This window comes from Esox lucius, chromosome 15, assembly GCF_011004845.1.
Source record: "Esox lucius isolate fEsoLuc1 chromosome 15, fEsoLuc1.pri, whole genome shotgun sequence".
Taxonomy (NCBI): Eukaryota; Metazoa; Chordata; class Actinopteri; order Esociformes; family Esocidae; genus Esox; species Esox lucius.
In genome coordinates this window covers 12227540-12298476 of record NC_047583.1, presented here as the reverse complement: position 1 = coordinate 12298476, position 70937 = coordinate 12227540, and the positions used below count along the sequence as shown (strand labels likewise).

The 70937-nt window shown below is 41.9% G+C and overlaps 2 protein-coding genes across 6 annotated transcripts; one reads left to right on the top strand and one right to left on the bottom strand.

Annotated features, from left to right (window-relative positions):
- The first annotated feature begins 33340 nt into the window (after positions 1-33340).
- fndc5a (fibronectin type III domain containing 5a) lies at positions 33341-56461 on the top strand. Of its 3 annotated transcripts, none has more exons than XM_010879257.3 (6): positions 33345-33882; positions 46187-46302; positions 47222-47423; positions 49580-49663; positions 51653-51781; positions 52278-56461. In XM_010879257.3, exons 1-6 carry the CDS (start codon positions 33810-33812, stop codon positions 52583-52585), a joined length of 912 nt encoding a protein of 303 aa, XP_010877559.1. In that variant the 5' UTR covers positions 33345-33809; the 3' UTR covers positions 52586-56461. The 3 variants fall into 3 exon arrangements, with proteins under 3 accessions (XP_010877561.1, XP_010877559.1, XP_019909422.1); XM_020053863.3 differs by having other exon boundaries at positions 33350-33882; positions 51653-51786; positions 52278-52417; XM_010879259.3 differs by lacking the exon at positions 49580-49663 and having other exon boundaries at positions 33341-33882.
- Positions 56462-58342: 1881 nt separating this feature from the next.
- Positions 58343-69115, bottom strand: LOC105015825. Of its 3 annotated transcripts, none has more exons than XM_010879255.4 (6): positions 68878-69115; positions 67193-68460; positions 61906-62150; positions 61496-61590; positions 59415-59514; positions 58343-59304 (listed from the first exon to the last, which is right to left on the bottom strand). In XM_010879255.4, the coding sequence occupies exons 2-6, from the start codon at positions 68408-68410 to the stop codon at positions 59175-59177; spliced, it is 1788 nt and encodes a 595-aa protein (XP_010877557.2). In that variant the 5' UTR covers positions 68411-68460; positions 68878-69115; the 3' UTR covers positions 58343-59174. The 3 variants fall into 3 exon arrangements, with proteins under 3 accessions (XP_010877557.2, XP_010877558.2, XP_010877556.2); XM_010879256.4 differs by having other exon boundaries at positions 68902-69115; XM_010879254.4 differs by lacking the exon at positions 68878-69115 and adding an exon at positions 68742-68861.
- Between the last annotated feature and the right edge of the window lie 1822 nt (positions 69116-70937).

Here is a 70937-nt window from a genome sequence, read left to right as displayed (position 1 = left end):
AAGTGTTCTGAAGGTAAACAGGCTAGTATACAGGTTATAGGATCCTGGCATCAAAAAACACATCCATACACTCACTGTACATATTTACTAACCTGGATTACCCTCACATTTTTCCCATTCAGTTCACAGTGGGAGAAGGCTTAAAGCGAAGATAATGAAAGTATAGATTTTAATTACTGATAGAAATGATCATATGCGGAGAGACAGAAACGTCGAGAGACACAGAAAGATAGTGAGAGATAAGGCGGGAAGGAGAGTCACGATAGAATGTAATTTTGTGACATTAAAGTGAATGAGTTACTGAAGAGCAGGGTGTGAGTTAGATCAGGGTGTGTGTGTTAGAGCAGGGTTTGAGTTAGTTCAGGGTCTGTGAGTTAGAGCAGGGTTTGAGTTAGAGCAGGATGTGAGTTAGATCAGTGTATGTGAGTCAGAGCAGGGTGTGAGTTAGATCAGTGTGTGTGAGTTAGAGCAGGGTGTGAGTTAGAGCAGGGTTTGAGTTAGAGCAGGGTGTGAGTTAGATCAGTGTGTGTGAGTTAGAGCAGGGTGTGAGTTAGAGCAGGGTTTGAGTTAGAGCAGGGTGTGAGTTAGATCAGTGTGTGTGTGAGTTAGAGCAGGGTGTGAGTTAGATCAGTGTGTGTGAGTTAGATCAGTGTGTGCAAGTTAGAGAAGGGTTTGAGTAAGAGGCGTGTGTGTGAGTTAGAGGCGTGTAGGTCATTCCTCCATCAGATTGTTTAACACACCCAGGGGCATCGGCTAGATGATGGCCAATGTACTCTAACCCATTATTAGGGGCTGAGAGTATATCATGGTGGTCAATCTGTCTAAGTACACCACAGGGACACTGGATATTGCATGCTGGTCAACTGAATCTATCACTTGTGGATATACTCCTGTCAGTGGAGTCCAGGGCTGTACGGTAATTGGTTGTTTCGAAGACTTCCTCTGTTCATTTGTTGTAACACAATAGCTTATCATAGGTTCAATTTGTAGCAACTGTCCCAGTGCAATGTGCAATTAGACCTATACCAGGCCAAGAGCGGTACCTGTGATGAAAGGCAGTAAAACAACACACAGTCAGCTGTCCAAGTATGGGGACAGTATCCATCAGCTCTGGGCTCTCAGATGGATAGTTGAGCAGCGTCTTGGAGTGACAATCAGTGAATAGAACTGACACCATCTTATGGATTGAAACTTGGTGTCTCTGCAAAGCAGTCCCAATGCTTAATGCCATTGTTTTTAAGTTCTCTATTTAGTGCCAATAGCCATGCAGTTGAATCCACGGTGCCTAAGTGACTCCAGAGCCCAAGGCACAGCAACTGCAGGGACTATGGGATGCATCACCAGAAAATGAGAAAGAAAATGTTTCCATTGTTGCTTTTCCATTGATCTCTGTCCAGCAGGAGAAGTAGAGAAACAGGAGGCAGGATGATGATTTGTCAGGCTGTAAATGAACATTAATTTTAAGCTGCACCTGTTGTTAATCAGGCCAAATGCTATGAATCCAAATCGAATCAAATGGCACCCATCCATTCTCTTCCAGTGGCAAGGTATTCATTTACATGTCCAGCGTTAAACACGTTTAAAATACTTTGAGCCCACAAATGCCATTTCAAATTCAAAAAAAATTACTATATTGGTACAGTCTTTGTATACTAGGATACAGACGAAACCTGCTTCTTGTATGCAAACAATACCTGCTTCTTGTATACAAACAATACCTGCTTCTTGTATACTAACAATACCTGCTTATGGATACAGACAATACCTGCTTCTTGTATACAGACGATACCTGCTTCTTGTATACAGATGATACCTGCTTCTTGTATACTGACAATACCTGCTTCTTGTATACTGACGATACCTGCTTCTTGTATAAAGACGATACCTGCTTCTTCTATACAAACCATACCTGCTTCTTGTATACAAACAATACCTGCTTCTTGTATACAAACAATACCTGCTTCTTGTATACAAACAATACCTGCTTCTTGTATACAGACAATACCTGCTTCTTGTATACAAACAATACCTGCTTCTTGTATACTGACAACACCTGCTTCTTGTATACAAACAATCCTGCCTTGACTGTTAAAACAGACCTGTACATAGTTGCTTTGCCCTGAGGCTTATGTAGGCCTTCCATATTATTTTTAGGCCATATACTATCAGTCTGTAAAAACATTCCTGTTTTCAATGATAACCATGGCTGTTAAGGCGTAACCTGACCAGGTTGTCAGTGAAGGCATGCTACATGTAACAGTCAAATGAACAGCCTAGTCCATGAATAAACACCTCCCTGTGGCCTCCACCACAACCACAACATTAACCTTTACCATGTGGTTAAATTACTGGTGTCATCTCAGTAGCTTTTATATCGACATGTTGGTCACAAACATGCACAAACACACACACACCTGTAAGGTCACCACCGCAGGAAAAGCGAGTCCAGGAGTTATTTATTCCCTCACACACCTTTTATTACTATAAGATAAAGGCTATTAGAGGATTGCCTTTCTATTTCTAACTAAGCTCCATTCACATACACCACTTCAAGGACTGCTGATGATGCAACCAATCTCTTAGAGGATCTCCTGAAGTTGTACCCCTCTCACAATGACATATCACTGGTAATATAGAGCCATGGTACTTCATTTTATGGCATATGTGATTGTGTGTGTTTTTAATCAGGCCAATGCTTGACTCCCCTCTACAGAGGTGTCCGACGAGGTAATTTAATGTATAGTAACAGACAGACAGTGGGACACAAAGAAGAGTGGCGCTGTAAGTTGTTTTACCATGTCACTGATGCAGGCTTTATGATTAAACACACACTCACTTTTCACGGCCCTCCCTTAAATGAACTGCTCAGATGTGAAACCATGTAAGGGTGGGGGCAGTCTGGAAAGGGAGGGGGCATGAGGGGAGCAAAGGCAATGCAGAAATGACGTTTTCACCACATTGCTATTCATGGTTTTCCACCATCCATTAATTACCTTACAAACAGTTTTAAAAATGTGCACCCGGAGAGAGTGGATCATCCAAGAGAAAAAATTAATTCTACCTGAGATTAAAGCATTCCTCGCAACCACCCACAAAGTGATTCAGGCTCAGACATTAATAACTGGAAAGTGGGGAGAAATGAAATCAAACTCAGGTAGGATTTATGCACCATATTTCCACAGCTTTAGTGAGTCTTTTAGAACCCTCACACAGTCAGTCTTTTTTAAGTTTATTTACTTTTTCCGGAAATCCCCAGCTTCTTCGAAGAAGAGAACCAAACCTTCTTGATCAGTGAAGTCAGAGCGGAGGAAATTAACTCCAGAAAATGATACACCTTCCCCTGATTTATCTGTGTTTACCTTTGGACTGATTCATTCATTTCCGTTTCTTTGGAAACTGCGTGGCGCTATAAGGTCACGGCAGCGGGAGGAAGAGAGGGGTACAACACATGGCGTTCTACCATCAGTGAAGGCATCCTCCGCGTTAGTACAACAGCGAGGAGTATCGACGAGGGTTAGGGGTTGGCTGGTGAGATGGTAGTCCACAGCACCAATCACCCTTCAGAGACCCAGGTCCTGGTAACCTCAGCCTGCCGGGCCCAAGGACAGCCCTGCTAATGACCAATAACGCTGGCCTGGATTTCCACACTGCAGTATAAAGGACTCAGTCGATTCCCTAAACTACCATTATATTGCCCTGCTGGAACCGTATCGCTGCTATTAATGGAGATATGAACTGGAGTAGGGTTGTGTGACTTGGTTTTATTAGATCCCTATTAGTTGCTGCTGAAATCAGTAGCTTCTATTTCTCGACTATTTCTTTGAATGTGTGCAATGAGTTCAAGTCTGAGTTTATAGGGTTTCTTACTCCATCATCCTTTACCTGCTGATGGTTACTCCGTCTTTTATGCCAACAACACTATCCAATGTACAACTGGCCCCTCACAGAATACTATGGAGTTCACTCAGCTCTTATCTGATCAGTGTTTCTGACGAGTAAATAAATTATCTGTAAAACTGAGGCAAATGTTTTGTCACAAAAAGGCTATGTGCAGACTTTTCACCGCATGCGTCCCTAACAGGCACGCATTCACAAACACCCATACATTCATCCACATAGTTTCTGTAATTGAGCTAAGTTCTCGGTATACTCACCTGTTGTTTTTTAGTCATCTCCCTCAGTTTAACTCCGTTCTTGCAGCAGTGTTAAGTCACACGTTAAACGCAGAGTCATCACAGTCTACGCACATTCACTTAGCGTGAGCGTGGGTTACATATTATTTGGATAATTAAATATTGATGGATCTGCATGGTCCTATGATAAAAATGGCTAAATCTCTATTTGAAACAAATCCCTCCCACTTAGGCCAAATGCTAAAAAACAACCAATTTGTTCATTCCCAGACCAAGAAGCTTTCATTTTCCACCTTGTGACACTAACATCCTGACACTGCATGATGAGGTGATTTAAATAAAGTGACATATGGGCCTGCAGACAGACTGATCACACACATGTACACACACACACACACACACACACACACGCTCACCTTGCCCAACTATACAAAGTCAGTCAAAATGACAGGTAAGCACAAGCATACACAGTCAATCACTTCCTCTGTGTCACTCAGTGAACACATTATTATTCATTAAAGAGCATTGGTGTAGAGGAACACACACCCCATCGGTCACCAATATGTGAGACTTGCAGTTTTTTCCAATTGCTAAAACACAATTTTGCCAACTAGGCTGGTTTTATCAAAATAAAAAAAAACACAATTCACAAAACCACACACCCAAACTGCAAAATACCTCATTTATCCTGCAAAATGAAGCACTGCAACCAAAACTACATATAGCATTATCAAAATCAAACTTTAGCACGAAATGGCACACACTTCATTCATTCATATTACCAGATTTTTGTCGAACAACTACACACTGTTGGGCATAATGAAAAGCACTCTCATCTTTAGTATGTTTTGCAATAATACTAAAATAGTTGTAGTAAAATCTTCAGATTGTTCACATGCATGAAATATTTGCAGATACACACACATGCTGTTGAAACGTTTTTTTTTATTTCTTCACCAAACAAGTCAGCGCAACATATGCACAGCAAATATATTTACATTGGACTGGACAAAAATATGCTCACAAAAAACAGTAAAGTGAAAAAGAAATATATATAAAAAAAAAGATGCAAGAAAATTAATTAGGCAGAATCTTGCCGCACAGCTGGGTCAGGCCACAACGCCTCGCCCACATCACAGGCAATATCTTCCCTTGCCAGACATCGAGGGAAGAAGCACCTTGAGTGCCTTATCCATCCCTGAATCACACCCACATCAATCTCATCACATGCCTCTTCCATAGCCTGCACAAGAGGCATGCGCACAAAGGGCTGCCGGTCATATACCTTCCACCGCCATGCCAAAAGGAACTCTTCTATAGGGTTTAGAAATGGTGAGTATGCTGGGAGGTATTGCACGAGAAATGGTGGGTGGTCAGCAAACCAGTTTTGGACTGGGGCTGCACGATGAAAGCTCATGTTGTCCCACACTGCAACGTATCGGTTTCTTTGATGGTCTGCATCATTCACATGCTGTGGTGGTATGAGAATGTTGTGGAGTCTGTCCAGAAATGTGAGAATATGGGCTGAGTTGTGTGGTCCCAGGTTGGCATGATGGTGGAGGACACCATGCGTATTGGAGATGGCAACACACATTGTGATGTTCCCACCACGTTGGCCAGGAACATCTTTATTGGCTCTGTGGCCAATGACGTTTCTCCCCTTTCTTCTGTTCTTTGCTAGGTTGAACCCAGCCTCATCTATAAAGATGAACTCATGTGGGATTGCATGAGCATCCATTTCCAGTACTCCCTGAAAACAAAGAACACAATTCAGTCAATATGGTGTTATCCAGTACACTGGGAAACAGTGGTGTGTGTAGTGTACTGCAGTCAATATTGTACTTACATCCACATATACTCGTCTGACCTCTTTGTTTCTTTGAGAGTTTTTCTCAAACAGCACCTTCTAAAGTTGTTTCATTCTGATTTGGTTTCGCTTGAGAATGTGAGCCAATGTAGACAGATGGACTCGTTGAATATTGTTGAATATGGTGTCTTGGATGATGTGGCTTTGAATTTCTTGTAATCTGATTTCCCAAACCATTTTTTCCAAAACCAAGTTCACAATGGCAGCTTTCTGTACCCCGGCGAACATTTGGCCCCTTCCTCCACCATGGTGGCGTCTCTCAGTCCAAACAAACAGGGCTTGGACGATGCAGCCTAAAGATATTTCCCCCACAGCAGAGTAAACTGTACAGGAAACTTGTAACATGAAGTAAACAGGTGTCAGCCAACTGATACACTATGACATGGGGTGTACTACATAATGTGAAAGACATGTTGGTTACATACCTGTACTCCAGTCTAAATGTCCAGATGACAAAGGCAGCAGTGAAACGGCTCAAGTTGGGCTGCACTCTCTGTCCAGCCTCTCACATTGTCAGCCCATGGTTGATGACATGATCGACTAAGGTTGCTCTGATTTCATTTGGAAGTGGTTGTCTTCTTTGGCCATGAACTCCTCTACCAGCTCTACCCCTACCTCCCACTCTTCCTCCCCCCTCATTCTCCCCCTCTCTCTTCCTCTTCCTCTCTCTGCAACATCTTCAATTTTTTTGCTCACCTGTGGTCTTTTCATATTGCAATGAAAGGGCCATTTTGAATTCCAAAATGTGTGTAAAGCAGACTTTGTGTTTATACTTTTGGAGACATGAGAAGAGGTTTTGCTCTCTGCGTGTCAGTTTAAATAATTGTGCTGTGCATGTCATTTTAGTGTGTTAGCAGTTGGAAAAAAATTTAATCACATACCAGACAGTACCTACCTCAGGCACGGCGCATCATTGTATTACCATTATTTGCCAATACTCACAGAATCTCAAGTTTGTGCTGGGCCATACAGAAATATCCATACATTTCAGAAAACAGCCAAAATCAAGGCACACATTCATCTGTTTAATTAGAGAGCATCCAAGAGGTCTCCAGCTGGTCCATTCATTCATTTTGTGTCCCGCTAAACAACAAGCAAAGCAATTTAATGCTGGTTAAACTGCAGGGCCCTGTACCACTCAAATCCTCAGCAATATTTCCTTCCTTCCCGCAGTGTATTGGCATTCTGTCACCACTCCAGAACTTTACTCTGGACTGCTATTAAACAATGCAAGGCCACACCACAGCACAGATCATCATCAAACATGCCGATATGTCAATTTGGCTCTCTAGCTTCCTGCTAGTGGGGCATTAGTATTCACCTGTGTGTGTGCTATAGCGTCCATTCTGATCATCCGTTCTAGCGGATACTTATTCTGATAATGCACGAGGTTAAGAGCTGATCCTTTTCACATCCTTCCCGAGCAGTTGGCATTCGATTATGAACACTTGCCAAGCCCACTTTTTGGAATTCACATACTGGTCATTTTTCTTTATTGATTCATTCCCCGGGTGCACATCAATAATAAACCACCCAGCAACTCTCCATCTGGCTGAATGGCTTTTGATGTGGAGGGGTGGGGGGTGGGGCTGTGGAGGTGTCACCCTCTGTGACACCTGCCGTCTCCTTAGACGGGGGGGGGGGGGTGGAGGGGACAAATGGAGGGATGGAAAGTTTGACTAACTCAGGACCTAAGTATGAAATCCAATATTACTCTAGATATTCAACAGCGAACGTAGATATACTGATCCACATGTCACATCACAGACTGGAGAGTGGTCTTTGGCTGCCGTGTCTGTTATCTTCAGCTGTTAAATTCTCTGCTCTAGCATTGCAGAGGCACACTCCAAAATTTCTCTGTTCCATTTACTACCTATTCCCATTCCATAAATCATTATGAGAGAGAATGTCTAATCCCCACCACAAACAGAGACAGACTGCTCCACCCGGACCATGTAATCCCTGCAGCAAATGAAACACATTAAGCCTTCTATTCTGGCACATGCTAGATTTGCATATGGAGTTGTTCATGCTGTCACATGTCGAGCAGTGCTTTCCGGTATCTCTGTCAGGCTCAGCACCAGAGGGGCAGGATCCTGTTTCATATATTAAACACCTGCTAGACTCAGTGGGAAGTAAGACCTTTATCCGTTCACAGATTTACAAGTCATAATGTGGAATTAAAGCACTCACCTTTATAAAGGTGTCCCATGACCTGCTGAAGACTGTCCTGTATGTGTATATGTGTTAGAGAGTGAAGGAGGGATGCAGTCTGATAGCATTCAGCACGACATTCTGAACCAACCGTTGATCCCAGACATGGAATACACTCCCTGCTGTCTGCATAACTACCATTCCACATTCAAACAAAACCACACTGCTAAATGCCAGGCGGAAATAGACACCACCCACAGCTCTGAATCCCGAGCAGAACCAAACCTTTTCCAAACTTCCAGAACAATCCCTGGTAGACAAGGACATGGGAACACAAGAATGTAAAATCACATCGTTCCCTGAGGCAGTTGTCCGTCAGCCGCCCACTCAGTAGCTCTCTACTGCGCCGACCTATCAACCTGGCAAGCTTATTATGAAAGAGGCTAGGAGGGACTACACAGGCATGTTCAGTGGAAGCTTCCAAATGTGTGGGCTCTCATTCCCTCTCTTGCGGTTGGGTATGTGCATGTGTGTGTGCGTGCAGAATGTAGGGGTGTTACACAGGTACCGTGTAGCTGACTTGGTTATAACGTGGTGCTCACCACTCTATGGCTGTTGATTCAATTCCCACTGGGATGTCAGTATGGATACGTCTGTAATCACGACGGTGAAATGATTAGAACGTCATGCTGAATGACTGAAAAGTGAATGTTTAGGACGTGTGGGTGTTGGCTGTGTATGCTGTATTTGTACAGACTATTGAGGAAATTAGGTTTAGTATTGGGTGTTAGCAGTTACAGACAGAGATGGTATTTAGATGCTATGTGTTACCAGTCGGAGATGGTATTGGGCCAGTGTGAGGGTGCTGAGAGTTGTGTGAGGTATCAGCAGCAGCAGCTTGGGGCTATCAGATGGAATGTGTCCAAGTCGGCTGGATAATGAATAGATGGCAACCCGAGATCAGCCAGAGCCATTGTCAGACATCAAATCCCAGGGGCCTCATTTGTTAAAGGTGTGTCTGCCCAAAAATGACCCGAAACCTTGCGTACATCACATCTCCCTCAGTGGTTGACATTAATTCAACTTTAAACTTGACAGGAAAGTGCGTTTATCTCCACACACGCACACCAGACCGTGGGTGTGCACATACTGTAGTGGATGAGGAGCTGGGTTGTCTTGAACAACACTTGTCATTCTTTTGTATGAGGTTGAGGGGTTTGGAAAGGGCAATAATACCAACAGTCAACCCAAAGGCATGTTGGAGTCAAGATCATTGGCTAGTTACGAGAGGCATACAAAAAATATCACCATTGATCCATGGCTCATTCAGCCATTCATGACTGAATACATTCACGGTAGTAGGCTAGGCTTATCTGACAATAGGTAGGCTACATTAAAGGAGATAAGATATCAAAAGTGTGTAATCATTCATTCAAGAACAGCTAGATTTGAAGTTCAATTGGCACCCAGGGATTGGCACATATAATATGTGGTTTAATAAAGACATCCACATACAAATATGATATTTTTGCAATAGACCTTATATTTCAACAAAGGACAAGGCTTTAGTTCTGATATGAACTCATCCCACAAAAACTTCAACTTAAGGTGACTGAAGGGCATTTTCCAGGAGTAGTATGTGGCTCTAAATCATCCTCATGTTTCAAATTCATCATTTGAAACTTGAGTATGAATTGTGTGCAAACGTTTGATCAATGCCAATAATTTAAAGAACATGCAAACCCTAGGATCTCCTATTGCACTACAAGTATATGAGAAATGTACACATGGTTGATAAATTAGTCCCAGGAGACTTTCTAAAAGCCTTGCCACATTTTAACCCCAGCACATGGACACACTTTGGAAGATGAATAGCTGCTGTGGGATAAAGTGTTGAAGGTTTAATGAGAACAAAAGTCATGTTTGCATGTTATCAATCCTGTCAGATATGCAAGCCTCTATCTACTATAAATTGGCTGACTCTGCTTTACAGGTTAATTCATTATGAGGTGGCTGCCTAGTGGTTAATGCAACTGACCAATAACTGAAAGGATGTTATAGAATTCCTGAGCCAATATGTCATTCTGTCTTAAAGTTAAAGAGTTTTATTTTAACCAGTTCAGAATAACAATTAGGAAATATTTTCTTTTTCAATGATGACCTGGCCAAAAGCATTCAGTTGCAAGAGGACAGAAAAACACACAGAACCAAATACATTTTAATTCAAATATACAGCAAATACAAATAGACAAACACTGTAAATAAAGGAAATAAAGACAAAGAGCAAATTACACCACATCCTGCTAGACAAATACACAGATTGGTTTGACGATTTACCAGGTGCATGTATTTGAAGAATTGAATTGTGATGAAAGTGTCGAGTTTACAGATCTTTTGCAATTTGTTCTAGTCATTACTGGCTAAATGAACATGATGGCCAAACGAAGTGTTGGTTCTAGTTGTTGACCAGTGTGAGACATCTACCAATGTGCGGTTTACTAATGGGACACCAGATGTTGAGGAGTTATCTGACATTGAGGGGAGATTTCTTTTAAATGGACTTGGCCTGGCCACCTTGAGACCCTTTGGACAACCCCAGCCTGGCTACTGAGTATGGGCAGAGTACAATTGTTTGAACCTGTTGTTAATTATTGCGCGTGTGTCTCTGCTCATAAACAGGCGAGGCTGTGCATTCAGGATGGCGAGGTTGTGAGGAAGCATCAGTCTGTGCAACGAACTCCGCCCATACAAAAGAGTAGCTACGTGGAAGAGAGATGAATCCTTGTCTAATGTATTATTTTGCTCCGGAAATGTTATAATAGGGCATGTCCTACCTGTTTGGACTCATTCTCTCAGCAGGTTAATGGACTCTGGTCTTGAAAGCTTTCATTGCAGTTAAGCCCTGTCAGTATCTTTTCTACTTTTAGATTAAGTGGAATATATGACAGCCTGTCTATTTCTTTTGCCGTTATTTAGTATTTGGTATATTTGTAATATATCTTAATAATCCACTATACCCAACTCAGATGCAGATCTGTATTTTCCAAACTGGCCACATCCCCTCTCTGAACAGAACTGGTGTACAGGCACTATCCCTCTGTATGTTGTTTCTAGTCATTAATCAAACGCTTTATCATTTCACCAGTCTCAATAAAACTCCTCTAAATGTAAATGAATTCACGCACGGCTGCTGTTGCAGTCTTTAAAAGTATAATCCTATCAATCATACTTATTTTAGGGGAGCCCGTAAACGGCTTTCTCACTATTGTGATTATCAAACCCACCAGAAAGATGAGCTTTCCTCTGGCAGATGTCCATAAAACCACACCAATATCAAATGAACTTCAAATGAAGTATTAGACACACAAACAAACACTGTCCAGGGGAAGGCCTCTTAACCCAGTGAAATGAGATGTGTCGGATCATAAGGTTTTCACAAACTGTAAAGTCTGTGTGACATAACTCAATTGAAAATGCAAATTACCTTTGCAATGGCTTTTTCCATGAATTCTAGGAGACAAAATATAAGGTTATATATTGCATTATCATATTCAAGATGGGTTATGCATAATTCCTGCCAATTTGAAAAATACATTGTAATAACCATAATCTATCCGGTACAGTACTATAATATGAGAAGAAATGTAAATGTCTAAAGGAAAATAAATCAGTTACTTTCCTCGTTGTGACAGCATGAACAGTCACAAAAATATAAGTAATTATTGTGAAAAACATATGCGTATCCATACTCTATGTGGTGTTCTCCTAAACTGATAGAAATACCAGTATCCACCCTTAAGCACAAATATTACTCCACATGCTCTAATGGCTTCCGATTGAAACTCAAATCCACTACAAAACCATGGTTTTGTAGTGCTTATGGAGCCTCAAGAGGCTATATTCACCATCAGGCTAAATATATTATTTTTTTGATATATTTACCATCAGGCTATATTCACCCCTACAAGCTCTTTGTTCTGCCACTTTGGTCTCTTGGCCCAGTCAAAAAATTATCCTGACACCAGAGTCACTGCCGAGGCACAGTAAATTAAAGAAAAATTACAAAAAAAAATATTAGGTAAACATATACATATATAAAAAAAAATGGAGTACAAACTAAACTAATTTTGTACAAACGAAATCTTATTATAATTGCAAAATAAAACAAATATATCAATCGATGTTTTAATGATCACTGGGAGTAGGGTTCACTTTATTTAGACAACAAGAAACAGAGAGGTCAGGTTGAAGTAGGAGGGTAGGATGCTGGCATTGAACCCAGGTTTCTGCTTGGAAATCATGTGGTATATTTTTGTACTTATTATTATTTTATATTTAATTTTAGTGTTGGGGGGGGAGGGTAATGAACCAATTAGAAACTAGGGGGCCATGATGGTATGGTACAACAAGGTTAAACACTCTACTACAGAAAGTGCCCTGGGATCCTTAGTGCTCACAGGGAGTTGGTGCAGGGGATTTCAACGTCTCAGCCCAAAGACCGCACCCGACACAGGGAAGGGTTCCTCCACCACCCTGGGGCATTGTGATATTTAGACCAGAGAGAAGACTACCCCCTACTAGCCCACTACAGCCTCTTATAGCAGCACCAAGTCCCCTAGATGCTAGCACCAGCATAGCAGCAATAGAGCTGAGCAGCAATTGAATTAGCATTTTAGTTTAACGACCATGTATTGGCATTTACTGAAAGAAAAAAAACCATAACCATTTAGAAAATCAAAAAAAGGCAGTTTTCATTTTTCTTATGTACCACATAGACTTCCATAATTAAAAACGCGTAGCCAGAGAGGAGAGACAGAGAGGGAATGAGAAAAGAAAGAGAGAGAAATTGAGTAAAAGAGTCGGAACGAAAATGAGAGACAAATAGACATAGACGCTAAATCTGGAATCAGGATCAGCGTGTGAGGTCTGGGCGGGAGGGTCTTCTATTACAGTGTTGCAACTGTGTTATAAGCGGGGCTGTCAAAGTTAACGCGTCAACACAAGCGATTAATTTAAAACACTTAATGCCATAAAAAAATGTGTGGCCATTAAGGCATTTTCATTTTTGAGCCTTAGAACCTTCCATGTTGCAGTGTTAGAGGTTGACTTTAGCTGTCAGAATCACACGCACTTGTTAACCAGTAACTTTATTGGACTTGACCTGAGCTCTTCACAGGCATTCTTTTCAAGATGTCATTGGAGACTAGGCATTCATGTCGTGAATTATGTTTTACTCAGCACAACAACAACAGCCTAAAAACATGTTTAACAACAACAGCCTAAAAACAACAACAGCCTAGTAGGCTACATATACATTAGTACAATGGATGTGAGGGACTTGGAATATCTCTCTTTGCATCCCGCACCCCAATCTCACTCCAAAAACCCATGAAACGAGATGGGTTTAAGACAGAAGATTATACGATTAGTCACTATAAATTGTTTTAATTGTTTGACAGCACTTTTTGACAGCAATTATAAGTAATATTATTTTTCTCCTCAGTACATGCTGGTAGTTGTGCAGTGGTCTAGCGGTAAGCCCAGGTTTCTAAAGACCAGGCTAGAAACTGACGGCTCCTAAATAATGATGGTAGATAATGGATTTATTTTTCCGTGTGATGCATCTATTTGACCATGTAACTTTGGTTTGGAGAGAAAACAAACAGAGACACCATTCAAACAGGCCTCAGCCTCCCCAGTCAGGTAATTGGAACTCTGCTCAAAAAGGGCTTTGGCTTTTATGTTATTTTAGACTTCAGAAATAGGCTCATAGAGTCACTATAACAAGAAGTAATTGTTGACGGATTACAAAAATGCGTTGGCTAGAGAAGAACACTATTATCAGATATCCAGATAACAATGGAATACATTTCACAATGTTTTGGAAACTCTGTACTCCAATTAACTACTAAACTTACATTTTCATTTCACATTTCTGATTGACAGGGATAAATGATCCTGATTAGGTGTTGATATATTGAATCCTGAGGGAGGAGCCTCCTTTTTAAATATCAATTCAGAATATTTGGGACAATCCTAAAATAATTGAATGAATTAAAATGAAAGGGCAATGAAAAACTGACAGAATGAAATACAATCATAAAGGGAGAATTACATAGTACTTGAACATTGATCAAACCTTTTGGCCTCTCAGTGAGAGAGAGAGCTGAGTGTGAGCAAAAATAGTATTTTTCATTAGTGAGAGTCTCTTCATTATCACCAAGGACCCTGGCTCATTGTTTTCCCCTTCTTCCCCGTCAGCTCGGCTCTCCTCTAGTTCATTAAGCTCTGTTTTGATTAAATCGCCTATCTGAGAGTGCTGTAGCCTGGCTGGCCTGTTCAGTATGCAGCTAGAGGAGGGAGGCGACCCTGGCCAGGTGATGACATGGTCAGGCTGATTGAGCAATTGCATCGTTTCTTCTTTGTCTTGCCTGGGGAAAACCTTGTTTAATGAACAACACTGGACCAGATGGTGGGGACTGGTGTGGGCTGATCCGGCCCTGTGCTGAGCAGGTCAGGTAGCTGGCTGCTGCCTGATCTGGAAAGAAACACAAATTTCACCTCAAAGTAGAAGGTGCAATTTGACTTTCTAAACCATTCTCCAGGAGGAATAGATTAAAAACGTTGAAATCAAATGCCAACCACGAGGAAGCATTCATATATTCCTATCAGAAGATCCATCTGACATCAATGAATCTCATTATCAATTCCACTTATTAAACTGGATGACTCAGTACCTGGCCAAAATGCCATGATGTTACCATTTCACTATCAAGACCTAGAACTACAATATCAAACACTCCTCAATGGATAAAAAAAACACACACATCAATGAATGTAAGGAAGTTTGCATCTGATGAAAACATAGTTTCCTATTAAATACCAGCTATCCTCAGTCTCAGTAGTTCACCAGGGTCATGTACCTGTTCTTTTAACCAACAATCATTACAATTGAGAAAAACAATAATCTTGGTTCCTCCCTATATGTTTGGGACCCCCATGTGGCTGAAATAAATGAGAGTTAAGTGGGTAGATGATGAATGTTGCCTTTACAGTGTAGTTAGGCTGTTTATGAGCTGCATGTAAAGCATTTAGGAACACTCAGTGTCATCCATCCACTGGTAATGAAAATGATATGGCGGCCAGACCGTACTTTCTCTTTGCTTCAATTAATCTTCAATCCCTGGAACCTTTAAAGAGCTACCACTCTTTCTTAATTATGTTATTGCTTTAGTTATTCGCGTATTTATGGTGAACAGTATTGATGATTTACCTTGTAAACGGGTAAGGCGTGATGAAGAATGTAACATTCTTCTGCTGAACCACTTCATGCAAATGGTAGAACCAAGTCGCTGCTTTGTGAATTTACATTTAATTGCGTTGAATCACAGAAAATTTACAATCTGTCTCCAGAGATGCATGTTACATATTTTTCAAAATGTCAAACCATCCCACAGAGATATACTGTACATGCTTTCACACGTGATAATGTGCACACACACTTGAGAACACACACACACACGCACACACAAACAAACTGTTGAAAGCAGTATTTAGCTTAGGGCCATGGATTTGAAGGTCAATGACTAAGGCAAGTCCCAAATGGATAAGAGAGAGGTCCACTTAGTATACCAGGCTCTCTTCAGTCTCCAAGAGGCTACCACGATGAGTGACTTTCCTCTGACTGTAGAAAGGACACAGAATCAACAGGGCATTTCAAAGCAGCAAGACTCCAGTTGCCTGCGATCCCCCGCTAACAAAAGCTCTTTTTCTTAGAAGCTTTCTCCTGGATGACGTTGTAAAACGTGACATTTGGGCACAAGGCCCATCTAGCGGGCGTTGAAATATCACAGGCTGCATCATGCACCTTCCCCTCTACGGCCATGTTCTGCTTCAGTACTGGTAGGAGGTGGTCTGTCTGTCTGTAACAGTACTGTCAGCAGGAGGGGTTCTGCCTGTCTGCCTGTATGTCTGCCTGCCTGCCAATTTGCCAACTTAAGTCTGAAGCTGAACCTACTAACGTCTGGAACTGAGCTTACTAAAGTCTGGAACTGAGCTTACTAAAGTCTGGAGCTGAGCTTTACTGGAGTCTGTCACGGACCCTACCCAAGTCTGGAGCTGAGCCAACTAAAGTTTGGTTTACCTCCGATCCTTTGGTATTCCGCACTTCACCCGCCCTGCGGCCGCTCCCCATCAAGCATGTCACTGAAACAATGATTCCCAACGTCATCTGTCCCACATGCACATTCATCACTGTCCGCTCTTCTTCTCCCGAATACATACAATTCTTCCTGCCAATCATCACTCTGTCCGATTGTTCTTCAGTTCACTAAAATGTATTGTGGTCTCTTGTCTGTCTTATCCTTTATTCTAAAGCTTTGTACCAACACAGCATCTCCCCATTACATTGCTCCATCTCTCTCCATTCATCCTCTTCTCTATCGCTCTTCATTCCTTTTCCCTTTTCATTGCTCCATCTCTCTCCATCCATCCGTCATTTCATAAGCTCTCTTTATTCTCTTCCACTCCGTAGTTTTACATGTACCAGTAGGATCGATTGTGTACAAGCGCACATATTTTGTTGTTGAAGCGCATTACAAACAACTTGTTGAGACAAGGGCATATGCCCACAGTCAAACAAGGTTTGGTATGCATGGAAATTTCAAATGGATTTTGTATCTGTTAAAGGCTCTGGGAATCAAGAAAACACAAATGTGTTGTTTTGTTGTCAATTCCTCCCCACACAGTGAGATTAATCAATAGTAAGAAAGAGACAAATAGGGCAGACCTCAATGATTTACACAGAGATTACAGATAATACAGATGTCCTGCAAACTCTAATTATTACTTAACATGCATAAATAATGAAGTCCAATAATACAAGTTGTATAATGGGTCAAGGGCACTATTCACCATGAAGATTCTCATCAGTCATAGTGATTCATTACTCTGTGTTTAGCCACAAAGCCTCCTGACTCATTATCAAGGCCATATATGTACTATGGTTGGATTTTACTTTGCATTTATGTTGATGTCGCCATGATTTCAAAACCCATCCAATATTTCAATCAATCTGTTCAGGGAAAGCTGAGGTATTTCTTTTACATTCTACAATTCTTTTTCCACACTGCTCAAAATATTAAGGGAACACGTAATCATCACAGAATAACACCAAGTCAATTAAACTTCAGGATATGAATCTGTCCGGTTAGGAAGCATTAGAGATTGTGAATCCATGTCACCTGTTTTGTGCAAATGAAAGTGACAACAGGTCCACTGGAGAGGCAACAGCAAGACAACCCCCAAAAAGGGAATGGTTTTGCAGGTGGTGGCCACAGACAATTGTTCTCTCCTTATACTTCTTGATTCTTCTCTAGTTTAGCGCTTTGCTAATGTTCTTGTCACTACTGGTAGTATGAGGCGGTACCTGCAGCCCATTCAGGTTGCACAGGTAGTTCAGCTCCTCCAGGATGGCACATTCATACATGCCATCACAAGAAGGTTTGCTGTGTTTCCCAGTACAGTCTCAAGAGCATGGAGGAGATTCCAGGAAACAGGCCATTACACCAGAAGAGTTGGACAGGCCATAGAAGAGCATCAACCCAGAAGCAGGACCGGTATCTGCTCCTTTGTGGAAGGAGGAACAGGAGGAGCACTGCCAGAGCTCTACAAAATGACCTCCGGTGTGCATGCTACTGGTGTGCATGTTTCAAACCAAACTCTCTGAAACACACTCCATAATGGTGGCAAGAGGGTCCGACGTCCTCTAGTGGGACCAGTGCTCACAGCCCAGCATTGTACAACTCGCTTGGCATTGGCCAGAGAACACTAGAATTGGCAGGTCCACCATTGGCGCCCTGTTCTCTTCACAGATAAGAGCAGGTTCACACTGAGCACATGACAGACATGAAAGAGTCTGGAGAAGCCATGGTGAACATTATGCATGACCGGTTTGGCGGTGGGTCGGTGATGGTCTGGGAGGCATATCCTTTGAGGGTCGCACAGACATCCACATGCAAGCCAACGGTACCTTGACTGCTGTTAGGTAGTGGGATGAAATCCCCAGACCCATCGTCAGATCTTACACTGGTGCGGTGGGCCCTGGGTTCCTCCTGGTACAGGACAATGCCCGGCCTCATGGGGACAAAGTGTGTAGGAAGTTACTGGATGACGAAGGCATTGATTCCATTGATTGGCCCTCACGTTCCCCAAACCTGAATCCAGTTGAGAACCTCTGGGATGTTATGTATTGGTGCATCCGACGCCGCCAAGTAACGCTACAGACTGTCCAGGAGCTCACTGTTGCCCTGATCCAGGCCTGGAAGGAGATCCCCCAGGACACCATCCACCATCTCATCAGGAGCATGCCCAGACGTTTTCGGGAGTGCATACAGGCACGTGTGGGTCATACACACTACTGAGTTACATTATGAGTTGCCATGATGAAATTCATGCAAGTTGGAACAGCCTGTGTTGTTAGTTGTTTACTTTGATTTCCTGTGTTTGTGAATCCAGCCCTCAATCTGTTGGTGATTTTGGTTTCCATTAACTGTTGTTATGTAATTTTGTTGTCAACGAACTACACAATGTACAGTTCATCGAGACCCAATTTGTGATTTAAGTGTTCCCTAAATTTTTTTGAACAGTGTATAATACTTTTAAACTTTAAAATGAACTTACCTACAAAGTTCAATTCAACAACTTTGCCTAGACTTTGGAATCTGTTTTGGGCCCACATTGCCATCCAATAAACAAATAATTCTGAAGGAACATTCATGAAAATGCATGCCATAAACCTGAACGAACATGAATTCCAAAAGCTCTGCTTCTCTGTCCTGTTAAAGAATGTGTGAATCAGTCATCAGAGCTGCAGCATGGACCTGCTCAACACTCAGCAGTCACCGGTAACAGAAACGCAAACTGTCAGAGCCCTGTCGTCTTTTCTCATGTATCCCAGAAATAGAGTTTATTACAGCGAGGGAAAAGTGTCTCAGGCCCCAGCCTTCATCTCCATGGCTGCTGGCAGGAATGCTCTCCATGGATATTAATAGTTGTGGTTAGCGAGCCATTTAATTGAGAGCAGTAGTGAGTGGCAGGTGAAAGGGATGATGGGGAGGTATCCGTTAAGCCACAGTGGATATGTGGGATTCCTGTACAGCATACATGCACTCAATTTACTTGCCTGTGGAAACTATGGCGATGTATAACCAAACAGAAGGAGTGTTACTCTTTTGTTCAGTTCAACTGTGAAGTATTATTAACCCATTCTATCCGATGTCAAAGTTGTTGGCAAACTACAAGTATGTAGAGCTATAATGACAACTTGAAGAAAGCTGTCTCAGGTAGGATCTCATCATCACTACCTTAGCTTGGTTAGTTGTGTCAGTGTTGATGTTCCCAGAAGTACCCACTAGTCTGACCGAGCTTATACCGCCACCCTGCTTCAGTACTATCATGGAGCCCCATTTACTGCATATCCAGACCGGCTGACAAATATTAGACTGAACAAGAGTTGCCGTCTGCAAAAATAGTGATGTCAATCACATATTCTATTTCTTTGTGAGTCCTTAACAGTACTGCCAGTTCATATGCTCTTCATTTACATCAGGGTAGAAAATAAAAGGTGGAAAGGGAAAGAACAAAGGGAGGGTGCGAGGGAGGGTTGGAGGAAGAGCTTTAAATGGGCTAAGTGGGAGCTGGCCTCCTGTAGGAGCTGGAAACCCAAGAGACCAGAGGTGTCAGAACGAGCTTTAGTTTACGGGCCGACATCCAAGCAGAGATGTCTGCCAGGCGCACCGAAAACTTGTCGCCACCCAAGGTTCAGGAGGGGTGAAAGAGAAAAGTAGTTGAGTGTCATCTGCATAGCAATGATAGGAGAGAGCCTGTCACGATAGGACAGAGCCAAGTGACTTAGTGTATAGGCAGAAGAGGAGAGGGCCTTGGAGGAAACAGAACAGGAAAAAGAAAACAAGGTAGTGATCCAAGACCTGAGGGGAATGCAGTGAGATTAGTCAACAAAGACTGTCTAGTGAAGATAACGGTGAGCTCTTTGACTGTGGTGGGAGACTGGGAGAGGATGAGGTCGAGGGGAGAATCAGAACGACTGGGTTGGTCTCCATGGGCCCCTGGTGGAGTATAGATGAAAACAATGGTAAACTTCATTGGAAAATCTCCACTTTGAAGAGCCTGTACACCAGAACCACACACTCCTGGGCAAAGAACACGCGGATGAAGCGAGATCACCTAGAGTCACAGTGTTTTCTGGAGTAATCCATGTCTCCGTCAGGGCAAAAAGGTCAAGGGGCAGAAGAGCGTGTGATGAACTCGTTGACAGCCGGCCGCCGGTTCCAAACATTGCCTGAGCCAGGAATTAGACATGGATTTGGCTGGCAGGGAACCATATATTAGAAGAGTGGCAGCTACAAGGTTTGGAGAATCTGTAAAAACTAAGGTGAAGGAGCACAATGGGATTGAAAACACTTGAATGGTGAATAATTCTAAAAAAGAAACTAGTTAGGATACATGAGTGAAAAAGTGGAACAGAGCCTTCATCTTTTTCCTACCAAAAAAAAAATCAGCAGAACGACTCAATAGAACAGACTTTGTTTAGGCAACAGTCTCTGTTTTGTTTGAAAATATCACCTTTTTACAAGGAAACCTTTCAAGACAACTTTAAGCTTATGCAGCTGAGTTTTAACAAACTACTGTGGAAGAAAGGATGTCTCATTAATCAACACAGACAGAGATATGTACAACAGTTAAAATTACACATTACTGCAATATTAGCACTGCTGGTCACTTTAGAAGCAGAGCAACATACTCAAAAAATGGCCACATCCTGTCTACAAGTATATGAACACAGCGGCATGAACACACAAACTCTGTATGACCACATCTCAGTCCTCCCACACAACTGGAAGTGTGTGATTCCATCTCAGTCCTCCCATCTCAGTCCTCCCACACAAATGGAAATGTGTAATTCCATCTCAGTCCTCCCACACAACTGGAAGTGTGTAATTCTATCTCAGTCCTCCTGCACAACTGGAAGTGTGTAATTCCATCTCAGTCCTCCCACACAACTGGAAGTGTGTAATTCCATCTCAGTCCTCCCACACAACTGGAAGTGTGTAATTCCATCTTAGTCCTCCCACACAACTGGAAGTGTGTAATTCCATCTCAGTCCTCCCACACAAATGGAAATGTGTAATTCCATCTCAGTCCTCCCACACAACTGGAAGTGTGTAATTCTATCTCAGTCCTCCTGCACAACTGGAAGTGTGTAATTCCATCTCAGTCCTCCCACACAACTGGAAGTGTGTAATTCCATCTCAGTCCTCCCACACAACTGGAAGTGTGTAATTCCATCTCAGTCCTCCCACACAACTGGAAGTGTGTAATTCCATCTCAGTCCTCCCACACAACTGGAAGTGTGTAATTCTGCTGCCAGTGAACAGCAGTATCAGTGCAAAGGGGTCGAACTCTGTCACTGTGCCAATCCATGTACTCATGAAAATATGGTGTCAGTTGTTTTCCGTGTATCGGTTTTCCACAGAGATTTCATGGAGCTACGCATGGAACTTCAATGACATTTGCAGCCCTGAATTTTCAGTATTATAGCTGTAAGCTGATCTGGGATATCGTTCTAAATTAATTGTTATTATTTGTCTTATCTGAGATGATCTATACACAATCAAAATGGATTAAGAGTTTTGTACTCTATTGGCAACTCGGCCCACTCTTCAGCAGCAAACCGCTGCAGTTCTCCAATGTTTAATGGGTGCCTTTGCCCATCTTGATTTTTACAATAGATTTTCTATGAGATTTAGATCTTAATTTTCTCCATACATTTTGTAAAGGATTAAGATCGGGAGTCATTTTTCGCAATTAATCAACATTTCAGTGTGTCTGTTCTGTTTTCTGTTTCTCAAACCCTGCTGTGGAATTGTATTCCCTGTATAAATGGTCCCACCTGTATAAAACAATGTATCTAAATACATTCACTCACCCACATTCCTAGACTATAAACTACATATACAAAATCCAAGTGAGAGGAGAGTAAGATTTGCTACGGCATCCTCCTTCCCTCTGTCCTTCCCTCAGTTTTCTTTTCTCTTCTCAAATTGGATGCATTTGCCTAAAAGGAATTCATTTTGTGAGACAATAGGTTCCTGTGCTCTGTACAGTAAAAGGACATACATGGGTTAATAAATGACAACATACTGGGATAAAAAAGAAACAGAAATAGAATATTATCACCATAATGTGATTGATGGAGAGCTGGGCATTTCATGCCAAGCAGCACTTTAATGATTTACCTGACCATCTGTTGTGAATAGTGCATCCTTAAGCAAAACTAATGAATCCATCTTGTTTCCTGACTTGCAGGCACATTTCCTTATAATTTTGCCAATACTCTCTGATCCTTTGAGGGCAGATTGTCTGTCCTGAAAAAAAATAAGAAATGTGTCCACAAATGGGTCAGATATTAAAGTTTGATGAATTGATTAATAGATTTTGTGACCATTGCAAAGGAAGACCAAATTCCTTGCAAAACCCTGTCATACTTGACGGATTAAAACCATGCTCTGTGATGCAGAACTATTCAGATCAAAAGTACTTTTCCACTCAAGTAGAAAGTGTGCCCTTGCATTTTAACCATGCAACCACATGGGAAACAATGTGCTTCAACAATGGATTTAGCATTTTCTATTTGTTACCCTTTAAATCACTTATTTGAGACCAGTCCAAGACCCTGCAGACCTTAACTAAGAGCACAGCTCATGATCCAGTCCATGATTTGGCAGCATGTTTGGTTGTGTTTTGTCTCTTCAGTGTAACATGTTCATATAAAGGGAACTCCAAAAATGTGTGTTTTAAAAGTACATTCATATTCGTTTCATGTCTTTATACAGAGAAAACTAATGACTAATAACAAATAAAAAGTTGTTTGTTTGTTATAGAGTAAAGTTGACAAAAGGCAAAAATATTGATACTTTAACAAATAAATAAATGTCTTCCATCTTATATTTACACCACCGTTCTAAAGTTTGAGGTCACTTAGAAATGTTAGATTAGATTATATTCAACTTTATTGTCACTGAAACGTACAAGTACAGTACAACGAAATGCCGTTAGCATCTAACCTTAAGTGCAAATAGAAGACAGCAGGAAATGTGCAAATATTAAGTAAAGTGTATGTTACAAATGGAATGTATGGATGTGCAACGAAGGCAAAAACAGTGCAAAATGGCAATTCTAAATGAGCAATGAAGGCAAATAAGGGAGGGCAGAAAATGTACAAATTTAGTATTAAGCATATGTATGTGCACATGGGAATGAATAGCTGTGCGATGAGGCAAATGCAGGTACAAATGATATTTCTGACTGCGCAATCAAGCAAGTTGGAAGTGTAAGCAGGTCTGTCCAACTGAAATGCAGGAATAGCAGCAATAAGGTTCCCAAGGTAGACAAGTAGTACAAGGGAGTAGTGCAACAAGGTCTGTGAGAGGCAGTACTAAGCAGTGGGCAGGTGGATATGGTTAGTGATGGGTCACAGAGTTCAGCAGGGTTACAGTAGATGGGAAGAAACTGTTCCTGAGCCTACTGGAGCGGGACCGAAGATAACTGCACCACCTGCCTGATGGAAGCTGACTTGTTTTTGAATGAAAAGCAAATTTTCTGTCCATTAAAATAACATCAGATTGATCAGAAATACAGCATAGACATTGTTAATGTTGTAAATTACTACTGTAGCTGGAAACTGCTGATTGTCAATGGAATGTCTATATAGGCGTATAGAGGCCCATTATCTGAAACCATCATTCTTGTGTTCCAACAGCACATTGTGTTTGCTAATTTCAGTTTATTGTTTCGAAAGGCTAACCGATCATTAGAAAACCTTATGAAAAAATTATGTTACAGTAGCACAGCTGTTTAAAGAAGCAATACAACTGGCCTTTATTAGACTAGTTGAGTTTCTGGAGCATCAGCAATTGTGGGTGCGATTACACGCTGAAAACAAATAACTTTCTTCTGAAACTCGTCAGTCTATTCTTGGTCTGAGAAATGAAAGATCGTTCATGCAAGAAATTGCCAAGAAACTGAACATCTCATACAACGCTGTGTATTACACCCTTCACAGAACATTGCAAACTGTATCTAACCAGAATAGAAAGAGGAGTGAGAAGCCCCTGTGCACAACTGAGCAAGAGGACAAATACATTTGAGTATCTAGTTTGAGAAACAGACACCTGATAGGTCCTCAATTGGCAGATTGGCAAGCATGGTGGAGGCATTGTGATGATCTGGGTTTGCTTTGGTGGTGGTAAAGTGGAAGATTTGTAAAGGGATTAAAAGGGATCTTGAAGAAGGAAGGCTATCACTTTTACAAGGCCATGCCATACCCTGTGGGAGGCACTTGATTGGAGCCAATTTCCTCCTACAACAGGACATTAACAAAATGCACAGCTCCAAACTATACAATAACTATTTAGGGAAGAAGCAGTCAGCTGATATTCTGTATATAATGGAGTGGCCAGCACAGTCACCGGATCTCAACCCTAATGAGCTGTTGTGGGAGCAGCTTGACTGTATGATAAAAAAGCAAAGTTTAATGAACACAATTATTATTATATGTTCCATTCATTTCATTATATTTCCTATACAAACTAATTTCATTTATGTTTTCATGGAAAACCAGGACATTTCTAAGTGACCCCAAACTTGAAGATGGAGATTAACTTCTGTTTAATAGGGTGTTCATCAACATTAAGACTGACATAGGAATAACATTAATTAAATGTTTCAAACCAAGGAAGACATTCCAGCTAGACACTGAGAGCAACCTCGTGATTGGTTATTGTGGATTGGTCACAGCCGATGATTTGCATAATGATGACTTATCTCAAAATGTTCACTGCTTCCCATTGTTCGCTGTCCAATTTGCTTGTCAAAGCTTTTCTCTCATTAAAAATGAATGGGAGCGGAACTTCCACAGCACGTGGCCGTTTGTTAATGTATCATGGCCCTGAAACATACATATACACGTGTGTGTGTGTGCTCACGCTGGAGGTAGAACACAAGGAAGGGAGTAAAAGAGAACAGACTGGCCTCAAGCGTCAAATGCATTAAATTATGTTTCTCTTATCAACGCAAATAAATGTAGGAACTCTGATTTCAGGAAAACTAGGAAAGAAGAAGTATTTTACAAAACTTAAACGGAATAGTGAACAACATGGGTCAGTCAAGCTGACTTGCTTAGAAAAAAACAATAAAGCCAGAGGTCTAGCTGCTTAAACAATATATGCTATGTTTGAAAGATAATTGTAGGCAAGCCAGTTATTGGTAGGTAAACAAAGACCAACCTACAGTGGGGAGAACAAGTATTTGATACACTGCCGATTTTGCAGGTTCTCCTACTACTTTCCTACTTCGTACTTACAAAGCAATGACCCAAATTTTTATCATAGGTACACTTCAACTGTGAGAGACGGAATCTAGATTCCGTCATTCGTCATTTTACATTCCGTCATTCACAGTTGAAGAGTACCTATGATAAAAATGACAGACTTCTACATGCTTTGTAATTGGGAAAACCTGCAAAATCGACAGTGTATCAAATACTTGTTCTCCCCACTCTATATATTATAACGCAGAATGTCCACTAGGCATTTCAAAGACAAAATGTGTCTACCAAAATTTTAGCTTCCAGGTGATTGTGTGTGTAGGGATACTTGGCTGAGCAAAGCTGACGTGAGGCGTAGGAAAATAGAGCCTCACTCAGTAATATGCAAATTTTTAGACACATTTTGCTAGGCAGTTTGGGCAACAGCCAGTCAGAAAAGGTGTGCCTGTTCTTCCTGTCAGAGGTGTTATCGTTTACCAACCCATGCTCCCATTGTCAAACCAGTCCCCCCATTGCTACCCCTCACTGAAAGTGAATAGGGCACTGGTGTTTTAGCTCTCCTATCAGAAGCAGTGAGAGCAAAAGGTAAGGGCGCAATAATGATTATGTTAACACTCATCTGTAGACAAGCAGGGCTTTCCATGGACTTACATGTAGACTTGTTGGCTAAAATGTTGGTTAACAAAGAACTGGTTGTCAATCAACTTACTAAATAGCAGTTAAATAAAATAAGTATCTATACAAAGAGAGAGAGAGAGAGAGAGAGAGACATTAGTCCTAGAATGTCCTGCAAATGGTTAAGCAAATTTACCAGTGATTTCTAAACATTGGGAAAATGTACAGGTTGCAGATATACACATCATGGTGAATGAGACATTGGGAGGTGGATTGAGGGTGGCTGGGAGGTCTTCCCACCACAGAGCACATTACTCTGGATCTATTCTTGGCCAGGCTCCCTTCATGTGTCCCGGAGAGAGCGAGGCAATCTCCTCCATAATAGAAGGGTCATATCGGCTGCCTGCCTCCACAGATTTCGGGTCTACCAGCATAAAGCCTCATCCCCAGTATCCGACCACTCACACATGCACAAACATATACACACACACACACACACACATACACACACAGGAGTGGATCCACTTCAGTCCATCATGCTCATCACAGTATTACATTATTGTCACCTTAAACAGTCCCTGTTAAACAACAGCTTATGTGTGCTGCTGCCTTGCTTGGGTTTTACGTTTTATTCAACAAGCTTGGACTTTTGGTTTTGCTGTCAATGACATCCCTCATCAAAATAATTTAAGGTGCTAAACATGGGATTTGTCCTCGATTTGGAAGGTAGGTGAATTGCAAAAACATGATGCTCCATTCCAGTTGGGACAGGGTACTGGGGGTGGTATCAGTACATGTATATCACAACCAATCACTAGCAGGAATGCCACAAATAATCGGTAATGGGAATATCACGACCAATCACACATCATTTGTAAATCGTGAGGTCCCAATGGGGAGACTGGTCCGGTGGATTGAAAGCTACCAGAATTTGTAGCCCTAATGACAGAGTGGGAGGGAGAGAGACTTTTTCACATGAATTACACCTGAATTGCTTAGCGTGAATAGCAGACAATACCAAGTTAAATCTTAGTTTCATAATCTGAGGCTACAACAGAGCGGCTGCAGAAATAGGCAACTTTTTTGAACATGATAGTTTTTCAGTACAATGTTTACAATGCAAAGTCCACACAGTAATTGAAAAAGAAAAATTATAGAAAAAACTCAAAAAAAAAAAAAAAAAAGCTCAAATTAAGCACTGCTGGCAGGAATATCACAGCCAATCACTGGAAGGAATATCACTGCCAATCACGGACAGGAATATCACAGCCAATCACTAGATGAAACATCGCAGCCAATCACTGGCAGGAATATCACAGCCAATCACTAGATGAAACATTGCAGCCAATCACTGGCAGGAATATCACAGCCAATCACTAGATGAAACATCGCAGCCAATCACTGGCAGGAATATCACAGCCAATCACTGGCTGATATAAAAACTTGCTTGAATTGAACTTGCCACACAAGCAATATGTTAATGTTGCTAACAGTCTTTCTGTGGTCTTTCAAATTTGTTTTCTATAAATTATTTCTAAAACAGCCTCCTTTCGCGTTTTTAAGTATGAGGCTTTAAGATGGTCTGTCAGCGCCAGTTCAGATTTTCTACTTTTCCAATGGGAGCATGTCTCAGCACAAATCCAACAAATTAACTCTGAATTCAACTGAGCTATAATGAGATTAGGACCGGGAAGTCAATCATTCTGCAGGCAACTCAACGTGTGAGCAGAGCAAGCAGATCCACTTGTGAAAAAATGTTTCCGGGCCAAAAAACACAGGAGCGTTTCATGAGAATCTTATACAGCAGGTGTCGTTTTGAAATTGCTCAGAAATTAAACCAAAATGCTCCATCCAAAACTCATTGATTCATATTTGAATGTGTTGGTTCAAAGTGTGAGAGAAACAGTTGAGGTAATTAAGCTATCATCTTGTGAACTCTTTTATTTCCCCTTTCTGTTCCTACTCTGTTTCCTTCCCCCTCCGCTCATCTCCTTTCCTCACCATATCTACAAGTCCGTTTCCTTCTGCTGCTCTGGCCAGCTCGCCTCGTATCTCCTGGGCTAGCCCCCCAATCCTGTCAGGCTGAGACGGCCTCCTGTCCTTCTGCTGTCTGCTGGACCTTCTAACAGAGAAGCTTCGCCCTCCTGTGTCTCCACTATTCCACCACCACCCCTCCAATCCCCCCCAGGACTCATGCAGCATCCCTCACCAGCCCATGACCTCCAGGAAATGAGATTTAACAGTTCATAATCCATACAATTTTTGAATTGAGGGATAGTCCCAGGTCAGTCAAATGCAATATCAGGTGATATTTGTGTGTGAAATATTAATGCCTTTTTTGCTTGGTTGCCTCGCCTCTCTCGGACATTCCCAAGAGCTTATACTATTGTGCTGGGGGAGTAGGGTCAGTTCTCCTTCCCCACTAAATTCTCCTTCTCCACTATAAATCGTTGTTGATATAAGGAATGCATTTTCTGAATTTTCCCAGTCTCCATTTTAAACTTTAGGAGGTCCTGGTCCACACCTGCGGAGTACCTGGTTTGGGGGGCCCTTTGCTTTCCCTGTCCAAAATCCCCCTGGTTGTGTTGCAGATCAAGACGATACCTGACAATTTCAGTTGCCACTGTGCTGACACCTCCTCCCTCCCCGTGTTGTCCTGTCCTTGTCCATCTGGTCATGCATCTGACCTAGTTTAAATTTAAATAGACTCTAGATTCAGCCCACATGCATTTATTAATTATTCCAATTGGACTCTTAATATCTCACCCGGCACAGCCAGAAGAGGACTGTCCACCCCTCTGAGCCTGGGACCTCTCTAGGTTTCTTCCTAAATTTCGGACTTCTTAGGGAGTTTTTCCTAGCCACTGAAATTCAACACTACTATTGTTTGCTCCTTGGGGTTTAAGGCCGGGTGTTTCTGTAAAAGCACTTTGTGCTGTTGTAAAAAGGGCTTTATAAATAAATGTGATTGATTGATTATAATGCCTCCACTAGAGTTCATTCAGAACAGAAATATGTATTAGATGCTGTTGTTCTTGAAAGTCATACAAAATAACTTCTAGCACAACAACTGAGAGGTGCTACAGCTTTTTGTGAGTATAAATGTACAGGAAATATTTTAATTACTATTAAACATGTTTATCCTAAACTAAGGCCAACAACTTTTGCCTTGAAGCAAAAAGGTCTGATTACTATAGGGCATGGATATCCAAGCTATTTTGGCATGTGACACCCTTCAAAAATGATGACAACCCCAGTATTTAAATTAGTTAAGTATTACACAGTTACTTTCTAAATTAGAGCTATGACACTATAATAAAAATGTAATTTGATCTGCAATAATATTTAATTCCAAAGGTATTTTTTTAAAAGCATCATAGAAGAAAAACAGTTAATTAAAGGTTAGATTTGTGTTAACATCTTCAATGAAAGATCAAGACGGTAAACTGTTAAGAGATTACTGTTGTAATCTTTGTTCTGTGTACCAAACCACTAATGATTGTTTTAAAGAGCCAAAGTGTTCATGGGCTGAGCTAAGAGGAAACATACATTACATTTACTCACATTACTAGCTTGCATGACAAAATGAAAAGACAGAAGAATGTAATTTAAAACTACCTTCTAAATCATTCCATACTATTTGCTACAAAGTCTGTAAGTAATACTACAAGACAATATGTCATTAACAATTAAAAGTGTTAAGGTATTTGGAAGTGATCCAACACTTAATGAAAGCTAAATTCTGAACAAATCAACTAGTTGAACCAATCAACTACTGTAGATCACATATTAATGATAACTGTTTATTCAGCTTGCAGTGTAGAATGTTGACCTTCTCATAACTGTCATTAAAAAAGGCATGGGTTTAAATTCCACATTTGCATTTTTCACCATTTGAAATGTAGAATCGCTGTACAATTTAAATAGTTTTAGCATTTTGAGAAGATAAATGCAATGAACAGCATGAAATGTACTGCAGATTAAGAATAGAATGTATTTGACACTATATCTTTTCTCAACCACGCAGGCAAACACTGCTATGGCCTAATGGCCATATTGCATAGGCTGTAAGAAAATGGATTTTACAACAATTGAATCTACCTTGTCATATGAACGTTATTTATGTTTAGGGCCAATAGTTTATCCTTTTTTTCCGGTAGACATGTTTCCTCCAGGAGATTAGAATAGAGGACCACTACATCAGAGGCTCTCTTACTGTTTAAGAGGATCAAGGCACCAATTAATGACAGCAGGGACTTGTGAATTTGTTTTGTTTTTTGGGACAAAACCGCATCTTCAACTTTTGCTTCAGTCTTAAAAATTACCAACAGTGGTCAGTATTGTGAATCATTGTAGTTCTCAGTGGAACACATTTTAAGCCAAAGACACAGTGGGCTTTCAGAGAGGTCCTTAGACCAAAGACTAAAGACACAGTGGGCTTTCAGAGACGTCCTTAGTACCTTAGTGGTCCAGTCCCAGTATAGATGCCCATTAATGTTTCCCAATTAATATTAACTATATTTGAGTAAATTAACAAAAATAATTATTATGATGCACTTTTTCTTTAACTTTGAAAATATGAAGTAGGTTTTGTAGATCTGTACTATTCTCTAGGCATTGTACCATATACCCACCTATGATAATCACAACTGATTAATACAGAGAAATGCCATGTCAACAAATCGATAATCCCTTAGCTCTTATTTTCAGTGTCCCGACTCCCAACTGTATTGCTAATCCGTCAGGGCTGTTTGGGCCAATTCATTCTGTATGCAAACACAGAGTCATTGGCTCCAACAAGCTCAGCTACTACAAGGACAGGGGCAGCTTGTGTCCCAGGCAGATTGGAAACCTTCAAAGTGTTGGTAAATCCACACTGTCTTCAGTGTCCAGTCTAATAGCCATTTCTGTAACCCACTCTATAACCCTCTCTAAAACCCTCTAAACCCTTTCCTATAACCCTGTAAAACCCTCTCCGTAAACCTCTACAACCCTTTATGTAACCCTTTAGAAATATCTCTATGACTCTGTAACACTCTCTATAACCTTCCATAAACCTCTCTATAACCCTTTAGAAATATCTCAATATCCCTCTGTAACACCCTCTAGAACCTTCTATAACCCTCTATATAACCCTTTAGAAATATCTCAATATCCCTCTGTAACACCCTCTATAACCCTCTCTATAACCCCCTGTAATGCTTTATAGCTTGGGGTGCTTCTGCCTCCATGATTGACATGCATCATCATCATCTCAAAACAATGTTTGTAAACACAGAAAAGTGTTCGTAGCCCTCTTTAACTCTTTCTGTAATTCTCTAAATACCTCTCAATAGAACTTTATAACCCTTTCTACAACCATTTCCATACCCACTATGAGTTTATAATTTATAACTACAACCCTTTAAACCCCTTATTTACCATCTATAACCCTCTCTATAAACCTCCCTATATCCTTCTCTATGGCTCTCATTTCACAATGAGATTACTTCAGTAGCTATATCACTCTATGTCACTCCTCACACACACACACACACACACACACATCCCCCTCAGGGGGATAGGTACACCACAATGTCTATACAATCAAGTCAGATTCATTTGTGATCTTCCACTTGTTCTGCCTTTAATGTTGTGCACTCTGCAGTATCAGTGAAGTCCTTTCCCAGAGTAACTCATGTGCACAGACTCAGGCTTTTCGTGTGTTTGCTGAGTATTGTATTTAAGGCCCATTAATATTCTATTTGCCAAAGGTCTGAGAGATCTTCGGCAGTTCCTCAGTTTGGGTTGGGTCTGCATCCGCTGTGTTGTCTGAGGGAATTAAATAAATCAGCCCAGTGACTCCAGACCAGAGGGGAAATCACTTTGATGATATGCAAGTGTTGCAGATGGGATTGCTTGAATGCAACACATCTGATTTGATGACATTACAACCAAGCTGCAAAGTACAATCATGCACAGACACACACACACACACACACACACACACACCGGCTCACCTTAATTCATTTTCTCTCACATACCCATGCCATTAGTTGGCCAGACGCTGAGAAGCAGAAGCAGTGTAGTGGGAGTCATTGTGTTGTGGGGATAACAGTTCTTAGGGACAGAGGAAACATTGCTTCACCTCCCCTCTCAGTTGGGGCAGAAGCTCCACTCTGGACAGGCGTGCTCTAAACCCCTGAGAAAGATTTCCACGTCAACCTACCAGGCCTTCCGTTCACACCCTTTTCTGATAGGCTAAACAACAGGTAAGTTACTGTCTTGTAACTTTTAAACCATCTATAAAAATAGATAATTTCAATGATGAAAACCATCTATTCAAATAGTCATGGTGAAGGCATGGACAGATGTGGGTTTCGTGAACAACATAAAGTAAGACAAAACCAGACAGAGGGCTGTTTCTTTGCGTGTGCTTGTGCGTGCGTATTTGATAGTGACTGATAATTCTGAGAACTGTCTTTGGAAGTATTGCACACGGATGCAGCAGGGTGACGTGGGTGACAGTGTTCACCCGGTGAAATGTTCGATGGATGGACTTGCTCAGGTATTTATAGTTATTCAATAAATTGCAAGTGACAGCTGCAACCCATGTTAAATATTCCGAAAAGATTTTAAATATAAAAAATATTATTTATTTAAAAGCATTTCGACTCTAAACAGCATTCCTTCTATACATGTTGTGGATGCAGAAAGATTAAGTTAGTCTGACCTGTCAGAAAAATATTAAATCCCTGCAAAAACAGTGCTATTTTTTTTATTATTTCCAAAAAAATACTATGCAGCATAATGCTCGTTGCTTGTAGATGCTATAGCCTGCTGTTATCCTACCTTAAAACACATTTCACAGCCTACCCGCATAGATCTATTAAAACAAGTCTGAAACGCCTTGCTTTTCGAGCTTCAACCACTTAATAATTTAATTGCCTTCATCCTGAACGGATAAAAAAACATGCAGTGTATTAAAACCTGTCTCTGTTTAGTGTTTCATTAGGAGTGTAAAATGCCTATATGAATCGCATGTCCAACTGGATATGATTCTGTGTGCCTAGAGGTATAATTGTAGCGCAAATGAATAATGGCTAGAGCCTACAACACTGTACGCCTGTGTGTCTTCTCTGTAGGCCATGACTACGCATGCGAGAGTAAATGGGCAGGATTCTCAAGTCGGTGGCATAGGCAGTGAGAACAGCGCAAGCACGTTTTTTTAATGCCCCTGTATGCACGTCCAGACTTTAGTGGTAGCCTGCAGATGTGTACGGAGCGAGCCTCGGCCACAGGGAGTCACAGCGATGGACCAAAACCCATGACCAGAACTTATGTCTGGTCGTCGTCTCGTCGACCTCAATATCTGTAAACATATTTTGTTGCTTAGCTGGACCGATTAAGGGCAATCGTGGGTAACACACGAGCAAGGTCCGCCGCATGTTCAATAGCCACTGTTGAATGCGGGTCGCGGTGTGCGCTTTTCGCTGTCCCAGGTGTTGAAAGCGTTCGCCAGTCGATCGCAAGGGTTGACAGAAAACGTCTTCGTTCGAGAAAATACACATTGACTGACGTGAATGCTGAACAGCAAGTTGCATAACATAGCTCTGAGCAGAATAAATGGGATTTCAGGTCCTCGAATGTTTGAAGGATGGAGAGATTTTTCCCGTCAACCGTTCCGCTGCTTATTCTCAGCTGTCTATGTGTCTCTCGAGTCTTAGCGGGTAAGTTAATGTTTATTTATATATCTTTTCAAGAAATTTGGCAACATCACTCATGTATTTTCCGTACAGTGCAAACATTACTCAAACGTGAAGCATTAGGGGAGTACAAATAAGAAATGCCATTAAAATAAGAGAATGTTTGACTTGGCATTTAGGGAAAACAATGTGCAAAGAATGATAAAAACCTTTATGTATAATGACCTGCATTAATTAAGTAGAATACACTGGTGAAGAAACCCCCTAATTAGACTGAAACAAACATGCAGTATTTTCTAGATTTAAAGGCAAGACAAATGCATTTTCAGCAGTTCAGTACCAATCGTTTTGATAGCAGACGTTACGTTTCCAGACTGCAATATTAGCTACTCCGTGTAATGTTGTATTTATCATTTTATATAATTTAGTACTATAAACAAGAATAACACTAGACGTTGTTCCAAGAATTTGCCAAGTGGTTACATTCATACTATTAAAATGTATATGACATTGAATTGACAATCACAACAGGTTATAGGTTACCAACTGTGTGTGTGTGTGTGTGTGTGTGTGTGTGTGTGTGTGCGAGTGCGCGCGCGCGCGTGCGTGAGAGTGTGTATGTTACCTTATGTTACGTCAAGCTGACCTTTGAATATAATATGTAGTAGGCCTTCATGGTACATGTCTTAAGTCCCAGGTAAGGACACTTGAACATTTTCATAAACATAATTAATTTTCAAATTCTTAATTAGCTAACATGATTTGTTTCAGGAAATTAAAATGTTTGGTTTGATTTTTATCACAGAATGATAGAGTAACATAACCCTTGTCTGTTTTGGCTTCTTGCACACATCACAATAATATTTAATGTCTTTACCGCAGGAACAAAACAAATATATCTTAGAATCATGGCAGTGAATGTACTATTGGCACAGTTTGCGATACATTCCGTTGAGGAAAAGTCTTCACATATATGAGTTACAGCTACTAGTCAGGAGCCCAAATGTGGTTAAAGAGACTCTTCATCTCCACTCTCCTTCCAAATCACTAGCTGGCTTGAAAGCTTTCTAAAATGTTTCTAAAAAGGTTTTACCCCGAACACCTAATATTAGAGTATGTTAAATACTGTACATTTGGTACAAAGTTGGCCTTGTTTCTTTGATTGTACCTTCCTTTTTAGTCCATTGTTTCCCTCTAAATTGTCAATTTCCATGAGTTACAAACTGTTTTGAATGCCATCTCACTTCAGTACTTTCTCTTAAGTCTTGGTTGTAATTTAGGCAAGTCACTTGGTGTTGGTGAATCATTACAATTACAGTTTACAATTTTGACTTCAACAGTACACCCTGCACACAGAAAGAGACAGACAGGCATACAGGCATACAGACCGAGACAGACGAACTGACAGTCAGGCAGACAGACAGAGGCCAGAAGACAGACAGGCAAAAGACAGGGACAGGAAGACAGGCTTACAGACAAACAGAGACCGGCAGACAGGCTTACAGAGAGCGGCGACAGACAGACATATGCTGGTGTCTGGCATTATTGAATGTGGAAACAGTTTAAGAAGAATCATTTGTTAGATGGCTGTGTAATTGAAACGTTTGGTGAGTTGTTTGGCACTAGATCAGTAAACAAAAGCAGAGAACAGACAATGGTACAACTCTGTTGGCTGAAGTTCAGCCATAATGACCGCTACAATCACTTAGAAATTCATGTTTTCCTTGTCAATCATACAGAATGACCATGACGACAGGCTGGTGGTATTTTAATAGAAGGCCAACATGGAAGAGAGAAAGAAAATGTTAGCCAGCTACAAGCTGCAGCCAACAGAAGCAGAAGTGCAAAGTGTCATGTTTTTCTGATCAGTAGTATGAGTCTGATTATATTTGCCTTAACTTACATTCTGATGGATGAGAGGGGACACGCGTGTGCGTGTGTGACATTAACTCTAACCCTAATTCTAACCCTAAACCTTAATATAACCCTAAACCTAATTTTAACCTCAACACTTGGCAAAAATAGCAAGGACTGGCAAAAATGTCCTCACCTATCCTCTGTGTACCTGATTCATTATAGTTATTAGGAATTCTGGTCCTCACAAGTATGGTAAAACATGCACACACAGGGCTGAGGATGTGTGACTCACATCCCTAGAATGCACAGATTAAAGGGAAGGCTAAATTATGTTTCTTTCCTGCTGGTTTCTGTCAGGGTATATTTAAGAACTGTTGAGTGAGGTTAAATGAAATACGACTCATTCAAGAAGTGTCTGCTCAACACCTTTTCATAGTGAAACATTTTATTTTCCATCTTGTAATTTTCAGAGAACTGAGATGGACGGATATGAACGATACTAGTTGCTGTGGTTAAGAACACACAGCACACCGACTGACCGAATGAAGCTCCAGGGCACGTTATCCATCCCAATGTTGTCGGTGCGATAGCATTATTTGCATAGAAACAGAATGAATATAGTTTGGAATTAATGCCAACACTGTCCAATTCATTATATTTCTATGCATTTATCCTTTTTGAAAAAGTGGGCCCTGGCCACCAGGCCTGTGAGTTGTCCCTGCCAACAGGCTGACGTATCCTTGCCATGTCTCTGACGCAGTTTCAGTCGGCTCGGACACCCGGAGTGGGAGGTGGGGGGAGCTGGCAGGGGGTATTGATGCTGGGCCGAGCTGTTGGCGGGTGGGGAACAATCTGCCATTTAGAGCCTGTGAGTGCAGTATTTAAATGGAGGGGTGGTTTGGGTATTCTGTGTGGGTCTGTTCTGATGCTGTATATGCTCCTGGCCCTAGCACAGATACACACACACACAGACACATACACACACATAGCACCCCTCGGCAGCTTACCGGAGCATAAAAATACTGTTATTTTCTCCTGTCTGTTAATGTCCTTGGGGAACTCCCAGATGGTAGGAGTTACGCTAGAATAGACTGTGGAGACTCAGGTGGGCCTCCAGGAATTTACCTGTAGCTCAGCTCACTCTCTGTAATAGCATGCTGTCTAACTCTGCTGCCAGAGCTGTACCAGGCCAGACCTGCTCCTCCCTGCTACCGCCACCGCCGCACCGTCTGAGGCCTCAGATCTGTGGTCCTTTTGAAATGGCATTGGTTTGCATGACACAAACTCTGCCCCCGGTGGCCACGTCTAGTGTTAGAGCTGCAGGCCCGGGGCAGGGGGGCCCTTCTGACAGAGTGGATGGAAAGAAACGTGCCTCCCCCTCCACGGGCCCAATGAATACGCTCACCGGGAGGTAGGAGAACAGGAGAGAGACAGAGGGAAAGAAACAGGTGAAAAGGATATTGACTTAAAGTGAATAAAAGAGGAAAACAGGAGAGAGACAAAGTAAAGGAGAAAGGAGAACAGGAGACCCAGAGTTTGAGAAAAGAGGGTGAAAAAGAGGAGGGAAATGTTATTTGTTCTTATTTTTATTTATTACTTTACCTTCATTTATACAGGCAAGTTATTAAACAAGCAATTTGTTATAATGACAAATGATAATGCAACACATCCATTATGCATGATAAAAGTTCAACACATGATACAGTATTTGTTGAATAAAAAAAATGAAAATATACAAACATAGCAGCCCGTTTTAAAAAGCAAACAAACAAATAATACTTCATTTCAAATATGCAGACAGACCTAGAGAAAGAAAGTCGACAGCGAAAACTAGGCTCCGACCTCTCTTTTCCTCCAACATCTCCCTTCCAGTTCCATTCTTTGAGGCCAGAAGCTGGGCATTAACCCCAACATCTGCCCGACTTCTCAACAGACTGACTTACACTCTGCGAGGATGAGATGGATAAAGAGGAGAGAATGATGAAACAGGGATGAAGAGAGCGAATGAAGGGATGAGGAGAAAGTGAAACAGGGATGAAGAGAGTGAATGAAGGGGATGAGGAGAAAGTGAAACAGGGACGAAGAGAGTGAATGAAGGGGATGAGGAGAAAGTGAAACAGGGACGAAGAGAGTGAATGAAGGGGATGAGGAGAAAGTGAAATAGGGATGAAGAGAGAATGAAACAAGGATGAGGAAAGAGAATGAAACAGGGATGAGGAAAGAGAATGTAACAGTGATGAGAAGCGAGAGAATTAAACAGGGATTAGGACAGAAAGAATAAAACACAGATGAGGAGAGAGAGTAAAACAGAGGAATGAGGCGAGGGAGTGAAACAGTGACAGAGATACAGATGAAGACAGATTGGATGGATGAGTAGGATGGGTAACAAAGAAGTAGAGATGATTAGGAGAGACTCAAACAGGAAGTAATGGAGAACAATTAAACATCCTATCATATTGGTGTGCTGTGGTGTTGATGTTTGTGAAACAGGAAAAAGGGAGAAGAGTGAATCATCCTATCATGGATGTGATGTGTTGTTTCTGAATATGAAACAGGAAGTAATGGAGATCCGTAAAAACAGCCTATCACTGATGTGATGTGGTGTTACTGTATGAAAAACAGGAAGTAATGGAGAACAGTGAAACAGACTATCATTAATGTGATGTGCCTCTCCTGCTATATTGGCTGTGAGGATATTTCCAAAGGAGGCTTGATGGGGATTCCATTTCATTTGCAATTAATGGACAAGCAATCAGGACACCCAAATGCAAGAGCTAGTCCAAAAATCAGTACTCCTTTTTATTTGAATCAGCTGTATACAAAATGCAGCGTTGATTTTCATACTCTTGCTTTTGACATTAAATTACAAGAGTGAGAGTGTGTGTGGGTGGTAGAGTGAGGCGCTATTTTGGCGCACGCCTCTTTGCCGCTCTCTTGGAAAGCAGGTTGGAGAATTTATTTGGTTGAAGTAAATATCCAGTTGATCTGCAAAATAGAGAATATAGAAAACCCCAGGAGATATGTTTATCATAACAGCTGTGTGTTGAGAGTGGTTCCTGCCTAGAGAGTGAAAACCAGGGGAAAAAAACGTAACCTCCATCCCAATTCTAACCGTAACCCTGACTTTTAACAGTAATCCAACCCCTAGAAATTTAAATCATATTTTCACAATCATATTTTTCTTCATTGGGACTGGCAAAATTGGGGACATTTGGAGTTGAATTACTTTTTTTTACTATACTTGCAGGGATTTGTGGTCCCCAGATACAGTATAAAGATGTATCTGTAATCTGTCCACACGCACACATATACACACCTTGGATCTTGGGGCTGAAAAGCTATACTCTGGTCGTAAACATTCTGGCTAGTAGGCTATATTTTGGACCATCGCCCTTTCTTTGTTAAACCCGCAGGGATCAATCAGTTCCTGGCTGTGAGCTGCCATCCCACCCTGTACTTCTAGAACTATCTATTTCTTTACCCATACTGCACTTCTTCTGCTAATGAAAATCAGAGTTATGCATTATTCAAAGCATGTGAACATTGTTGAGGCTCTTGATGGGGGGTGTTGGAGGGAGGCGGAGCCGATCAGGAGGTGGGCTGGGGGTTTAGACTGGTTGGTGTCTGACCAGGATGAACTGTTTCCCTCCACTGTCTGAAGTGGAGGAGGCAATAAGCTGCTCCCACTGAAGTATCAGTCATTATTTCCACTCTGCTGCCCAGCTGTCAGGAGAAGCCCTACTGCCCGCAGGAGAAACACGCAATCAGATGGATGGAGACACAGATGGAGGAGGAGGGACAGGAATGAGCAAAGCGTTTCAGAGATTGTGTTGATAGTCAGATCGAGAAGGAAGGACAGGATGGCAGAAGGAAGGAGGAGAGAAATTGTGCCTATGAGAAACAATGGAGAGGGATATATACGAGAAAAAAAACGATTGTTCCCAGGGCCCATGGAAAGTCTGGAACCAGTGGGAGTCAAGCACTGGCTCTAACAGAACAGGTGATTTATAATAGAACATGGCATTGTGTTATGGCTCACAGTCTCTGACTGCACGCCTTTTGCATACCTTAATTATTCGACATCTGCTTAAGAGGCCATTTGAGACACATTTACTCTATTGTTCCAACTGTCCCTTAGGCTTTCCTGCTGTTTCCTTAACTCCTGTGGGTATGAAAGTGAGTGCTTGTGTAATGTGTGTGTGTGTCTGTTTGTATGAATTATGACTCGTTGACTCAAAGTATTCAAACGGTGTGTGTGCGTGTGTACATAAACTGGTGAGGGAGTGGGCGTTAAGGTCCCCTGTGGCAAACTACAGGTCAGCACAAACCACTGATTGCTCCATCAGGGCACATTAACTATGAATGAATGAAGAAAAGCTCAGCCAACTGTATGCGATAACGCAACAACTCAGGCGAGGAGCAGGAGAGAACAGAAGCGCAAACCGAGGAGTGTTTGCTCCTACAATCCTGGGATTATTCCGAAGCCACTTGTGATTCCCTCGGCATGCTCGTTAGCGACAGCTGAGGGTGTGTTAATGAACATGTGCTTATTTATCGGCACTCAAATCCCCGGCAAGAAGCCGGGTTCACTTCATTTTTCTCTTCACGACTCCAACACCTAATGCCCCCTGTGTAAACTTACATGCACCAGTGGGACGCATTACAGCGTGGAACTACTCCCATCACCGCCAGTGTCTATCTGTTTGTATGTGTGATATTTACCGATGAAATGACAAGAGGAGGAAGAGAGGAAGACAGGTCCGGGGAGAAGATGGGCTGGGCTGAGAACAATGGCTCTGTTAACGTGAGTTCAGTGGGAGAATAAGGAGGCTAAATCAGGAGTGGAGAAGACTGAGTCCTGGGCAGAGAGACAGAGTCATGGGGAGACAGAGACAGAGTCTTGGGCAGAGAGAGACAGAGCCCTGGGGAGACAGAGACAGAGTCTTGGGCGGAGAGAGACAGAGTCTTGGGGAGACAGAGACAGAGTCATGGGCAGAGAGAGACAGAGTCCTGGGCAGAGAGAGACAGAGTCTTGGGCAGAGAGAGACAGAGCCCTGGGGAGACAGAGACAGAGTCATGGGGAGACAGAGACAGAATCCTGGGCAGACAGAGACAGAGTCCTGGGGAGACAAAGATAGAGACAGAGAGGGGAGAGGCTGGTATGAGGGAGAGACAAAGAGGAGAAAATAAGAAAGTGAGGAAGAAAGGAAGAAAGCGGAGAGACAAAGAGAAAGAGATGGAAAGAAAGACAGAGAGACGGGGGGAATGACAGTTCTGAGTGGCGAGAGAAAGGCCTGCAGAAACCCGAGAAGAACATTCATTAAATAATGATAGACTGCATTGATCAAGGGGCAGCGGGAGCACTGTGAGAATGGGACTAGGCAGTAGACTGTGTGTGTGTGTGTGTGTGTGTGTGTGTGTGTGGGTGTGTGGGTGTGTGGGTGGGTGGGTGTGAGAGAGTTTCATAACAGGTTCTTACAATGGTTGGGGAAATAAGAGGGTACATAGTGCAACAGTTTGAAGTGTTTTTTTTTGTCTCTGTAGTAGGTCAAATGTACACTGTACAGTTACATGTAGTTGTATAGCAGTGACACACACACACACACACACACTGACCCTGTTTCCATCCAAATGTTTTAGTCATGTCGGTAGAATATTATGAATGTCAAAAAACTATTAGTTCACCACGGTAGGATTTTTTTTGTGTTTTGTCAAATTAATTCTGGAAGTTGACAGAATAACAATTACATTTGTAACAATGTAAATTTGGTCACACAATGATTATGTTCTCTGGTCGTCTGCATGCAGTTTATCAGGCCCCAGATGAAACAGATCATGATGAACTGGGTGATGGAAGTGTACGAGAATGACCTTTATGTTCTTTTCCAGTAATTGCCAAGGGGCTGATTCTGGTGACATGATGATGATGCATGGCTGCCATTTGACAAATAGCCTTCCACTGTAGGCTTCCACTGTATGTTTCCATTGTAGGCTTCCACTGTATGTTTCCACTGTAGGCTTCCACTGTATGTTTCCATTGTAGGCTTCCACTGTATGTTTCCATTGTATGTTTCCACTGTATGTTTCCACTGTAGGCTTCCACTGTATATTTCCACTGTAGGCTTCCACTGTATGTTTCCATTGTAGGCTTCCACTGTATGTTTCCACTGTTGGCTTACACTGGACGGTTCTACTATAACCTTCTACTCTAGCCTTCCAATCGTTTGGCTTCCATTCTGAGGTCACTCAGCCTCCCAACATGCTCAAAATTCACCAAAAATGTTCTTGTTTGTTTGTGCTCCATTTGTGCTGTTGACATTTTCGTTTGTGCTGCTCCACTGTTTAATATTTTAGACATTTAATTACAGGTGATGATGTCACCAGCCCCCAACCAGCTCCAAATTAACTCTAAATGGGCTCATTTGTTGGTGCTCTGTTTGTGCCGGTCAAAGATTTGTTTGTGCTGCTGTAATTATTTTGATATTAAAGAATATAGGTCATTCTGAGGTCAGTCAGCCCCCAGCACAATCCAAATTCACCCAAAATAGTCTAGTTTGTTTGTGCTTCGTTTGTGCTGTTAAAAGTTCTGTTTGTGCTACCACAGTGTTTTTTATATATTAGACGTTTAATTTTAACCTGCTCCAAATTGACTCAAAATATGCTAAACATTTCCAATACAGTTGAAAACATAATGACAGAGATACAGAGGAAAGAGAGTGTTGTCAATCCAGTAGGAATGTACTGTAGGTTATGTACCAAAAACTGTAGCAGCACAAAAAACTTTTACCAGCACAAAAGGAGCACAAACGATTGAGCCTATTTTCAGTCAATTTAGAACAGGTTGGGTGACTGGTGATGTCATCGCCTATAAATAACGAAGCAGCACATACAAACATTTTAATGGCACAAACCAGCACAAACAGAGCACAAATGATTGGGCTTAATGAATGACCTATAAAATATTATTTAATATCAAAACAATCATAGCAGCACAAACAACAATTTTAACGGCACAAACAGCACAAACAAACAAGAGTATTTTGGGTGAATTTGGAGCATGTTGGGGGGCTGAGTGACCTCAGAATGACCTATAAAACATTCTTCAATGTCTAAAAAAAATATAGCAGCACAAATAAAAATTTTAACAGCACAAACGGAGCACAAACAAAGCCAAAACAAGTTTTGTGTTGGTTGGGGGACCAACTTCACGCAGGTCTTTGGCTAGAGTGCAGCTTTTATGTACACTATGTAATCACCCACACATTTGTTGAGAAAATGAACCTATTTATGCAGATTTAAGAATCCTTATTGAAATTCAGTTGTGAGTTGGATAGAAATATTGCTACAGACAGCTATATACACTTAAACTTGCTATTTCTATGTCCACCTCTGTCCTTCAATTCTGCAGTTTCTTTTTAAGGACTCACGCCGTGTTTTGTAATAAAGCGAGATGTTAGCAGGCTGTCACCCCTGGAACATTGTCACCCTCATGACACTTCCCAAGCATGCCACACTACTGGCTGTCACTCTGATGACTCTGCTAACGAAGTTTCACACACATGCATGCACACACACACATTTACCAGGGACAGAGATCTGACTCAAAGTGACCCCCATCTTTCTTCCCGTGGTCCCGGTGGTGCGCTGTGGAGACATCTGTCAGCTGTTTCATTAGTCTCTCCAAGGGGAACTTACACTGCAATATCAGACTTTGCCCAGGTCCAGTAAATGTGGAAACGTGACCTGTTTTGACCAAAGAATATAAAAGGCTGACCCACAGGGCTTCTGAGTAAGAGGCATAATACACTACTCTGCCCAACTACCACCATTATCCAGAGGCAGCATCTCTGGATAAAAAGGTTTCAGAGGGTTTCAGAAGGTTTCAAAGGTTTCAGATGGTTTCAGAAGGTTTCAGATGGTTTAGAAGGTTTCAGAGGGTTTCAGAGGGTTTCAAAAGGTTTCAAAGGTTTCAGAGGGTTTCAGAAGGTTTCAGAGGGTTTTAGAAGCTTTCAGAGGGTTTCCCAGGGTTTCAGAAGGTTTCAACGGACACAGAATAATGGCCAACTGTCTTCTGTCTGTCAGCCAATTTAGACTCAGACTACAGATGTACTGGATGTGAGGAGGATATTGAACAGGCAATGTTTCTGTCTGTCTTTCCCGTGACCAGTCATTCATGGGTTTTTCACTCATAAACAGGTGATTTTAGTCACAGTAACAGAAATGAATGTTTCCCAATGGGAAGCAGGGGAACTTAATGCTCTTGTGACTGGACATTTAGACTAGGCAGTTGGTTTAAGTGCTGGCTACTATGTGTCTGCAGTGCCCGTCCCTGGGGGACCAACACACATGATGATTGATAAAGTGACAATGAGTAGTCAGACAGGCGTTTTCAGGCTGCAGCCTACACGTCAACTGACCAACTAGCCCAGAGTTCCCTTCTCAGAAGTTTCTCTAAGAATCCCAAAGGACAACACACAAGGTCCACACAAACAAACACCCCAGAAAACATCTGAAAACACTGACCTGTGTTTGGTGTTGTGTCCCAGAACAAGGTGCTTCACACTGCTTTGCCCTCTCCTCTGTTATTCCTTGCATCATCAAAGTCTCAACAGCAAGCCCACAACAGAAGTGGAGTATGTCCCTAGTGGTACCCTAATCCGATTATAGGGCACTACTTCTGACCAAGGAGAAAATGTAGGGCTGTGGTCAAAGGTAGTGTCTCCTCTGTCTGGCCTTCAATCAGCGCAACAATTAGCATGATTTACTCTGCTTAGCCGCTAAAGCAGCCAATAACCTAATGGAACCTGACCGCTAAATAGATTTATACGTCAGAATTACATCCCAAGATTATGAGTGTCCGCTCTCCCCATTCATCTGCTCCCCTTCATGGTGGGTGTCATCGCCCCAAAGCGGAAAGCCCCCATGACTCTTTATCATGCTGTACTGGACATCCACTGTGGAGCCGCTAGGAGACAGGGAGCCCTCTGTCTGAGTAGTAGAGTAGGATGGAAGATATTTTTATTTACTCCGCAGACATTCCTCCACCATGTGGATCTCCATGACCAAACCCCTGTGATCATTCAAGCGAGCCCTGGTAATGATCACCCCATTCAATATAGGGGATGTATTAAATGAAAGCCTCATTCCAGCCTGTACCTCCATACGTACATTGCTAAAATTCTCATTAGGAAGACATAGTAGTTCAGCAACATTTTAATCATAATATTCTGCCACGTTCCACCAACCTTTTTTGTTGACAAGAGTGGCCTATACCTTCCACGCATTACTTTGATATGCGTCAGTGAGAAGACGCAACGCCCACAGAAAATAAATGGGATACCTGCGTACAGCCTCCACGACAACGCTGAAGCCACTCATCCATAATGCTGTGCAGGTTTACTGACATGCCTGAATTTAAGCAAAAACACCATCTGCTAAGTACATCTACACATCTGCTACACCCAGAATGGTACTTGTGTAATGGTGCTGCTAGTGGTAGACAACATAGAGAGAAAGAATACACTAAATCTAGACACAGTTACACACAAAATGGGTGGTTTACAGTGGAGGTGGCTTGATGTGGTGAACATAGTCTTATTAGTGTCTGTGGGACAGACGGCCGGTTCCTTAGGGCCAGAATACAGGGTAAGAAACTACTCAGGGGGCAGGATGATTTTTCATGGTCATGATTGACCTGGGGGGGGAGGAGAGGCAGAGGAGAGACAGAGAAACTAGAGGGAGAGCGTGTGTGGTGGAGATAATGACATCTCTAGGTACGGCCTGGTCGCTGCAGAATAGTTCATAACCGTATCTCACCTCAGATAACAACACATGAGCCAACACACACAACAGAATATGAGTTACATGACTACAGTTAATTACTTTGAATTAATTAAACTTCCATGGCATGCAGCACACACACACACACAACTTCAAATTACATTAAAGGAACAGTAAAAGGTTATTCAACTATATATGGTTCCTCTTCAGATGCATGTAATTACATTTAATATTCAACAGATAATAAATGCTAAACTATTTGTAATTCAACTCTTAATTGGAAGCCTATTCAAAATCCAACCTTGATAAATCGCTCCACATTGCATTAGACTATAATTCTTATGAGTCATAATTATGCTGAATGAATGTGAATAATTGACCAGGCCTGGCCATTTACGACCCTTTGGGTAAGTACCAGTGATGAGTGAAATGACCCCAGGATTGTTCCTGAGGATTCCGTCTCCGTCGGCCCGGCCATTCAGGCCATGGCTGAATCTAGTTGCCCATGCCCAAGATGTCCCTTGGAGACACATAGAAACCATGTTATGATTCTATTCATGATGAAGAAGCACTATATTAAGGCCATTACTGCACACACACACGTGTCCTGTGCTCTACCTTTTAGGTAGTGAAGAACTATACCATTATCTTCAGCTCTCTTTTAATCCATCTCTGCGTGGTGGGTCCACAGACAGCTTGGCGGCTCCTGTCAATGTGACCATCAAGGCTCTGAAGGCCAACTCTGCCGTGGTGACATGGGACATCCCAGAAGGGGATCCGGTCATTGGCTTCGCCATCACACAGCAGGTGAGAGACAGACAGAGCACAGAGCAGAGGAGGAACACACACATACACACTCGTCAACCTGGGATTAATTAGTACCTGTCACCCGCCAACTCTCCGTGGTGTTCCCACACAGCCAGCCAGCCTCTTGCTCTTGTGGAAACATTGTGTCCCAGAACATTGTGTTGCTAGGACGATCGAGGCAGAGCTCCTTTCTCCTCTGTGGCAGAGGTGGAAGATGACAGCTGTGTAAAGACAGAATAGCGGTATCGTTTCCCACTGGCACGCAGTCATTGCACAGCACACAGTCTTTGTGTTGTAATGTACACACAGACAGCTCAGCGTTGTGATGCAGGTGGCCAGGTATGCTAACAGAGCAGATTACCTGCCTGTTGATGCGGCTGTCTGACCAGTAGGTTCTGATTTTGCCCAGAGAATAAAAACTAGGAGTCACGTGTTGATGTTTTCATCTTTGCATGTAACAACCAAAATTAGGAAATGAGAGGAGGGTATTGAAGCAGTAGGCCCTGAGTATTTAAAGCGTTTGCAATGGGATGAAAAAACCTGACAAGCTTTATTAGAACTATACTTAAGATAGCTAGTAGTGTTCGTTGCAGGCAAAAGATCAAGGCTTCAACCGTTGAAGAAGATTCAACAGTCCAGCTCCATTCCAGCCCATCAGGGAGATGATTTCCTTATCCCTGGTACTGTCCATCTGACTGCTGACCTCTGTCTCCACTACTACCAGACCCAGCTCCAGTCCTCAATCTATATCCGTTTACTACCACTAGAATGCCTTTTAACTGGGACTGAGAGTGGGTGGCTGATGTCTGTGAGAGGTTTACAAGGGCTCCATGTTGGGTGCCTTTTCTATTCAATATGAGTGGATATTTTCTATGTTGCACTGCTCACTGAACACGCCTTTGTAATAATGTGCCAACAGAAGAAGGACGTACGCATGCTGCGCTTCATCCAGGAAGTGAACACCACCACCCGCTCCTGTGCATTATGGGACTTGGAGGAGGAGACAGATTACATTGTGCATGTGCAGTCCATCAGTGTGAGTGGTCCCATGAGCCCGCACAGCGAACCCAAGCGCTTCCGCACTCCCAAGGAGGCCGAGACTCAGGCCTCGAAGAGTAAAGGTAAAAATCCAGCTACGATACATTACAGGCCATTTAGCGGACACTTCTATCCAATGCAGCTTACAGTCATGCATACTATTTATGTGTGGGTGGCCCCGGGAGCCACAAAACAATGCTTGTACCATGCTCTACCAGCTAAGGGTTAGAGGGCTGTGAACTCAACCACACAAGCATGCACACAAAACCGTATGCTAAGACGGAAGTTAATACATACATATCCTATGGAGGAAAAAAAGTATCTGTACTTTATTGTAATACACATACAGGCCATTAAAAGAAGAGGAAACAGCAGTGCACAGTGAGGCTGAGAGTACAGCTTGTCATTGGACTGTTGACAACTCTTGACTGGTTCTGTAAAGGCCAATAAAAATCAATGGGGACACAAAGCGTGAAATTAAGTTTCACAACGGAATGCTCTTAAACAATTTGCGGTGTATTGATGTGTCTCAATGTGTTCACTGCTGTCCGGCCCTGGCCTCTGTTCTATCTACTCTGAGCTTAATGCTGAGGGGATATGGTTGTCAGAGTGGTGATGAGGTATTCAGAGAAGCAGGGTGCAAATCAATGTGCTTTTGGCTCACACACTTCCTTCACCCCCCTAAAGCTCTCGCTCCCTCACTACTTACACCGACTCACAGGAAGCAGAGATGTGGCGGCAGCACCGGACGTGGGGTTCAGTCCTCAGGCACAGGGCCAGCCACATAAACTTGGGACGCGAATTAACTTGGAAATTTCCAGCATTCCCGACTAGAAGAAACTAGCACAGAGAATACATTCTACAAACTGGGTTGCGTAGCAAATTTTGTCGCAACCTCTGAACATTCACTTATTAAAAGCCAACTGATGTTTACATTTACCGGAGGGGAGGACACTGCTTCTTTGCACCCTGTATAATCACTGTGATACATTTGTATAACTTGGGTCGGATAATATTCTTAGTAATGTATTTTACATTTACTTCTGAGGAGTGATTATATTTGACCCATTGGTCATCTGAACATTTGAATTTTAATATCTTGTTGAAAGATCAACGATTAAAAGTTAGGGTACAATGGATTCTAGTTTCATGTTTATTTGTCACATCTACAGAAGAAAATAAATTAATACACTCCACCCTGCACAATCTCTTCCTAAATCCCTGCCTTCAGAGGAAGGATTTTCTCAGTGACTGTTCTTCAGTAACTTACTGCTGACTGTTTGGCCTTACTTTGATGGCCTGGTTTTATTAGCAAAAATCAATGCACATGCAAAAAAAAAAACTAAATAAAAAATATACTGTATTTTATAATAATGTATTTTTTTAATGCAATTATCATGGTTATTATCACCAACACTGGGCTTATCTGACATCCTTGAGTGATACTTTAACTGAGTGAATTTAAGTCCTGAATCAGCGCTGCAGATGTTACACGGACAAATTAACACTGGTTAATTTCATTTGTAGGTAAATGTGTCTGAGGCTGATTCATGTGTGTTGCCCTGTTTCCAGCCAGGTAGCCACAGTGACAAATGGCTGCAATGTGGAGGTGTGCATTAGGCCCGGGCGCGCGTAGCATTGCTCCTCAATGGGGAACAATAGAGTTTGCGCGTGAGTTGTAAGGCTTGAGTCAGAATCACCTGAGCTCATGAAAAGCAAGGCCTGAGGTAAAAACATGTCATTTCCATTCACTAAGATCATAAAGTCTTCCTCTTGCCTGGGTACATAAACTCCTTGCTCAGGCCAAATGCTATGCCATACTGTTAATATCTTCTCCCTAATTAGTCTGGATGTGAGTACCTCACAGAGGATTTGTAGAACACCAAAATATTATCTAACCAAGCCAGCTGGTCACTGAAACCTATGGTGTGGGCCAGAGCCAGAACTCACAAGGTTAAAGCTGTGTTTTGATCCAACTGCTGATGACTTTGTTTTATACAACGCCCCTCATTTTTAACCCCACCGCAAAAAACTGTGCAGCAAATAACAGAGCAGTGGAAGATTTCAGTTGAAGTCAGGCAAGGCTTTTACCTCGCCACTCCCCCATCATTAGGCAGGCTTTTTGTGAGCACACGAGTGGATTCAGACTATTTAATAGCTGCCTGTTACCAGTAATAACTCTGGTAATGTAATTGCCATGCTGATCAGCTGATTGTGCTGCTCTATGCTGATCCTCCAGACGAGGTGACCATGGAGGAAGTGGGAGCTCAGCTGAGGGCCGGGGAGTTCATCATCATCGTAGTGGTGCTGATCATGTGGGCAGGTGAGGGTGGAGGTCCAATTACACACAAAGGTGACAGAATTCCGGTAACCCTTCCAAAAGTCCTGGGATTTCCAGAAATCTTGGCTGGAGGATTCTCAATCTCTACCTGGAAAAGTTCTGGGAATACTGGGAAAGTTTACAAAATGTTGCAACCCATACACATGGACCACCACATAAACACACAGACAACCACACATAAACACAGACAACCACTGACCACCACACATACACCCAGACCATCACAGATATACCACACATACACATAGACCACCACAGACCTCAACACATACATACAGACCACCACAGACCTCAACACATACATACCGACCACCATAGACCCCCACACATACACACAGACCACCTCAGACCCCCACACATACACACAGACCACCACAGACCCTCACACATACATACAGACCACCACAAACTCCCCCACACATACACACAGACTTCCACAGACCCCCACACATACACACAGACCACCACAGACCCTCACACATACACACAGACCACCACAGACTCCCACACATACACACAGACCCTCACACAAACACACAGACCACCACAGACTCCCACACATACATACAGACCTCCACAGACCCCACACATACACACAGACTCCCACAAGTGAAAACATCATAACAATAAGAAATACAATAAGAAAATGTATAAAAATTAAAAATGGGATAAAAACATAGGAAGCTATAAGGCTAAACAGTGTGGTTAAGTTTAAGTGCTCAGTCATAGGCACGTGAAAAGAGAAGTGTTTTTAACCTGGATTAAAATATTGATACGTTTGGGGCACGTCTAAGATCTTCTGGTAGTTTATACCAGTTGTGTACAGCATAAGTGCTAAACGCAGCTTCTCCATGTTTAGTTTGGACTCTAGGCTCTACTAGCTGACCTGTGTTCATGGATCTAAGAGCCCTGCTCGGTTTATATTCTTCAAACATATCAGAAATGTATTTGGGTCCTAAACCATTCAGAGATTTATTAACTAAAAGCACTTTGAAATCTATTCTGTAACTGACTGGAAGCCAATGCAAAGATTTAAGAACCGGAGTGATGAGCTCTGTTCTCTTGGTCCTGGTTAACATTCTAGCAGCAGAATTCTGAATGAGCTGCAGCGGTTTTACAGTCTTTTTCGGGAGTCCAGTCAAGAGACCATTACAGTAGTCAACCCTACTAGAGATAAAAGCATGGATTAGTTTCTCTTGGTCTTTTTGGGACACCAAGCCTTTGATTCTGGCTATATTTAGATGATAGAATGCTGTTTTGGTGACCGCTTTGATATGACTGTTAAATGTGAGGTCTGAGTCTATCAGATCTATCAGATTACGCATTTGATCCCTGGTTTTTAGGGCCCGAGAATCCAGCCCTTTACTAATACTTGTTCTTTTATTTTTGTTGCCAAACACAATAATCTCAAGTTTTATCTTGGTTTTAATTGTAGACAATTTTGGTTCATCCAGGTATTTATGTGCTCTATACAGTGACACAGAGAGTCTATTGAGCTTTTATCATATGATTCGAGAGCCATATCTAGTTGAGTATCATCGGCATAGCTGTGGTAGTTAATGTTGTTGTTCTGTAGTATTTGGCCCAGAGGTAGCATATAAAGATTGAACAAAAGCAGCCCGAGAACTGATCCCTGTGGAACTTCGCATGTCATATCCACCCTATCAGATTCATAATTACCAATGGTGACAAAGTAACTCCGGCCATCTAGTTAAGATCTGAACCAATCAAGGACTGTCCCGGAGAGTCCTACCCAACACAGACCACCACAGACCTCCACACATACGCACCAACCACCACAGACCCCCACACATACACACAGACCACCACAGACCCCCACACATACACACAGACCACCACAGACCCCCACAAATTCTGTAAGAATGTTGTAGTCATCTGTGCAAATATGCATGTGTACCTTTCACTGCAGTAATGTGGTTTTAATTTACAGTCCTTTTTTCCTACTCTCAGGTGTAATCGCTCTCTTCTGCCGTCAGTATGACATCATCAAAGACAACGAGCCCAACAACAACAAGGACAAAGCAAAGACCTCATCAGAGTGCAGTACCCCAGAGCACCCAACAGGGGGGCTGTTGCGCAGTAAGGTATAACAACACACCCCTCCCCACCACCTCCAGCAAGTGAATGGTCCAAGCGACTTGAACGTTTACTTCCACCAACACTCCATGGCACCCTCAGAGCAACGGCCACCTCGTGGGAAAATGTGCATTCATTTAATAGCATTTTTGGCAGCACACTCTAAAAAGCACTGTTAAAATGCAAACACACATCTCTCCCGGACCATGGGCCACAACAGGGCTATAAATCCAATGCCTTTCAATCAATCCTCAGACAGCCTATCCCCCGGCACTTTGTCCAGTCACTCCCTTACACCTCAGCTGACTGACGCCTTGATCACAGATCAAATCTGACTCTTTGAAAAGTGACACTAAAATGATCACATACGTAGGGAAAACTTTAGACTCCGGCACCCTTCCAATCTGTCCAGGAACTCGATGCTTATAGCAGAATAACCCTTTATTCCAGGTTTAGAGAATAATCATCTGTCTCATCATTGCTATTCTTCCCCTCCCAGTTCCCCAAAAACAACAACAACCGGACAGCATCTGTGAACATCATCGAGGTGTGACAGCCAGGACCCCCTCTAATCCAAAGGACCGATTGTTTTCTGAACACCACAGCCGAAAGATCCTTCATGCCCATCTGCTTGTTAGAATAAGAATGGGACTGCGGGCACGCCCCATCAGCTGCGCCCAGCCTTTTGGCCCGAGGCCTGGGTGTGAACTGGGCCCCCAGGACTCCAGCGACCATGTCTCAGAGGAGAGGGTCTACATCTGGTGGCAGGACTGTGATTGCTCTAATTACTTCCAGACGGTCAAGTAGATGAGGGCCAAATGGGTTCAGCTGAGTGCTGAAAGAAAGGAGATACCAACATGGCCAAAGGAATGCAGATAACCAGGGCCAATTACCATCTTTCAATGACCATCTCTCAGCTTGTTATCAGTTAACTGAAACCCTGTTTTCATGACGCTGGAGACTGGAGCACTGAACATCTTATGAAAATGGACACTACCTACTGTATTTTCTCACCAACACATGAACCTTATGTAAAATATGTGCCTCCTATCATGCTCATCTGATGTCAGGCACCTACTGTATTTTATATTGTGTTTTGAGAGTGTACCAACATAGGTCAGTTATGTCGTTGTACCAGTTTAATAGATTTTGCTCTGGCTAAACATCATGACACGTCTAGTCTGAGAGATGTTTTCATTTCATCAGAGAGCTAGTTTCCCTCTCAGGGTTTCGAGACCACACAAGGCTAATTTAAGAGGCCTTTTTGATGGAAGCTGGTGATTATGACATTGGAGCGGGATCAAAGGATCACTCAACATGTGATGCGGTAGAAGTCTCAATTCTGTGGTATTAATTCTTGTTAGCTGACAGCAGAAACAGCACTGTCATTGATAAACAAATCTAGTCGTACCAAGAGACTTCAAATGCATCTTTTCTTTTTAACGATTAGTAGATTTGATATTGTGTATATTTTCTCTCACTTACTTTGATCAGTGATCATTCTGGAGTGGAGGAAAATGTTTTGTTTTTAGATTTAAGTTTTAAAAGGGGCCTGACTTATGGACTGGATTTTTTTTCTCTGAGGAAGGGCTAAACAGGCCTCTCCCATATCAGCAATAACAGCCCTGAGTAAGGCAGTGGAGTGTCTCACACAGGCAGGCCAGGAAGCACCCTGAGGCCACACCTGTGCACCGGCACACCATTTCCCAGCATGCTCGGCTCGGGGGCACTAATGCTGAACACTTTTGATGCAGGGCAACTTGAAAAGAGGATGAACATTGTCCGGGGGGTTTGAAGTCCCATTTTATGAGCGTCCTTGCTCATAGAATACTTTTTCTATGAATCACCCGTCATCAGCAACTTCCCATGGAAGCCGCCACTAGGATGTCAGTTTATGAGCTCTAGATGCTGGTTCTAAACAGTTACCCCTTTAATTCTGTCCCATCTGACATCATTGCTGGTTGCCAGTTTTAACAGAAGGGTTTCTAATGACTTGTGTTCTTCAGTGTGAGTCCATTCACCACAGCCAAAGTACTGTCAGACACAGACAGTGGTGTTGACCGGCTATAAAAGAGAATATGCTGGAAAGCTTCTCAACGGGCCAAACAACCTCCTCCATATCCCCACCAAGAGAACTGGGATGTGTTTTAGGGCTGATTAAAAAAAGCACTGCCTTATACTTAAGTCTATCAGTTATGTTCAACAGGTCTGACAGAAAAAGGCCCAATATGTTTGAGTGTTGTGTTTCCCTGTAACATGGCTGCAGTATGTGTTAAACCTCTGGGGTCTGTCTGTACCAGGTAGAGGGTTTAGGTGAAACAAGCAAAGAGCATACCTGGAATTTGAAATTAGAGAGCTCATCTAAAGGACGGCTTAATGTAACGCTCATTGAAGGGTATGACAGAAAAAAATGTTTTCTCAGCAGTTTTTATGTGATTTTTTAAAATGCTACCCATATTATTTGAGATTAGCATCAACCTTTTGACATTCTGAACAAGTGTGGGACTGGTATAGGAAATACAAATGTGCATTGAGGCAAAGGTTGAGGAGTCTCAAGGGCAATGTAATTGTCGTTTCATTCTAGAGACTTTGGAAAGGCATTCTTGACACTTTGCAATGTATTTCTATCACATTCTACTGCTGTCTTGTTTAGGCGACTGTACACTCAATATAAAATCATTGTAAACATGCATATAGAAGAATAGAGAAAGGAAAATATACTTGTCACAGAATGTTCCTGTGGACACCCCAAAAAGGTACCCGCCGAATATGCACAGATTGCATTTTAACAAATGTTCTCACAATAGCCATAAACAGTCATAAAGGTGGACCAGCCGTCAAGGCCTCCACCGCTGGTGAACATGTATAGAAGCACGGGTTCAGAATTAGCCCACTGCTTTTAGCATAAACACTCTATTCACCACCTTCCTCTCAAATAAAGCTGAAAAGACGGCAGACGGAAAGGCTATTTGTACAGTATACACATTCTTTATTCTACTCATGTTAAAGAATTTAGGACTTGTCACCTACCATATCAGGCTAGCCATTAACAATACATCACACAAACAAAAAACTTTTTTGTGTGCACCCACGCACACAGTAATACCACCTGTAGCCGTCACAGTGCAGACAGTGATTAACGCTGGCAAAGAGCACGCATAGACCAGCCACTGAGACACCTGATCGCGGCGAGAGGCTGGCTGATGACGGATACAACCCCAGGACTGTATCTTCCCCCTGCCTCTCCTCACCTCCACCCTTAATGACAGAGAGCAGCAGAACTGTGCTTCAATTACTCCATTAAGTAGTGATTTGTGTCACGGACGAGAGCAGGAATGAAAATGAGAAAGGTAGACAGAAACGGAAGACTGGGGCTCATTTGATTGATTGATGCAGACATATGATGGAAGGATTTACTTAATGGTGACATCTCCCATGCACTATTCTGCCGCATTAGGCCGAGAGCCATCAGGACTTCTCACTAAAGTTCCTGGGCTGAAAGTTGAAACCATCGGCCCAAAAGACAGCCGGAACAGGTACCTCATTGCAATCAATAGGCATCCGTCCACACAGTAACAGATAATGATCACCATCTCCCTGGATGGTTTCTTTGAACTGGGGCCATGTCTGTCCACAATGTGCCAACACTACATCACTCAATGCAATTATTTCTCATTCACCTGCTTCCTCGCAAGTTTTAAAATTGGTATTTTACCGTCCGTATTACTGTTGGCAACTCTCAACTTTCAGTTAGATTAGATTCATAGTTAGGCTCAACCAATTTGTTGCCTATGTAAATACATATAAATACATACACGTTCAATAATATGAATACATTTAGGGCTAATGTACTACAAGCATATTCTGTTATGTTGTCATGTTGTGGTCCAACCCTGCTTTGCAGAGCCTTGTGGAGTAGCTTCATCCTGGCACTTGGCTCTCCTGTAACAACATGCCCTCATGTCATAAGAGGGAGACAATGGGATTAATCAGTCATCCGCATTGAGGCCAAGAACATAAACTACAAAAACATTTCTATTATGAAGTTGTCAGAAACCTTGCTATATCTGAACTGACTTCTTTGGAACAAAGTTCCTAGGAAATGCATTTTAAAGTTGATAAATAACTCCACTGTATGAGGCTCCTGATCAGACTAATGTTCATAGTGTTCATAGAGTTTAATAATCAAGCATAGGAACCAGCTGGAACTACAGAGGAGAAAAGGTAGCCTTTTCTATGACTGGAAGAACTTAACATTCCACAGTGGTCTTGCGGTGGTAACCCAGACTTTTTATAGTGCCAAAACAAGCAAAATTATTTGCTTGGGAGTTGATTTGCTTTCCTCATATGATAAAAGATCAGAGGAAAGGTTTTATGAGGATTAGTTCAATGATAGTATCAGGCAAAGAATAACTATGTTGCTTGGAGTTTTGCAGTCAAAAGAAAAAGCCTTAAAAACATTACAATTAAATGCAAAGATTTTAAAGTGTGGGTCTCTTTACTTTGGAACTTTGTAATATAGTAAAATGAATCTACAAAGAAGCAAGGTTAAGAAAATGCTTTATCAATGCCATCATGTTTCTATTCCATATATACAGTAATATTAAGTCACTAAAGGTCACTGCTTAATGAGGGCTAACATGGTTCTAACATTATGCACACAATTGTAGAATTTCTAGAATGATGAACATGCTGTTTGCTTTAATATATATGATTAAACATTTACAAATAAAATAATTGTGTTGTTTTTCCTCATATAGATTTTTTTGTTAAATAACAAAAAGATCTTCCATGATTCTAACAAGGGTAATCGATGGATGACCTCAAGCTCTGTATTCATATCCACATAAGTAACCATCAACTTCCAAGTTCATTAATAGCCCATTCAAAACCGCTAGAAAGAGGTTTACAATATAATGGGATTTTTTTTGGGATTATAGGAAACATATCAAGTAAACAAGAAAGCTTTCACCCACATCTGTATTATGCATAAACTAATATACAAATAGATATTCTGACTAGGACATTTATCCTTGTAAAGATTCAGTTAATAGCAAGCTTCTAAGCAACTACTTTTAATGTACAGTTAAAAACCTGTGGAAGAAAAAAATTCACAAAGAAATCAATACCTGGCATTTTGCAGTACCTTACAAATCGTCTCACTCTCACTCAATTCCCACACTAGATAACTTTGCCTCATAGTGTAATTATAAAAATGGGAGCTAGCGTTCATCTGAGAAATACGTGTGCTGGGCTGATGGGCTTATACTAGAGCATTTTCCATTCGTTCACGTTCATTTCTAGTCCATCAAGCCTGACCTCTACAGACCGTGAAACTACAACTTTCGGGGAATGTTAATCACACACACTTTGAGATGCGCTAAATATAGGCAGAGTGCACGTTTCTCAGAGGGTCTTACACGTGACAGGAAGGAAAAGTGGCGCAGGAGGTAGAGGCCCTTAGCGATTCTTTCCTCTCTACCTACACACATGTCCGGCAGTCAGTACTGCATGCATCACCAAACCCCCCCCCCCCCCCCCCCCCCCTTCTGGACGACTGGCTACTGTCTGTGGAGACAGGCTTTCTTTTAACAGCCTCCATTATTCAATGGACAGAGAGCATACAGCTAGGAGTGACACAGGCTCCCCCAGTACCTGTAGACAACTGTAGTTGGAGAACACCTGACCACACGCACTCTACTACCCCACACTTACAAACCCACAAACAGCAATAGGCCTTAGTGGAAATGGAGAACAAGTGGACATGCACACAGCCACTTGGTGAAATAGACAGGACACCAGAGGCATCCACCCAGTCAGGTTACAATGCAAGTCTTGGGACTGTGAGATCGTCCCCAGATTCTACTGAGATCCTTCACTACACCTAGTCGACTAGGTTTACAGGGTAACCTTTTTTGACCAATTACTTTAGGTCTTTCAATTGCGGACGTGATTGGTAGAAAGATAAACAAAGCCGTATTAACTACTTCAGAGCAAACAAAAATTGTACATCAGCGCCTACTGTCTAGTGCTACTCCACAATAATGAGAATAAACATTGTTTACAGAAACGTTGGAGGTTTGTGGGCTGGGCAGGACTATTAATGCTCTGGGGCTTTATACAAACAAACATTTACATAGTAAATTAGCCTCCCTTGAATCCACACATCCTACGCTTGTGGTATTTCCAACATTTCTGCAGACCAAGCATGTCATATAGCACAAACTATAGCTAGAACATTTAAAACTATATATTATTATTTTAAAAAGTTCTGGACAGAGGTCCAATGTTACATTTAAGGTCAAAGACATGTCCTCATCTTCAAGGCATGCATTATTCCAGTGAAATCTTTACACCTTCACAGAAATCACTCAAAAAGCTCTGCGTGTTAAAAGGGGTTTGGAGCCACAGAGAGCAGGGTTATTTGTAAAAATGACTTGGAAGGAGTCAAAAAAAAAAAAAAAATATACAAACCTCATTGGGTGGGTAAAAAACAGCATGCAAAACCATCCCTGCAGTACAACCTGCCCAAAACAAACTGGACACAAGACTTTGACACGTTGAGAAGGTTGAACACAGATGAAAACCAACAGGCCCATTTATTTTAGTACAATGAAGTTCAAAGACTCAAAGAACAAAATCGTATGCATCACTAGTCTGAGCAACTATGGATGAATACTTCTGCTGAGTGATTAAATGTAAATTAACAACAAAAGAAATAAGCCATCTGGGGAAAGCACTATACATAACACCCCATGTATTTATCTTTTTCCAAGTGACCCAAAAGAAGTATACAGGTACTAACTAAGGGTCTAAAGTCTTGTTTATAAGCAGTTTGACTTAGAAAAGTTTACAGGCATGGTTGTTTGGTACAATGAAAGGAACATTATTTAAATTCAAGTAAGAAAAAACAAGAATAAAATACATTAAATCATGCTAAAATTTACAATAGCACTGTATAACAAGCAAGAACAGAAAAACAAACATCAGGGCTTCAAGCCACTTTAGCAATGAATATACAATATCAACCACATGCAAAATAATACACAAGCAAAACAATACATGCAAAATAATTTCAAGGATAAAAGTTAGCATTTAAGTGCAAAACATTGTTACAGGCTTTCGACAAGAGCAATACAAATAAATAAAATATACACAATAACCAACCTAGTGTCTACTTGTTATGTTAGGGTTACTGTGTGTTGTGTTTTGCTTAAAACAAGGAAACAACAGTTTGGGGCTTAACTACCACAGTTGCTATATGCAACACAACTAGAGTATGACTAGAATACTCAACAATGTGTCCAGAAGCTAAGATAACTAATGACACAACTGTTGTAATTTGCTAAGTTGAAAAGTGCACGACCCTGTTGCGGTAACCTGCTTTTGCTTAGGGTCACAGAACAGGGCTTCTCTCAAAGGTCCTTGGGACCTTGGCAAAGCGCCGATGGTTCTTGTAATTCCGGTTCTGCCATTGGTCCAGAGTGTAAATCGTTGAATCATTTCCAAACCGTTTTTGATAATTTCTAAAAACAACAATACAAAAAAAAATGCAATCTCCCTTCAAAAACAGGCAATCAGTTCTTTACTGAAAACTTGAATGTTCTTCACAGAGGGTGGCAACAGATTCCTGTACCTGCGGGTGAGATCTGAGGGGTGCTGCCACTGCCTACTGTTGGTACCTGGACCCTGGTCAGCCACATGGTTCATCAGATTCACCAGCTCAGTCATCACCCCTGGAGAACAACCCCTTCATGAGACATACGTACTAGACAATAGTGATACCTAGTACTACATACAAAATGTATGTGTAGGTTGACTCATCAAACGCAGTCCCTGCAGTTATATTCACTGATGGCGGGCGGTGTTATGTTCTGTGATTGGATAAAACCAGTCTGTTTGTTGAGTATGCTGCCATGACTGATTAGAGCCACTGTCCCTCCTCTCTACCCAGACAGACCAGGCTTTCCTCCAGGCCAAGCCAGACATTTTGGGCCACAACTCTGCACACGTTTTCAGCACAATTTTTTTAAAACTTCAAATCAACATTTCATTTTGCTGCAGCAAACGTTCTGGCGTAAGATAGCTGACGTTGAGATACAAAACAGTCAAGCAGGTATCCATATAAGGGTATATACAAAGCACAACAACAGTCAATGAGCAAAACATTCTGAATCAGAGAGAAAATTTCTCAGCGGCATCGACAGCACTTGAGCAGACAGAGAAGATAAGGGCGAAGCTGTTGCCGTTTTTTTTTACTGAAACTCATCATTCAGTCTCCCAGTTAAAGTCTGTCTCCAGTTTCAATTGCTAGTCTTAAACTGTAAATTAGGAAACTGTCGCAGTACTTTCTAAATGCATATCATCCATCCACTGCTCATTTTTATCATCTCAAATGACAATACTAGGTTATTCTAACTGGGACGGGGCAACACAAATCAATACTTGAAAGGGGTTTGGCTGATCACAAAGACAACACCACCTAATTTAAAAGGTGCCTAAAGTCTACACTAATTGATTATATATCGAAAAATGCCCCCAGATAAACATATGGCGAGTGATCCATTTCCACAACATAGTAGTGCCACTGCTTATTTCAGAGATGTAGAAAGGCAAACGTCTCCATACTACTAAATGTTTCACATTTGCATGAACAAGCTTTTTAAATTGAACTTCAAACTGATATTGAATGTATTTCTGCTATACCAGAAGCAAAGCTAGCAGCAGAGTACTTCACCAGTGTTCTCACCTCCATTGCTGACAGGCATGCTCTATTTATGTACAATAATAGGAGTGAGGAACAGATCCAACCCCTGGTTTACTTCTGACACATCTGAGGCTATTCACAAGAGAAATGTGACATGAGGTAAGGCTGAGAGAAAAAAATCTAAAACTGCTTCAGAAGAAAAAAATATGGGAAGTAATAGAAATCCAGCCAAACATTTGAATACTGTAAAACATTGAAGACCTGTGCTTCCTGACTTCTAGAACAGCTACAGTTGTGAATCTGGACCCATTATTGATAAAGATGCTGTTGATGTGTTTAATCACCACTCTTGGAGCAGGCTCTTGTCAAGAAATCCATGCCAACCCCAAATGAAATACAGGGTTTTCAGAAAGGCACCCCCAGTGGTTAATAGTAAATCTTTCACTGAGTCGTTTCCCAGAAATAAGGCCTTGACACTTTACTAGTTACTGACACTAGGAAAACCAAAGGAGATGGAAAAATCTGACCCAGGTTTGATGGTTACTTTTGACCCTTTCATGTCTGGAGCAAAGAAGAATTATCCAACAAATCTCTGAAGTTATTCTGAAAGTATGGAATTATACTTGGCTAAAACATAGCTTTTACTGGCAGGTGTTCAATTCCAAGTGGCAGTGTACCACCAGGTATTCCACACCTTCAAGACAAATGTCATAAAATTGGGTGGGTTAAAAAATACGGGGGATACCAAATATAGATAATAATTAAATATGAATTCTTGATTATAACCAAGTAGGTATACAAAATAGTAGGTCAAAACATAAAGTTTAGGCTAACAGTTAATTAGCCAATCAGCGGCCTGAAAGGCACAACACAACAGGTCAGACCGTAAAAAAAAGCTAGAAGACTTCCTCAAGGGCACCTCAGGGAGGCAGGAGCAATAAGTAATACAGAACTGTCCCGACCATATATCCTTTCCTTACTGTCTGTCAGTAATGAGATGCAACCCGTACCTGCACCAGAATTCTCCCTCATGTGTCTGGTTACTGAGGACACATACAGCCTCTTCTCACGCTGCCAGTCCTCCTCCTTATCAAAGACCACTGGCCTGGAAATGACAAGACATCCGCCTTATTCAAACAATCTGTTCATCTGTCTAGCAACCATCGGTCTGAACAAGACCTTAAATCTGACCGAATCAAATCAACACGGCTAATCAAAGTTTAATCACAAACATTATAGCAGACATTGCTGCTGTAGCCAAATGCTAACACATAAATATACATTTGCAAGTGGGAAAATAAGTAATCTGTCTAAATTAAGAGAAAACCGTGTCTACAAAAATAACCAATCAGAGAAGAAATAATCAAATTGCACCCTCTAGAGGAAATAGAGAACACTTCAAAAGGCCTCTAAAATCTACCTTGGTACAATCTGTTGTGTACATATGGTCTTAGCTTTCCGATCAGATGAAGTTGAAGATGCCTGGACAGGCTTTGTCACTTTCTGTACAGACCCTTTCTTGATGGAATTCTGTTGTGGCTGGACAGCTGTGTTCTTAACAGCGTTCGGTCCGTATACGGTTTTGTGCTCAGGGAGAGTTGTCGGGTGCACTGAGGGTTTGCGGGTGCACTGCTCTACACTGGGGACCACCACTACTGACCTCACCTGTACAGAACAAAAATCACACAAAACCTATATATTAAATACTGAACAGTTGATGCAGGTTAAAAACATTTACTACTCTCCTGTCGTCTCAGTACAGTGAAGAGGAGGTTGACACCGGATTGAATTTTAAGTAATGTCGTGTAAATATATTTCCTGTACTGACCAGATCTCGCACCAATGGCCTACTTTAGCAGCAGTGGTGGATGACCATGTACATGGTGGTGAATGATCAGACGAAAAGGAGAAGTGGTAAAACCCGCTGTGACCTTGTAAACTAACATTGTCTATTATATATAATCTCTTCTGATGACACAGTAGCTGTCTTTACTGCGTCAAACAGAGAGATGATTAAGAGAAAGATGACTAGCTACCAAGTGCCGGTAAAGAATGACAATACGGAACTTAAATGTTTTCAAACTTCCAAATCCATTCAGATTACTGGCCAAACAAAAAGCCTACCCGTTTGATGCTGTAGCATCTCCTTCATTTTACCTTTTAGTTTTGTAATTTTTGTTACATCAACTGATTAGTCAGATATATCTTACTTATTGTCACATCAAAGCTCTAATGTGAATTTAGTTTTGCGCTGCTTTGACTGTTGTGATTGGATGACAAAGCTACATGTGGCAATTCCATTACAATGATTTTTTGATAATTCCTTCACGATGATTGCTGTGACAGAATATTGATTTGTCACATCACAAATATGTATACAGATTGTTATTCAGTTAAAACGTGGCTTGATAAGGGCTAACACCAGTAAACCAATCAAAACCCCTTTTCCATCAGTATAAACAGGAGGTGCAGCTCAAGGGGGAGACCGCCAGTATTGGCGGTATTATCTGACATATTTCTAATGTGTTTTTTAAACATACATGTACACTCACCTAAAGGATTATTAGGAACACCATACTAATACTGTATTTGACCCCCTTTCGCCTTCAGAACTGCCTTAATTCTACGTGGCATTGATTCAACAAGGTGCAGAAAACATTCTTTAGAAATGTTGGCCCATATTGATAGGATAGCATCTTGCAATTGATGGAGATTTGTAGGATGCACATCCAGGGCACGAAACTCCCGTTCCACCACATCCCAAAGATGCTCTATTGGGTTGAGATCTGGTGACTGTGGGGGCCATTTCAGTACAGTGAACTCATTGTCATGTTCAAGAAACCAATTTGAAATGATTCGAGCTTTGTGACATGGTGCATTATCCTGCTGGAAGTAGCCATCAGAAGATGGGTACATGGTGGTCATAAAGGGATGGACATGGTCAGAAACAATGCTCAGGTAGGCCGTGGCATTTAAACAATGCCCAATTGGCACTAAGGGGCCTAAAGTGTGCCAAGAAAACATCCCCCACACCATTACACCACCACCACCAGCCTGCACAGTGGTAACAAGGCATGATGGATCCATGTTCTCATTCTGTTTACGCCAAATTCTGACTCTACCATCTGAATGTCTCAACAGAAATCGAGATTCATCAAACCAGGCAACATACTTCCAGTCTTCAACTGTCCAATTTTGGTGAGCTCGTGCAAATTGTATCCTCTTTTTCCTATTTGTAGTGGAGATGAGTGGTACCCGGTGGGGTCTTCTGCTGTTGTAGCCCATCCGCCTCAAGGTTGTGTGTGTTGTGGCTTCACAAATGCTTTGCTGCATACCTCGGTTGTAACGAGTGGTTATTTCAGTCAAAGTTGCTCTTCTATCAGCTTGAATCAGTCGGCCCATTCTCCTCTGACCTCTAGCATCAACAAGGCATTTTCGCCCACAGGACTGCCGCATACTGGATGTTTTTCCCTTTTCACACCATTCTTTGTAAACCCTAGAAATGGTTGTGCGTGAAAATCCCAGTAACTAAGCCGACTGTGAAATACTCAGACCGGCCCGTCTGGCCGCAACAACCATGCCACACTCAAAATTGCTTATATCACCTTTCTTTCCCATTCTGACATTCAGTTTGGATTTCAGGAGATTGTCTTGACCAGGACCACACCCCTAAATGCATTGAAGCAACTGCCATGTGATTGGTTGATTAGGTAATTGCATTAACGAGAAATTGAACAGGTCATCCTAATAATCCTTTAGGTGTGTATAATAATATATACAGTGGGAAGAACAAGTATTTGATACACTGCCGATTTTGCAGGTTTTCCCACTTACAAAGCATGTAGAACTCTCATTTTTATCATAGGTACTCTTCAAATTTGAGAGACGGAATCTAAAACAAAAATCAAGAAAAATCACATTGTATGATTTTTAAATAATTAATTAGCAGAAAACCTGCAACAGCGGCAGTGTATCAAATACTTGTTCTCCCCACTGTAGAACATTTAAATTAGCACTGTACTGCCCATACCTGTGGAATGTTCACCCGGTCCCGACAATTTACTCTAATTTCACGGCTGTTCCGGACAGAATCCTGTGGGTCCCGTAAGAACAGATAGCGTCCTACTCCTGTGTCAACCTCTACAGTGCAGCGGTGCATCCCAGAGCTATATTAAAATTTTGCTTCTACAGTATCTCACAAAAGTGAGTACACCCCTCACATTTCTGTAAATATTTAATCTTTTCATGTGACAACACTGAAGAAATGACACTTTGCTACAATGTACAGTAGTGAGTGTACAGCTTGTATAATTGTGTACATTTGCTGTCCCCTCAAAATAACTCAACACAGACATTAATGTCTAAACCGCTGGCAACAGAAGTGAATTTCCTAATTGGGCCCGATTAGCTATTTTCCCTCCCGAGTGTCATGTGACTTGTTAGTGTTACAAGGTCTCAGGGGTGAATGGGGGGCAGGTGTGTTAAATTTTGTTTTATCGCTCTCACACTCCCTCATACTGGTCACAGGAAGTTCAACATGGCACCTCATGGCAAAGAACTCTCTGAGGATCTAAAAAAAAAAAAAAAAAAGAATTGTTGCTCTACATAAAGATGGCCTAGGCTATAAGATTGCCAAGACCCTGAAACTGAGCTGCAGCACAGTGGCCAAGACCATACAGCGGTTAAACAGGACAGGTTCCACTCAGAACAGGCCTCGCCATTGTCGACCAAAGAAGTTGAGTGCACATGCTCAGCGTCATATCCAGAGGTTGTCTTTGGGAAATAGACGTATGAGTGCTGCCAGCATTGCTGCAGAGGTTGAAGGGGTGGGGGGTCAGCCTGTCAATGCTCAGACCATACGCCGCACACTGCATCAAATTGGTCTGCATGTCTGTCGTCCCAGAAGGAAGCCTTTTCTAAAGATGATGCACAAGAAAGCCAGCAAACAGTTTGCTAAAGACAAGCAGACTAAGGACATGCATTACTGAAACCATGTCCTGTGGTCTGATGAGACCAAGATTTATTTGGTTCAGATGGTTTCAAGCGTGTGTGACGGCAACCAGGTGAGGAGTACAAAGACAAGTGTGTCTTGCCTACAGTCAAGCATGGTGGTGGGAGTGTCATGGTCTGGGGCTGCATGAGTGCTGCCGGTACTGGGGAGCTGCAGTTCATTCAGGGAACCATGAATGCCAACGTGTACAGTGACATACTGAAGCAGAGCATGATCTCTTCGAAGACTGAGCCGCAGGGCAGTATTCCAACATGAAAACGACCCCAAACACACCTCCAAGATGACCACTGCCTTGCTAAAGAAGCTGAGGGTAAAGGTGATGGACTGGCCAAGCATGTCTCCAGACCTAAACCCTATTAAGAATCTATGGGGCATCCTCAAACGGAAGGTGGAGGAACGCAAGGTCTCTAACATCCGCCAACTCCGTGATGTCGTCATGGAAGTGGCAACCTGTGAAGGTCTGGTGAACTCCATGCCCAAGAGGGTTAAGGCAGTGCTGGAAAATAATGGTGGGGACACAAAATATTGCCACTTTGGGACCAATTTGGACATTTTCCCTTAGGGGTGTACTCACTTTTGTTGCCAGCGGTTTAGACATTAATGGCTGCGTGTTGTGTTATTTTGAGGGGACAGCAAATTTACACTGTTATACAAGCTGTACACTCACTAATTTACATTGTTGCAAAATGTAGTTTCTTCAGTGTTGTCACATGAAAAGATATAATCAAATATTTACAGAAATGTGAGGGGTGTAGTCATTTTTGTGAGATACTGTATATTTAAGTCATGTTGACGTACATTTATATATAATGGTTGGTAAGCAGATGAGCTAAAAGGATTTAAAAGGTATGGCCCACACATTAACTTAAAGTGGATGAACATTTACAGACAAAGTACAGGACTATGCATCCACCTAGAAACAGGGTGAGCAGTTTAGAGTTCAGAGGTGGGTTGGTGTTGTAAGTCAAGTTAGTCTCTGTGGGGCAGATGGCCCGTGGCTGTGGACCACAGCAGGGGTAAAGAAAATGGTCAGGTGGCTGATTTGCTGTTAATGACCTGTACTGGCTTCCTGCACAAGGTGAATGCTTAGAACAGTGTGTGACCGGGGTCCCTAATGTTCTTACCTGCATGCTTTGCTCGAAAATCATGTAGTATCTTGATCGAGGACATGTCACAGCCAATGATTCATTCCGTGGACTATACAATGTGTTGCAATTTACCTCGAATGGATGCAGACGCAGAGCCAAACCAGATGATTATAGAGGAATGGTGAGAATAGTGAGAATGGACTCTGTGACTGATGTTAACAGCCAGGTCAGGACTGACAGGGAGCTTTTTTTCTCTCCATTTGGCTACCCCTGAGTTAGTCTATAACGTTTTTTATTTTAACCATTATTTTACCAGGTAAGAAAAACTAAAAACATTAAATTTACAACAAGATCTGCGCGCCATTAATATTAACTGCCTTGCTAAGGGACATTTCTCACCCTGCCGGCTCTTTTGAAACTAGCAACCTTTTGGTTAATGAACCGATGCTCTGACAATCTGACGCCACATTTCATGACGTAGGCCTACAATTTGTGAACGAGACCCTGCATTCTCACAACAACTCCCAACAGACTTGGGACAGTTGATGTCGAGATGTGTCCCTCTGGCCACCCATCTCAACTAATCTCAAAGCATTAGGACCTCTTACCTGGACGTTGAGCGGCATGGTGGTCTCATAGCTGGTCTCCACGGTCACTTCTTCAGTGTCAAGTCCTCCTTTCTCCCCCAGCTTCAACGCGTTACCCTCACAAGTTGCGTTAACCTCCAATGCGTCACCATGGCATACAGAGGACTCCAGAATCGGTGCTCCGATATGCCACCCTTCCCCTGCAGCTCCCTCTAAGGCATCTTCTGCACCTACCTCTGGTACAAGAGGCGCCCCAAATAACCCATAACACACGTCCTCTTGAGTGAAAGACTGGCACAGCTGGCTGACCATAGCCAAGCCCCCACTGGGCTTGGGGAACCCTGAACACAGGGGCTGCCCCTCTCCCAAACCAACATAGGACCTCTGTAGCGCCTCACACCCTCTGCGCCTCACACCGCCCTCTTTCTCCTGTTGGCTTAGCTTATCCTTGTCCTGTTCTCGTTCTCCCACTATCGCCTCTCCATTTCCCTCCTGACCTTTATTTCCCCCCTTTGTCACCTGGTCCTGTGTTGCATTATAAGCCAATAAAGACTTTGTTAGGCCTTTATCGGCAACGGCTTCAAAGTCATCATCGCTCCCCCTGTCGCTGTCAAAGGGGCTCAGGCACATGAGGTCATCCACATCAAAATCAAAAACAGGCCTCAGATCCATTGTGACTTCATCATTCTCATGGCTTATGCTTGTAGTCCAAGCATCAGTCGTGTCTGAAGATGGGCTACTTCGGGGTGCAGCAACACACCGTCTACTGTCCGCCTTTTTTGTAGGCTCACTCTGAACTTTGACTGTATTGTCCACAGTACATGGCACGTTTTGGGGGTCTGTTGTAGAATAGACGGTGGCTACATCTGGAAGGTTATATGAATCCAAAACACAAGCCAGGTCTGGGGATACGAAGTCATTTGGACGACAGAGCTTTTTGAACGGAGTTTCGTACGTGTCATCAAGGCAGGAGTCATCCGATCGTCTCTTGTGACTTGTCAGGGCATTGTTGTTCTCAATCTCAATTTTCAAGTTGTTGAACGGATTGGGTGAATTCCATGAGTATCTACTGCTGCCAGGACTAACCATATCCTTTTCACAAGTTATCGTTCTAGAACACCCAGAGAGTAGCTTCGGGTGGCTAAAACGGTTATTATTATTATCATCATAATCTTGGCTTGGTTCATCTGTGCTGAGCCTATTAAAAGCAGTTTTCAGAGGCTGGTTGGGCAACTCCATTGCTCGAGATAATAGCTCAAATGGGATGAAGGACACTTATTGAAATGTTCCTAGAAGGGAAAAAATTACAAATGTAAGTAGTATGCTAAAAAATATAGTTAGAAACTGAGGTGATAGAATATTCCGTTACTAAACGTGAGCTAAAATCTAGCTACAGTACTGTATACTCTTTCCGGACGACGCTAATGAGTAGGTAGCCACGGACTGTATGGACATTTACTGTTAACAGAAACTCATAATAAATTACTTGCTGTAATCTAACTAAAGCAATGTTTATTCTTTTCAGTATATTCCCTTCAAATGCGTTCATAAACACCCAATCCCCACTAACCTTACGAACGTTGTAATTTTACGAACGCTAACATACAGTAAAGCAACTCAACGCTGGCATTTCTTCCTTCCCACAAACAGAAAAATATTTACGAAAGTCTGTCGAACTAACCAACAATGCAGCTAGTTAAACTCACCACATTTAGCTTTATCAAACTAACCTCCCACTTGGCGCCTTAATTTTGCAGTTGCGTGGCTGAACGCAAAAATATAGGTAAATTAGTTAATGTGACGTCAGGTCGTTAAGTATTTGAGCTAAAACAGCACATTTTCTCCGTTGAACAAATTTATTTCGTCACAAAATTTCCTAAACACCCGTAAGTGAATAAAAAAAAGGTGACTCGTCTAACCCGGTCCTAACACAGAACATTGTTCAGAGCTTTGTGAACCTCATTTAACCAAATTCGCTACGTTGGTGTCACAATTTAGATTACCATGAGGTTGTCAAAGGTTCAGGTGAGGCACAAAAAGGATCGGAGTGATTTAATAGGACACTATGAGTACAGAAGTTGTAAACGGAGATGCTACCTGATCACTGCACTTACTAAGCAGCAAATATGTTTGTAATATACAGAGCTAAAAAAAAAAGAAGGGAACAAGTAATCATCACAGCATAACATAAAGTAAATTAAACTTCAGGGATATCAGTTTGTCCAGTTAGGAAGTGTATGCGATTGAGATTCAATGTCACCTGTTTTGGTGCAAATGAAAGTGACAACAGGTGCACTGGAGAGGCAACAGCAAGTCAACCCCCAAAAAGAGAATGCTTTTGCAGGAGGTGGTCACAGACACTTGCTTTCTCCTTATCATTATTGACTGATTCTTCTCTAGTATTGCATTTTCCTAGTGTCCTTGTCACTACTGGTAGCATGCTGCGGTACCTGCAGCCCATTCAGGTTGCAGAGGTAGTCCAGCTCCTCCAGAATGGCACATCCATATGTGCTGTCGCAAGAAGCAGAGGCGTCGCTAGGATCACAATACATTCGGGACTTACTTATTGGATTACTCAAATTGTAAAAGAATAAGGGCGCAAAATAATTATGAAACGTTGCATATTTTATTTTTTATTTAATGTTTTAAACACATGGTTATTTGAAGCCAAATAACAGTATCTCGCTTCAGTAGTTGTGTGTGTATCGTCACTCCCGCAAAGGTGGGCGTGCATAACGAGATACCGCTGAAGCGCAAGTTTAATTTTCTCTGGTTTTGGTTGGTTGTCTGGTAAAAACAGATATCTACGATAATAATTAGCCGATCCATATAAAATGTGATTTAGTAGTAATCTACTATCAACACATCTTTCTCATAACAATGATAGGCGACAGGTATACCTGGTGTTTTATGTTTTCAGATAGGAATTTGTAAGAAGATTAGGCACCTGATTGTTAAATAGCTGTAAAGCTGCCTTCAAGATAAACATGGAAAGTATCAGATATTAGAGGAGAAAAGATGTGTCGGGAAGCACTCTGCCAAAGGATGATGATTTGCATTTGATACAGCCACCTCAACTGTACACAGGTAGGCCCTGTGATTCTGCTTGCTTTGCATCTCAGAAAAGTGCGTTCATTGGTTATCATTGGCTGCTGACGACATTGACTTTAAGCTAAGAGTGCAGGTGTATTCCATACGGAAAATAAATATATTTTTGCAATGCAAAATGCATGTAGAATGTATGATGAATATATGTTGAATACATTTAACTTAATGTATACAACTTAATGTATTTCACCTTTTATTCTGAAATGTATTTAAAAATGTATACATACATTTAACTTTATTCCAATTATACTTCAGGTACCAAAATGTATTTAACCTTTTTTTCTGAAATGTCAAAATGTATAAATACATTTCAATTTTGTCCAAATGTATTTGTTCACAGTGAAAAATGACATTCATGTAAGACTTGTTATATTTCATCACTCCACAGCAGACCTGAAAATTATTACAACTTTATTTCAACAAGGAACACAATCTGAGACCAAGATCTCTTTTACAGCTAAACACAGGTGTTATTCCCTTAAAACACAGATAAGAGAATTGGCTAACATCCTTAGATTTTGGGTTATGCTCAGATAAAAAGTCAAATTCTGGAAGATCAAGGGTTATTGGATTAATTGGAATGACTGAATATCTGACAGACCTTTAGCGTGTAATATAGAGATGTAGCCCAATCATATTGAAGTAGAAAGCAATGGCT

Coding starts and splice junctions, on each gene's coding strand:
- fndc5a (XM_010879257.3), top strand. CDS start 33,810: ATGGAGAGATTTTTCCCGTCAACCGTTCCGCTGCTTATTCTCAGCTGT. Junction 49,664..51,652: donor GGTGCTGATCATGTGGGCAG/GTGAGGGTGGAG, acceptor TCCTACTCTCAG/GTGTAATCGCTCTCTTCTGC. Junction 51,782..52,277: donor AACAGGGGGGCTGTTGCGCA/GTAAGGTATAAC, acceptor TTCCCCTCCCAG/TTCCCCAAAAACAACAACAA.
- LOC105015825 (XM_010879255.4), bottom strand. CDS start 68,410: ATGGAGTTGCCCAACCAGCCTCTGAAAACTGCTTTTAATAGGCTCAGC. Junction 61,591..61,905: donor ACACAACAGATTGTACCAAG/GTAGATTTTAGA, acceptor TGTCATTTCCAG/GCCAGTGGTCTTTGATAAGG. Junction 59,305..59,414: donor CCCTCAGATCTCACCCGCAG/GTACAGGAATCT, acceptor TGTTGTTTTTAG/AAATTATCAAAAACGGTTTG.